We start from the raw sequence: 72089 nt of genomic DNA, 5'->3' as shown, positions 1-72089 counted from the left end.
GCTCGAAAACTCATTTTGAAAATTACTTGGACAGCACTCCGTCGTAATATTTTATGTACATTATTATTTTTGTATAGCAAAAATAATAACACTAATAATAAAAATAATAAGATTAATAATAATCTTATTATTAATAATAATAATAATAATAATAATAATAATAATAAAATAAATAAATACGGAGTAAAAATAATATGTGTGTGATTTATCTGGCCAAAACTCGAGAATTTATAGCACTTGGCCTGAAATCTGGAGTCATGCGACTCGCATGAAAATGGCCTTCTGGCCATGCGACTCGCATGAGGACCAGGGACAGCTCACATTGTTTTGTAATTTAGCTCGTCGACATAATTAATTATTAATATAATATATATAATTTAAATAATTAATTATATATTATATTAAATTCACGTGCATAGTTGACTTGTAATTTTTGTTCCGATAAGTCGTACGTCATCACTCGACTTATGTCCCGGTTCTGGTTTTTCGAATGTCCTTTCGTACGCTGAGAAAACTTGCATTTTACGTTTCGTGACACGTACCTTTGTCAAAATATAGCCTTAAGTTATCCATAAAATATACCATTGTAGCAAAGTCAATTTTTACTGTAGCAATTCACTGTAGCAAAGTCAATTTCACTGTAGCAAATAGTGATTTTCGAAAACACTGTAGCATTTTGAGTAATGTGGCAAATTGGAAAACACTGTAGCAAATTAGTGTTTTACTGGTTCATCTTAAACGCTTTATTTAACTTATCTAAATATCAATCGAATCAATAAACGAATGTTACTATCGTTTATTATATATATGTATATATCTTTTTAATATACATAAATCAATTTTTAAATACACATTGGAAGTTATTTATAAATAAATTTTAATAATAAATATCTCAACTTATCATATATATTCAAATAGATATTTAAACCAATAAGTTTAATGTACGGTATCAAACAATTAATACATTGTTACCTTTTCATGTTATAGTATATATGTATCTGTTTACATATAATTGTTCGCGAATCGTCGAAAACAACCGAAGGTATTTCAAAAATTTTGAGATTCAGTTTTACAGACTTTGCTTATCGTGTCAGAAATGTTAATCATACAAAGATTAAGTTTAAATTTAGTCAAAATTTCCGGGTCATCACAGTACCTACCCGTTAAAGAAATTTCGTCCCGAAATTTGAGTGAGGTCGTCATGGCTAACAATAAAAATGTTTTCATGACGAAAATGTGTTGATAAATAGAATTTTTATCACCGTTGAATAATATGGATAAAACAATCCAATTACTCGAAGCGTATGAGAGAAGTTATCGTAATAGAGTGGAATGGAGAATAGAGATACGTTTTAACTCTTGACGTAGTAACGATTGATTTCCGGAATTTAAGCAATAGAAAATCTTCATAATCTAAATAAGATTTGATTCTTCGGAATTTGCGGAAATTAGGATTTTCTTTGATTAAATGTGTAATCTGCCTCGATTGCTATGTCTGATATTTCGTTATAAATTGACCTCTTCCGTTTCATTTATTTTCACCACTCCTACTTTCTTCTTTATTATTTCATACATCCCAACAGATTGTGAAAATGCTTAATCCAGTTCTGATTCTTGATATTTTCCTGGCTATCGTATCCTTCATTCTTCTTTTTCATCTACCACCAGAGGAAGTTATTTTCTTCTACTATTACCTTGGGGTTATAGTGTTTTTCATTCTCCCGTGTCTTTATGTTGCTATACGCATTGATATACACGGTTTGTAATTTCGGGGTTGTTATCGGGCTTTATATTCTCCATTATATTTCGGAGCTTCAAGCTTTCGTTTTCTCTTCCCGACCTTAAGTCAAGCGAATAATGGTCCAGAATTCGTAGGTATGAATTTCAGAATAAACATAATTAATGTTCTACGAAAGAAATGGTAATGGCACAATCTGACTTGTCAAATTACCAGAATATCCGGAAAAGACCGAATCATCAAGAAATATATTTTCTTGATATATTTAGAGATTATATAGAATGAAAGATTTATGTAACATGGTTTATGATGAGGGTGTGATCTGTGAACCTTTGTCACGTTCCATTAGAAACTCAACATGACTTACTGTAATATAATCACGTTGATCAAGTGTCATTATATTATACTAACTCATGCTTCAGTTCCCAACATTACTTCAAAACATCCATTTTTTTCGAATTTTTTTTTTTGATTTTAGAAATTAAAATAGTTTCTTTTATGATGTAACACAGATAGCGCGAAGAGGTAATGATTTCAGATAAGAATGGTTTAAAAAAAATATCTTCAGAAATATGGAGGATATTTATAATGGGAGATACGATGATATCTTAGAATATTTAAGATAAGATGATGATGAAGAATATTGTCCGCAAAGGTTTTAGTGTAAGGAGCAAGGTATTCTTTAATGATTTAAGCAGACTCTGAATCATTTGGATTCTTTGAAGGTAGATTTAGTCTTTGTGATTTGTCCACAGCCTCCTTCATGGTCTGCTCAATCCGTTTTTCAATTCCAAACCTTCTCTTTTTCTCTGCTTTACCACCATACTATTCTTTATCATCAAACTTTTGACTGTTAAGGTCGTTTACAGTTTTTGCTGCTTCATCAGCATTGTTCCAATTTCAGAGAACTAGTTTCATAGTTTGGGGTGTTTTTCAAAAACTTCACATTCGAAGTATGTAATTCGAGGAGGTAGACGTTATATGTACACATATAACTGTTGGCGTAGACGTGCTGCAAGATTTCAAAATACTGATTGCAAATTCCCGATAGTTGGAATGGCAACTATTGTTACAAGATGTGGATGAGTACATGATAGGGTTTCAATGTATATATAGTGATTTCCGGAGAGTTTCAAATAGCAGAGTGACGGAGTCGCTGGTACATTTACTGCTAATATGGTGGAACATAAAAGGTTCCCCAGTAAAAAAAAAAAAAAAAAAAAAAAACGTATATGCCAAAGTTATAAGTCTGAAAGGTCGTCGTTGACTAGTTGAATGGGTGATAATACTGGATACTTTTAAAAAGGAATTGCAAGGTTACTTTCAGTAATAATAATGCCGAAGGATTTATCACAGATACGTGTTAAAGTTTTACTTAGGTTTCGAGAGCTTTCCAGATATATGATTATAAGTACAAATCTTTCTTCTCGTAGATATCGTGTAGTTGGTTTGTCTTCTCGTTTGTTCATTAGTTGAAGTGTTTCCAAGAATTTCGATGGGTTTGAACGCAAAATATAATCATATGATGTTCTAGTACTGTTCTGAATTCAAAGCATGGGTTTCGAAGCATGGTTTTGAAAGATGTAGGAATCTAAGAGTGATGTTTTTCGTTTAATCTTGACTTGGATTCTGATCTATCGAAATCAGAATATGAAATTGAATGAAAATGGTTATTCTGCGATGAACAGATACGTATATCTATAGGTTTGAGCAGTATAGTTAATGATTGTTGAATCAAAATTGAAGAATGTATAGTGTAACATATTAATGTGGAATTTATATATTTCTAGGGTATTACCTACCCGTTAAAATATTCTCATCATTAACAGTTTGTACAAAAGGATTTTCAATTACAATCTTTATGAAAATATATGTATGTATATTTCCTTCAGATGTAATATAAATTTAATGAGTTATTAAACTCATTTGATTTTCGGTTGGAACGAGAAACGAATAATCTCTTCTATATTAAAGATTACATAATCGTCGCAGGATATTTCTCCAATGAAGTTATGAATCAATACTTCATCGTTTATGGTTATTAGTATTCTTCGGTGCCTACAGTGCATATGAGGTTGATACTCGTGGAACAGATTGTGAGGTTGAGGTTTCCGGTGCGGATGTTGTTGTTGGTGGTAATGGTACTGTTGTTGGTTGTGCTGCTGGTACTGGTGGTGCTACCGGTGCTGCCTGTGATGCCTGCAAATTGTGCATCATATTCTCCAAAGCCACAACTCGAGCGCGAAGCTCGTTAACTTCTTCTATTATTCCGGGATGATTGGCGGTTGGTACGAGAGGATGAATAAAGTTTAAAATTCTAGTTATCATATAATCGTTGCGAAATATCCTGGAAATTAGGGTAAAGATAGTGTTTCGAACGGGTTCGCCGGTAAGTGCCTCAGGTTCCTCACCAAGAGGTGAATTCGGTTGGTGGAAAGGATCGCCTTCCTCTTGTCTCCATTGATTAAGTTGATTACGAACCCATCCCCAATTCATCCAGAATTGGTGATGACTGATTGGTTGATTCATTCCGGTTACACTGCTTTCGGAACTCAGGTGGAAATTCATATCGGAATCCGAAGAACTCGAATTACTTGTAGAATTCATCTTATACGGTTAGATAAAGAATTTTCGATGTGAAATGATTTTCGGATATCGGATGATATTCTAATTACATAGAATACCTTTATATAGTACAAAGGATCCGCAAATTACGGAGAAACTTTCGGAAACTGTCAAGTAAAGGTAACAGTAACAGATACGCTAAGATATTCATTTTGTCTATACACTAGTCATGCAATCCATGCAATAAGGTGTGTCTAGACTACAAATGATAAGCAGGTAATTTTCCACACAAGGAATGATAAGCAGGTAATTTCTAACAAAAAAATTTTAAGCAACAACTTTTATCATGCAGACATGGTCGAAGTCCAGACTCACTAATGTATCCTAACAATAACCGGTTAGACACACTAATGCAAATTCTGGTTCGCTAAGACCAACGCTCTGATACCAACTGTGACGATCGCTCCAAATCCATATGGACGAACACGTCATTCATTGATTTCATTGCGAGGTATTTGACCTCTATGTGATACGTTTTGTAACATTGCATTCGTTTGAAAAGGTATTTCATAAATGAATATATAAATTCCAGTTTTTTTTACATCTGATGATTCCTACGTATAGACAATCACCATTTAAATGGTTTACAATAATACATCTGTTGACAATACAGTCAAAATAAGATACATGGTAATGGTTTGATGAATGCAAGTTTCTTGTATATAGCATGTATGACTCCAAGCACATAACTTGTATCACGTATGAGCAAACAGCGGAAGACTTCTAGAAACCTGAGAATAAACATGCTTCAAGTGTCAACACAAAGGTTGGTGAGTTCATAGTTTTAATATTACACATAATCCGTATATCAATGTGGATTACTAAAGTTCAGTTGTTTTATTTAAAACGTTATCAATAGGTTTTACATAAAAGGTGGACCACAAGATTTCAGTTGTTTCATCCGAAACGTTTATCAATCGGTTCTACAAAATTGAGCACCCTGGTAACTAAACTTTAACGTTTATATAATTTGTACCCTCTGTATAATCATCTTAATAATACACGCAAACCAACGTGTACGCTTCTCAAATAGCATACGTCCGTTAAAAGGCTAGCGCTCTAGCTCGTACGGGGATGTCAAGCCCTATGGATCCATATACTACTACTCGCGCCCACCAGTTCTTATAACTGGCAGTTAACAGTTACCAAAGCTAAGGGATTTTTGGTTCAAACTCAGTGTAGAATTTAGTATGTACTTGTATCCATTGTGTTTAAAATAAAGTGCATGTATTCTCAGCCCAAAATATAGATTGCAAAAGCAATTAAAAAGGGATCAATGAAACTCACGCATATAAATATTGTATATCGGTTAATAAAGCATTTGCATGTATTCGCAGTTAAAAATATATTTCAAAAGCATTTAATAAAGCAGTTGTAAAAATAGCGCATGTATTCTCAGTCCCAAAAATATAAAGAGTAAAAGGGAATCAAATGAACTCACTGTTTAATATTGATATACAATATTGCAGGAAAGCACGTAGACGCATCGGAGATGATAAACACGAGGTTTGATTCAGAAAAAAATACCCCCGAACATTACCCATAACCTCCTTGGCAATAACTCATAATTTCCTTAGCTCTAGCTTGCTCGAAAACTCATTTTGAAAATTACTTGGACAGCACTCCGTCGTAATATTTTATGTACATTATTATTTTTGTATAGCAAAAATAATAACACTAATAATAAAAATAATAAGATTAATAATAATCTTATTATTAATAATAATAATAATAATAATAATAATAATAATAATAAAATAAATAAATACGGAGTAAAAATAATATGTGTGTGATTTATCTGGCCAAAACTCGAGAATTTATAGCACTTGGCCTGAAATCTGGAGTCATGCGACTCGCATGAAAATGGCCTTCTGGCCATGCGACTCGCATGAGGACCAGGGACAGCTCACATTGTTTTGTAATTTAGCTCGTCGACATAATTAATTATTAATATAATATATATAATTTAAATAATTAATTATATATTATATTAAATTCACGTGCATAGTTGACTTGTAATTTTTGTTCCGATAAGTCGTACGTCATCACTCGACTTATGTCCCGGTTCTGGTTTTTCGAATGTCCTTTCGTACGCTGAGAAAACTTGCATTTTACGTTTCGTGACACGTACCTTTGTCAAAATATAGCCTTAAGTTATCCATAAAATATACCATTGTAGCAAAGTCAATTTTTACTGTAGCAATTCACTGTAGCAAAGTCAATTTCACTGTAGCAAATAGTGATTTTCGAAAACACTGTAGCATTTTGAGTAATGTGGCAAATTGGAAAACACTGTAGCAAATTAGTGTTTTACTGGTTCATCTTAAACGCTTTATTTAACTTATCTAAATATCAATCGAATCAATAAACGAATGTTACTATCGTTTATTATATATATGTATATATCTTTTTAATATACATAAATCAATTTTTAAATACACATTGGAAGTTATTTATAAATAAATTTTAATAATAAATATCTCAACTTATCATATATATTCAAATAGATATTTAAACCAATAAGTTTAATGTACGGTATCAAACAATTAATACATTGTTACCTTTTCATGTTATAGTATATATGTATTTGTTTACATATAATTGTTCGCGAATCGTCGAAAACAACCGAAGGTATTTCAAAAATTTTGAGATTCAGTTTTACAGACTTTGCTTATCGTGTCAGAAATGTTAATCATACAAAGATTAAGTTTAAATTTAGTCAAAATTTCCGGGTCATCACATTTTCATTCCGATGACTCGTACTGTAACGACCCGGAAATTTCTGACTAAATTTAAACCTTAATCTCTATATGTTTCCGACACGATAAGCAAAAACCCTAATGTTGAGTCTAGAAAGTCTGAAATCTATATCTGGAAGATTAGTTACCCTTTTGACCAAGCCTGACGATTCACGAACGTTTATGTGTATATGTGTTATATATTTATTTATAGTTAACGATAACAAAGTATTAGATATGTAATAATAGGTTTCAATATAAGAATATTATATTTAACAGCGAGAGTAAAAGATAATAAGATTTTATAAATATCTGAATCTGTCTTTGTCAAAATATTAACGAGTCGTTTTAATAAAATAAAGGTTTTAACGTTATTCTAAAAGTCGTAATTTTCTTTCTTGAAAACTTTTGTCATTTAGTAAACATTAACGGTCCGTGATAAAATAGGTATTTAAATAAAACATGTTTATTAAATATATTTTTGGTATTTTATAAAATAATATAAAACATTTTGAATTTATACTTTGGAAAAATAATTAAACTTTGATTTATACAAGGAAATGACCACAATGCTCAAAACACTATGTTATATTTTTAGTGGGATCATTCTCATAATTTAAATGTATTATTATTTTTTTTTATATAAAGGTACGAGTCCCAAACCGTAAAATGTTAATTTTCTTAGCGTACGAAACTTCGATTGGAAAACCGGACCCGGGACATTGGTCAAGTGACAACGTAAAAGTAATTTTTGTAAAAATTATATTTTTACCCTAAAAGTAAATAAAATATAATAATTGAATAATTATAAAAATTAAATATATTAATATATAAAAATAAACATCGGATTCCATAGAGATTAGTGGGTGACCATGTTTAGGATGTGGCTATAAAAGGCTGCGTTTGTGCTTTGATTTCTTTCACACAAAAACTATCTATCTCTTTTTCCTTACTCCGTAATATTATTATCTATTTTATTACTTTATTAAAATTAAAATCTTATAATTAATATTATTATTATTATTATTAATATCAAGATCAAAATCAAGATTTTTATAAATCTTCGAATTAGGAGAGTTATTAGTATCAAATTTATACAAAATTCTATGACGAGGTTCTGCCCAAGTGTTCCAAAACTGGTTTGATAAATGGGATAGAATTAAGGAGTATATGGGTTAGTACTATGGAAGTTATGGGTATGGATCGGGGGTTTTGCTCGTGAGACAAACTAGTGTTTATTATCTCTGTGACGTTTATATATCTTTCCTGCAATATTGAATCTCAATATTGATACGTGAGCACTCTAAACTAAACTTTTATTTACTTTTAGTGTATCCCTGACTAGTGCTCGAGAATTTAGGATCAAGCATGTTTATTTATTTATTTTGTCAAAATATACATTAGGATAGAATCTGAATTAGTTACTCCTGCGGTCAAAATAAGATATATGAATTATATGTTTTTGGAAAGGTGGCGAAAAACTATAAACTTTTCATTTAGGTGTCGAATGAATTCGACGGACGGATTTGAAGTTATAATCAATTGAACTTTTGTACAAATTACCAAAAATGAATATTTTTATTTTTACGTCGTCGTTAAAATCATCGTTATTATTATTAGTATCATTATTATTATCAAAATAATTATTATTATCATTATTATTATTATTATTAAGATAATAATTATTATTATTATGATTATTATGTTAATTAAAGATAAATAATATTTTTGTCAAAAACTATAAAATTATTATTTTGATCGTTATAATTAATAAAACTATCAATTTATTATTTTTGGTTAAAAATTATTAGTTTGAGTAAAAGAATTATTTTTGACAAGAATACTATTATTATTATTATTAAAAAAAAAAACTATCATTTTAACATTTTAAAGTTTTTTTTTTTTAAAATATTATGGAAATATTATTGTTAACATTTAGTATATTTATAAATACATAATATGTTTAATTTGTTAATAAATGAATTTCGAAATCATTTAGTATAATACAATTTTGTAAAAATATTTTTAAAACTATAAAATTTGTTATATTTAAATATATGTAAACGGTTATAATTTTGTAAAGGTTTTTGGAAGTCTTTTTGAGTCAAACGAATTCTTATTAACTTTTGCATATTAGTCTCGAGCATTAGGATTGAGGTACACTGTAAATTGATTTTATTTGTTAATTAGATATTAATCAATACATAAATATATAATTAATTAGGTTCGTGAATCGAAGGCCAACCTTATAAGTTACCAATGGTGTTATATGTATTTTTACTACAAAATACATTAGGTGAGTATATAGATCCCTTTTAAACTCTAAATATTTTGGGCTGAGAATACATGCGCTGTTTTTATGAATGATTTACGTTATGGACACAAGTGATAAAACTAAATTCTACGTTGAGTTGTACCATGGCATATCTCTTTATACTTGGTAACTGCTAATTACGTGAGGAGCGTAAACGCGAATCCTGTTGATAGATCTATCGGGCTGACATCCCCAACCGGGCTGGACGACCAGCATTTAACGGTTGCACAGTACTTCGTTTCGTTACTACACTCTGGTACGGTGTAGGGCTTATTTAAGAGTATGCTGCTGTGGCTTTTAGTTAAGTATGGTTACCAAGTGCTCAACGTCTTTTCATACACGAGGAGTGTATTATGTATAAACTTTAAATCTTGTGTTCCATGGATTATTATAACGCTACTAGCAACAAACCTATATATCTCACCAACTTTATGTTGACGTTTTAAAGCATGTCTATTATCAGGTATTAAAGAAATCTTCCGCTGTGCATTAGCTCATTTTAAGGATATTACTTGGAGTCATTCATGGCATATTTTGAAAGACGTTGCATTCGAGTTATTGAGTTCATCAAGATTATTATTAAGCCAACTATAGTTGGATGTATTATGAAATGGTGTGCATGCCGTCAACTTTCGTTGTAAAGAAAGTTTGTCTTTTAAAAACGAATGCAATGTTTGTAAAATGTATCATATAGAGGTCAAATACCTCGCGATGTAATCAACTATTGTGAATCGTTTATAATGTATATGAACGGGTCCTTTCACGTACGTTATCACTCGACTTATGTCCCGGTTCCAGTTTCTCGAACGCATTTTCGTACGCTTAGAAAACTCACAATTTACGTTTTGTGACTCGTACCTTTGTCAAAATATAGTCTTAAATTATCAATAAACTATATCATTCAAATTGTATCTTAAACTTTCGAGTGTTTTGGTCATTTACTTCTATAAATTATTGTCTCGCTATTTGTTAATATATATATATATATATGTATATATATATATATATATATATATATAATAACAAATCGTTTTATGACCAAGTTAATATATATTTTCAACATTCATAAACACGTTTTAAATATACGTCGCAAGTTATTCATATAATTAATATTTCAACTTATCATATATATTCAAATAAATATTTAAACCGATAAGTTTAATGTACGCAATAAAACAATTAATACATTGTTACGTTTTCAAGTTATAGTATATATATATATGTATCTATATACATATAATTGTTCGCGAATCGTCAAGAACAACCGAAAGGTATTTGAATATATGAAAGTAGTTCAAAAATTTTGAGATTCAGTTTTACAGACTTTGCTTATCGTGTCAGAAATGTTAATCATACAAAGATTAAGTTTAAATTTGGTCAGAAATTTCTGGGTCATCACAGTACCTACCTGTTAAAGAAATTTCGTCCCGAAATTTGAGTGAGGTCGTCATGACTAACAATAAAAATGTTTTCATGATGTATATGTGTTGATAAATAGAGTTTTATCACCATTGAATAATATAGATAAAACAATCCGATTATTCGAAGCGTATGAGAGAAGTTATCGTAAAAGAGTGAAATGAAGAATAGAGATTCGTCTTAACTCTTGACATATTAACGATTAATTTCCGTAATTTAAGGAATAGAAAATCTTCATAATCTAAATAAGATTTGATTCTTCGGAATTTAGGAAAATTAAGATTTCTTTTGATTAAATGCGTAATTTGCCTTGATTGCTATGCTTGATATTTCGCTATAAATTGACCTCTTCCATTTCATTATTTTCATCACTCTTACATCTTCTTCCTCATTTCCTATTTTCAAAAGATTGTGAAAAATACTTCATCCAGTTCTGATTCTTGATATACTCCTAACTTTCATATCTGTCATTCTTCTTTTTCATCTACCACCGGAGGAATCTGCTTACTTCTACTTTGCCCTTGGGGTTATAGTGCTTTTAATTCTCCCGTGTCTTTATGTTGCGATAAACATTGATATACACGGTTTGTAATTTATGTGTTGTTATCGGGCTTTATATTCTCACTTATATTTCAAAGTTCCTGCTTCTGTCTTCTATAATTATTGTCATCCCCAGTTAATGCTTTCTTTTATTTGCTGCGATTTATACCCCAATTTCTATTTCGGAGATTTGTCCCTTCGTTTCTTCTTCTTGTGACTAATCATTTCTTGTAATGGTCCAGAATTCGCAGATATGAATTTCGGAATGAACATTGTTAATGTTCTAAGAAGAAAATGGTAATGACACGATCTTGATTTGTTAAATTACCAGAATATCCCGGAAAAGGCCGAATCATCAAGAAAAATATTTTCTTGAGAGGTTAAGTAAGATACAAGAGTCGTGTAACATGGCACATGATGACGTTATGATCTGTGAATCATCACATTCCATTTAGAAACTCAGCATGACTTATTGTAATATAATCACGTTGATCAAGTGTCATTATATTATACTATCTCATGCTTCAGCTCCCAACACCACTTCAAAAATATTCATATTTTAAACTCGAAGGTTTCAGAATTTAGTAACTAAAATAGTTTCTTTTATGATGTAACACATATATCATAAGGAGAAAATTGATTTCCGATAAGAATGATTATGGAATTATCTCCAGAAATATGGAGGATATTTATAATGAAATATTTATAATGAAAGATACGATGATATCTTAGAATTTCTAATATCAGAGGATGATGAAGAATATTGTCTGCAAGAGTTTAGATTCGGAAGCAAGGTATTCGTTAATGGCTTCAGCAAATACTGAATCATTTAGATTCTTGAAAGGCAGGTTTCGTCCTTGTGATTTATCCACAGTCTCCTTCATACTTTGCTCAATCCGTTTTTCAGTTCCAAACCTTTTCTTTTTCTGAGCTTTGCCAACATACTATTCTTTATCATCAAACTTTTTACTGTTAAGGTCGTTTACAGTTTTTGCTGCTTCATCAATACTTTTCAAAATTTTGAGAACTAGTTCGCAGTTTAGGGTGTTTTTCAGAAACTTCACATTCGGAGTCTGTAAGTCTTGGAGGTAAACGTTATATGTATATATATAACTGTTGGCGTAAAATTACTACGAAATTCAAAATACTGATTGCTAATTCCAAGTAGTTGGTATGACAATTGTTGTTACAAGTTGTAGATGAGTACTTGATATAGTTTCAATGAATAAGTATCGTGATTTTTCGGAGAGGCTTAAAGATCAATGAAGTTGTTGATAAGTTTACTGCTAATGTGGCGAGATATGAAAGATTCCCCGGTAACAATGATGAAGGGGTAATTGTTAAAATATGTAACACCCCAGCTTAACATGACCACAATATTGTCCGCTTTGCCCGCAGGCGCACGGCTTTTTCTTGGCGACCACACACAAGAAGCACTTTCCCAGGAGGTCACCCATCCTAGTAGTGCTCTTGCCCGAGCACACTTAACTGCAGCGTACTCACGCATCTGCTCTGCCTGTGATCCCAAAACGCGTTGTGTCATTTAAGCGTGAGTATTACCTTATAATCCCATGATCACTCATGTTCGTGGGCGATGTGGGATTTGCCTAGGGTGTTACATTCACCCCCCCTTAGGGACTCCTCGTCCTCGATGAGGTTTGCCCCACCACCCCCAACGGCACATGAGTGGCTCTGATACCATTCGGTAACACCCCAGCTTAACATGACCACAATATTGTCCGCTTTGCCCGCAGGCGCACGAATTTTTCTTGGCGACCACACACAAGAAGCACTTTCCCAGGAGGTCACCCATCCTAGTAGTGCTCTTGCCCGAGCACGCTTAACTGCAGCGTACTCACACATCTGCTCTGCCTGTGATCCCAAAACGCGTTGTGTCATTTAAGCGTGAGTATTACCTTATAATCCCATGATCACTCATGTTCGTGGGCAATGTGGGATTTGCCTAGGGTGTTACAAAATAAGGCTTATTCGAATGAACAATTGAAGGTGATTTGCTGAAGTAGTGACAAAACTGTCTATTTTGAAAAGGGATTGAAAAGTTATTTTAGCTAATAAATGCCAAAGGGTCTGACACGGATACGTGTTAAACTATGACTTTGATTTCGAGGGTTCTTCAGGTACAAGACTGCGGTTAACATGTGGTTGGATCATCATCTCGATGATTCATTATTTGAAGTGTCTTCAGGAATTTTGAGGGATTTGAACATAGATTGTAATCGTTAATATTCATATGATGTTCTAGGAATTTGAATGATACAAATACTTTTCTGGGTTCTATGATGTTCTAGCACAGTTTTGAAGTCAACGTATAGCTTCAAAAGATGTAGGAATCTAAGAATGATGTCTTTTGTTAAATCTTGACTTGGATTTTGATTTGTCAAAATCAAAATATGTAATCAAATTTGGATGAGGATGGTTGCTTTGATTTTTATAAAAGAATATATATTGTTGTGAAAGTAGTGAGTATAGTTGATGATTTGTTGAATCAGAATCGAAGAATGTAACATATTAATTGTGAATTTATATATCTCTCGGGTATTACCTACCCGTTAAAATATTCTCACTATTAACAGTTTGTACAAAAGAATTTTCTTAATTACAATCTTTATGAAAATATACATACATATATATTTTCCTTAGATGTAATCATGGATTTAATGAGCTAACATAATATTAATCTCATCTGGTTTTCGAATAGGACTAGAATATATAATCTCTAAAACTTTTAGAAACTACATATTCTCTGCAAAATATTTCTTCGATGAAGTTATGAATCAATACTTCATCGTTTGTTGTTGTTGGTATTCCTTGGTATCTATGGTGCGTATGACGTTGATGTTCGAGGTACAGATTGTGATGTTGAGGTGTGCGATGCGGATGTTGTTGTTGGTGGTGGTGATGGTACTGTTGATGTTACTGATGGTGGTACTGTTGATGCCGGTGCTGTTGCTGGTGTTTGTAACCTTTGCACCATATTCTCTAAAGCCACTACCCGAGCGCGAAGCTCGTTGACTTCTTCTATTACACCGGCCTGATTGTCAGTTCGGACGAGCGAACGAATAAGATTTAGAATTTGAGATAATATATAATCATAACGAGATACTCTGGAAATGAGGGAGAAAATGGTGCTTCGGATAGGTTCGCCGGTAAGTGCTTCAGGTTCTTCGCCAAGAGGGCAATGTGGTGGATGGAAGGGATCACCTTCTTCTTGTCTCCAATGACTAAGTAGGCTACGAACCCATCTCCAATTCATCCAGAATAGATGATGGCTAATTGGTTGATCCATTCCGGTTACACTATCTTCGGAGTTCAGGTGAATATCCATATCGGAATAGCTGTCAGAATCTAAGGAATTTGAACTAGATACGTGATCCATCTTGTATAATTAGAGAATTGATTTTTGATATGAAATAGATTATAGAATTTAAATTGGTACTCTTCAATACATAATTTACATATGTATATATAATACCAAAATCCCGTAAATTACGGAAAAATTTTCGGAAGATGTCAGGAAAAGTTTACAGTAACAGATATGCTAAGATATGAATTTTGTCGGTACACTATCTATGCAGTAAATGCAGTAAGATGTGTCTAGACTTAGGAATGATAAGCAGATAATTTCTAACAAGAAATGATAAGTAAAACTTGGTAAAAACAGATACGGTCATAGTCCAGACTCACTAATGCATCCTAACAATTACCAGTTAAACACACTAATGCAAATTCTGGTTCCCTATGACCTCAAGCTCTGATACCAACTGTGACGATCGCTCCAAATTCACTTTGGACGAATACATCATTCATTGATTTCATAGTGAGGTTTTGACCTCTATATGATACATTTTGTAAACATTGCATTCTTTTAAAAAGGCACACCATAAATGAATATATAAATCCAAGGTTTTCGACGTCTGATGATTTCTACGTATAGACAATTACCGTATATAATAATTTATAATACTACATCCGTTGACAATGCAGTCAAAATAAGATACACGGTGATGATTTTGTAAATGCAAAGTTTTCTTGAATAAAGCATGTATGACTCCATGTACATATCTTGTATAACGTATAAGCGAACATCGGAAGACTTCTAGAAACCTGAGAATAAACATGCTTAAAAGTGTCAACACAAAGGTTGGTGAGTTCATAGTTTTAATGTTGCACATAAATCGTATGTAAAGGTGGATCACAAGATTTCAGTTGTTTTATCCAGAAACATTTATCAAATGATTCTACGTAACAGAGCACCCCGATAACTAAACTTTAACGTTATAATGATAATTACCCCATTCGTTTTAATACACGCAAACCAATGTGTCATAAACTCAAATAACATACGTCCGTTAAAAGGCTAGTGCTCTAGCTCGGACGGGGATGTCAAGCCCTATGGATCCATATACTATTATTCGCGCCCACCAGTCCACATCCTATGTACTGGCAGCTACTAGTTACCAAAGCTAAGGGATTTTCGGTTCAAACTCAGTGTAGAATTAAGTATGTACTTCTATCATAAACTATTTTACGACAAAATTAATCGTAATAGCATGCATAATCCTATATACTCGAGCACTAGTCAGGGATACACTATTAATATATAATAGATAAGATATAAATGCTTACGTATCAATATTGTGATTCAATATTGTAGGAAAGTACGTAGAAGCAACGGAGATGATAAATTCTAGTTTGACTCACGAGCAAAACCCTTGAACAATACCCAAAACCTCCTTAGTAATAACTCATAGTTTCCTTAGCTCTATCCCGCATGAAAACCTATTTTGAAAGTGACGCGCTCATGACCTCGTCGTAGTATTTTAAGTGATATAATTAGTAATAATAATAATAATAATACTACTACTAATAATAATAAAATAAATAATAATAATAATCTTAATAATAATAATAATAATAGTAATAATAATAATAATATTAATAATAATAATAATAATATTAATAATTAATAATATTAATATAAATAATAAATAATAATAATATTACAGAGAGAGTAGTATATGTGTAAAAAAAACTCGAGCAGAAACTGGCCTTTTATAGGCAACTTTTTGGAATCTGATGCCCATGCGATCGCATGGGTTTTTAGTGTATTTGCCATGCGATCGCATGGCCGCCTGATCCAGCTCAAAATGTTTTTGTTTCTTGTTTGTCGACATATTATTATATAATATATATAATATATATAATTTAAATAATTAATTATATATTATATTAAATTCATGTGCATAGTTGACTTGTAATTTTCGTTCCGATGACTCGTACGTTGTCACTCGACTTATGTCCCGGTTCCGGTTTCTCGAACGCATTTTCGTACGCTTAGAAAACTCGCAATTTACGTTTTGTGACTCGTACCTTTGTCAAAATATAGTCTTAAATTATCAATAAACTATATCATTTAAATTGTATCTTAAACTTTCGAGTGTTTTGGTCATTTACTTCTATAAATCATTGTCTCGCTATTTGTTAATATATATATATAATAACAAATCATTTTATGACCAAGTTAATATATATTTTCAACATTCATAAACACGTTTTAAATATACGTCGCAAGTTACTCATATAATTAATATTCCAACTTATCATATATATTCAAATAAATATTTAAACCGATAAGTTTAATGTACGGTATCAAACAATTAATACATTGTTACGTTTTCAAGTTATAGTATGTATATATATATATATATATATATATATATATATATATATATATATATATATATATATATATATATATATATATATATATATATATATATACATATAATTGTTCGCGAATCGTCAAGAACAACCGAAACATATTTGAATATATGAAAGTAGTTAAAAAAATTTGAGATTCAGTTTTACAGACTTTGCTTATCTTGTCGGAAATGTTAATCATACAAAGATTAAGTTTAAATTTGGTCAGAAATTTCTGGGTCATCACACCCAAATTCAAATTTTGGAACGTTGCTGACCCTTTTTTTTTATCTTTTAAAAAAAAAAATCATTTCTCTATCCCTATATAAAAACACCCACAATCTCATTTTTACACACACAAAATTCTCTATTTTCTTCATTATTTTACACATTCACAACTAAAAAAAAATGGTCAATCGTTGCTTGATCAACCTCGACGTCCATCACAACGGTGAGCTTTCCGATAACTGCCAATATTGGTACGACGGGTACACACAATCATTCGAAGCTATAAATGTTACCGGCTTCGATGTAGAACGCGTTGTAAGCTTTATACGAGATAGGGTAGATTGCGAAGCCGCCGACGTTTGGTTCTGTGACGAGGTCATGGGTTTGTTCAAGGAATTTCAATCCGAAATCATGTGGGAATGAATGGTCGGAAAGGCCAAACTGACGAACAAACGTATCATGTTGTACTGTAGGAACGTGTGGAGCCTTCCGGCTTCGAACGGTCGAGATGATGATACGTCTTCGCATGAATCGGGATTGTGGCCGTTAAATTGTTGTTATTTTTAATAAGTAATTTTTATGATTTAATAAGTAATTTTAGGATTAATAAGTAATTTTAGGACTTTTTTTATTTTTTGCAACTTTTTTATTTTTAGATTTTTAATTGTAATCGTTTTAAGACTTTTTTAAAATAAAAGTGTATTTTAGGACTTTTAATGTATTTGTTAATTTAATATTTGTTCGTATTTTTATTAATTCTATTTAATAATGTGTTAAAAATATATAAGAAAATGTATAAATAAATAATTGGTGGACCATATCTTCTCTCTCCAAGACACTGAACTGACAATCGTCCCAATTCCCCTATTTTTCACCAATGTCAGTTTACAATGTCAGTCCAGTCAGCGTCCAGTCATCAGCAAGACACTGAACTAACACTGAACTGACGTGTCACGACACTCAGTGCTCTTATCAAGCATTATATTAATCATTAGTTGGTTTAAATGTATTATGTATATAGGTATATGTATTTTAAATGGCTCTATTTTTAACTCAACAGCAAGAGTCGATTTATTGGCGGCTTGACTGCCGTTTAGAGCCTAAATTGAATTTCAGGCACGATTTAAAACTCGTGAAAATTTGATTCTACCATTTTCATGGCGTCCAAATTTTATTTTTTATTTTATTTTACTTTTTTTATAATTTCCTATTTATTGGCCGGAGGTCCACTCGGAAGCAATATCTTTATCCGTCGAATAAAGAGATGATGACTTTCTCTACTTTTGAGAGTGTTTCACTCTGGGTGGAGAAATGACTTATTTTATTCTCAGATAGGGGAAGTATTGTCTACATCTCACCTCCCTATACACTACTCATGTGGTATTGGATTTTGTTGTTGTTGTTGTATATGTATTTTATATAAAATATTATCATTTATGTACAATTATTATAATTCAAATAACTTTAACAAATTTGCCCTCATCAAAAATTATTTCTGGATGCGTCACTAGTTGAAAGGGTGAATCTCACGTGATTTTTATAATTTTTCCCTGTTTGAAAGAGTCATTAACTTTTACAAAAAAAAAAATGAATTTAAAATTAAAAAAAATACCCATTTGAATAAATAATTCATAATTGTTTGAGATATAATATTTTGAAATCAATTACATCTTTTTATAAATTATTGTTTGTACACTTTCCAAGTATATTAGGGCGTTTAACACGAATTACATTATTGTTGGCGATTCCCTGAAGGTAGTGATAGAGAGTTCTTACTTTACGCCATGAAGAATTATAGACACATATAGTACGTGTGAATATATGAGTATATGAGAACCTCCTCATTCGAGAGCTTAAACCTGCTTATTTATAAGAGGACAAGGCTCCTTTTGGGGTTTAACATGTTCATGAGGCAGTTTTTGAAGTATTAGTGGACTTTCTCAAAATGCGTACTTACTTTGAGAAAGTAAAGTTGTTCCTTTCTTCGTATAGCATATTCCTGAGATAGTTTTGGAAGTATTAGCGGACTTTTCATTTCTGTCATCTGAGCTAGAGAAAATAAAGTTGTTTGCTTCCTCTTTGGTATTTTGGGCGGTAAACGAAGATATGGTTTTTCCACCTAAAACTTATCTTCAATCGAGGTTTATGGGGAACTGGGCTTCATGTCTTTGAGCTTATAAGGTGTAGGTACATTTGTGACTCAAAGTTAGGGAGGAGATTGCTTCGTAGAGCATTATATCCGAAGAGATATCTTCGGGTGTATGCCGAATATGGGGTACGCTATCAAGCCCCCTGGGTTTAATTTTACGAAGTGAAGAGCTATGTGAGCTTCGTGAAGTTAAACTTCATAAATAAGTTAGGTGTTGATTTGATAGTTTTTACAACATCTCCATGATGTCATTATGTTGAATTGTCATTATGTCCCTCTGGCAATTCCTTGTCGTGTCTTTAAATAAAGGGTGTATCCGGCTTTTCCTGGTGCAGTTATCTAGGGTTATGTTTAAATTTTGAGCTTGCTTTGACGGTCACTTCATAGGTTAATAAAGTGTTTTGTTGTCATTTCGATACCCTTCTTTTGGATGTTTTACTCCGATCAAACGTTCACCTTTCATTTTCGTTTACTTAAGGCAATTCAACTAAATTTTCTCTCCTTTTTTAGTTTTGATATGGCCAAGCTAAAAAAGTTCGTTCAAGATTATGTGAAGCTGAATGAGGAGATAATGGATCTCAAAAGAACGAGTATTCTTAAAGATAATCAAGATAAGCATTTTGAGGGTAAGTTGTTGATTGCTCTTTATAAGGAGGAGTTGGGTAGTGCAAACGAGGGATTAGTTAACCTGCGGTTTCAGTATAATCTTAAAGTTAACGAGTTTGTGACTTTGTGAAAGCAAAGTTCAGTGCTTGGTAGAAGAGCGGAGGGTTTGCCTCCTGAAGAAGCAGAAGTATAAGATCAGGGCGTTGGAAGTGAAATAATCAAAGCTTCGCTAGTTAACGATGGGTGGAAAGCTGATTATGACGGGGCTCTTTCTCAGGTCATCCCACATATGTGTGGTCAGCTTGTTACGGGTTCAGGGTTGAGCGCTCTCCTGGTGGATGTGGTCTTGACAGCTGAGCAAAGCAAGCTACTTAGGTAATTAGCTGCTAGAAACAACATTCATCCGAGTGTTTACACTAAACAAGGACCTACTCTTTTGGTTGCTTCTTATGAAAATCTGGATAAAAACAGAGTTGTTCTATGTCGAGGAGGTGGTTTCACATGTAGAAGCAAAACCTGACGAGTTTTTTGGGGCTTATGGCTGAAGTAATTCTCACGGACCAGGTTAGTCAGAATGATCATGTTGCCCCTGATGATGTTGCCCAACATGAAGCTGATCATTTTGACCATGAGTTCCACCCTTAACTTTAAAGGTATTTCCCTTTGGTTTTTAGAGACGCTTTCCTTATGGCTTGAGTACCTTTAAATAATTAACGTGTTAGTTTGCTATTGATATTGCTCAATTGACACATGTTTACCTCGCAATATTCGCCTAAATTTCTTCCGTTTTTTATTTAGTTTTGTGCAATTAAGTGATGATTTAGGGTTAGAATGTGGTCAAGGCAAAAATGTGGCCTAAAGTCCAAGTTGAACAATTATTACCCAAAGTTGAGCCTTAGAATTGAATCAAAGTGCAAAAGAAGCTAAAAGTGCAAAAATGAATAAAAAATGAATAAAAATGAACAATGAACACTGAAAATGGATACTGAACGACACATCCGATTTCTCCCTCCTTAGTCACTTTCAGTGTCTTTCAAAGACACTGGAAATGGACACCCAACGGCACCCTGTGCTCTTATGTTTTCCGTAATAAAAGAAAAAAAAAAAATACTAACATAGATACATAGTTTTGTCCAAAATGTATAACTTGAATATGGAGGATTATTAATTCTTGGTAGTATACGGAGTAGTATAGTATAGTAATAGTAATAAACTAATATAAGGTGATAAATAAATAAGGATCCTAAATCCTAAATATAATTAAAATAAATGGAAGGTGATCCACACAACACTTTTTAATTCAAGTAATTCTAATTATTTATTTTACCTTTAATTATACTTATAATAATAATATAAAATTTTATAAAACAAAAATGTATATAAATCAAAAAATAGCGTTTATAATCTAAATGTAACTATAATAAATAAATATAAATAAATAAATAATTGCATACCGAGTAAATAAAATAAAATATTGGCTTACAAGTTAAGCTGAATCTCAAACGGTCATATTTCCGTCCATCCATATCTATAAATAAGAGCACTCGTCTTCACTCAGCTCTCAACTCTTTCGCTACTCTTATTTAATCACAGGGTCGTCTTCAACCTTCCTTGTACGCTTTCTTTCTTCGTTTTTCTTTTGAACTCTGAATTCTTTCTTTTTCATTACGGTTTTCTTTTGATTTTGATTTTAATTTTAAGTTATATCATACATATCATACATATATCATATACGAGATTAGGGTTTTTTCTTCTTCTAATTTTGTTAAAATTCTTAAAAACTAGGGTTTTTATCTTCTTTTCACCAGGGTCGTTCCTTTAAATATCTTACGAAGTTAGGGTCTTTTTTTCCTGGTGTTTTTGATTTATTTAAAAAGATTAGGGTTTTTTTTCTTTTGATGCTGAATTCAGGGGTTTTTTTAGTCAGGGTTTTCTTTTGATCTTGTTTTGTTATCATTAGAATTTAGGGTTTTTCTTCCATCATTCTCTCGTATTTCTTCTTATAAGCGACTGATGTCAGAAACTCTCCAAGAGACCGCCTTCATGCCTCTAATCACTGTACATGTACGTTCTTTTCTTTTTTATTTCGTTTTTACATCAAATTAGGGTTGTTTTTTTCTTACTAGTGTTAAAATTTTAAAAAACTAGGGTTTTTTTAGTCAAAATTAGGGTTATTTTGTGATATTATTTGGTTTCTGAAAATTTGATTTTTCTTTTGATTATGCTGAATTCTTTGTTAAATAATCCGAAATTGGGGTAGTCTCTTCTATTTTATTTGAGATCTTTAAAATTCTACATTTATGAGTTTCTTTCCTGGTAGTTACTATCCTTTGTATGCGTTAAAATATCTTCCCAACAAGTCATTGATTTTGAATCTTGTATTATTATTTAGGTTGGCTGCTTTGGTCTCTTTAAAAGATCTTGAAATATAAGCAACTTGCAGAGTTACTGCAGTTGAGGCAGGTAATTGGTTAGTACATTCGATGATGAAGTAATATAAGCACTTACAGGGAAGATATGTATAAATTAATATTCTTTATTTCCCCGAGCGAAGTAATATGCATCTTTCTTGAATTTTTTTTTTTTTGTTAATTCTTGAACGAGATACAAATTGAATCACTGGATTTTTTTTATTTCGGCTGACAGCAGTGCTCCTAATCTTCATTCAGTATTTCATACAAATTGGTAGGAAGGTTTATCTGTAGCTAATTAAGGATGAAAAGAATGACAACTCTTTCGTCAGTGTTTAATATACTGTAGTTTTGTTTAATATACTCTGTTGATGATGATTAGTGCATGGTTTTTGCAAATTGTTATATCATATTGCTTAGAAGGATAGCAAGGAAGGGGCAGGATCAAAGTTTGAAGGGTCTGACTCCTTATGAATTATGATATGTTTATTCATCTCGTTTTCTTTATCTATTTTTTTATTTCTTTATTATTTTAGGACTTGTTTATAATTCTATCAGATTGGTTAATGGATTATTGGTTATTATGGGAAGGTACTGAAAGTGTCTATATCTCTTAGACGGAAGCTGATGCTATTCACCAATTCGCTAACTATAAAGGTTACCCCATGTATTTTCGGATATCAAAAATTTCAATGGATGGATGACTATATCTGCATCAATGGCTGTGCCTATGGATATTTGACGCTTTGACGCGTTGATTCGATAAAGTGACACTTATGCTTTATCTCGAACAACTTCTTGATTCTAAATGTTCACATCATCCAAAATGTTTAGCAACACATATACCCTAAATGATAACATGTACTGTTCAACATTTTGTCAAAATTAGGATTTTCTTGTTGATGTGATGGTAGATGGGGTTCGCAAACACAAAAGCGCATTCCATATTCAAGGGTCGAGAAGGAATTTTGCAAGCATATATCCTTTACCAATATTGTTGAATTTGAAGAAAGGGCTCTTTTAAGGTAATAAATCTTTTCAAAACATGAAAGACAATCTTTTGTTCCTTTTTCTTTCTATATGTATTTTTCCCTTAAGAATCTTGTGCAGCTTTTTATGGAGTTGAATATGCAATTTGGGATGATTATGATGTTTCAACTTCAAGTTATCTTATCTTTGTATTGACAAAGAGCTTCTTGAGTTGATCATATAGCAAAAAGACTTGAATCGAAATCTTAGTATTTCTTATATCTACTACATTATTCTTTTTTTAAACATCAGTTATATATTAATGCAACCATTCAATAGTTACATACACTATATTTTGTTGAATGCAGAATTGGAGCTGGTCCAGATGCTTGTCTAAGTGTTGATGTTTTCTGAACATGTAACGTTGTTGCAGGGGTGGATTCACAATTTGAATGAGATGAATCCGATCGAGTTTTTTCTCAGACAAAAATCAATCGTTCTTTTTTATGTCCGTGTAGGGTTTTGTTTCTATAATAACTTGATATTTGGGGTTAAAATGTAATTACACATATCACTTGACATCGATGTTCCATAACATAGTCACAAGGTAGTTCTAATATATCCGCCTGAAGATTGCAGTGTGAAGTCTCCATTGTCATTCACTCTTCAGGTAATAAATTATTAATGTAATTCAGATTCATTTCTTTAACTAGATAGTAATAATAACTAGATAATAATGCTGTCAAACTAAGAAAGTAGTCCCTATTTTCTGATTAATTGATATGTGTACACAGATATGTCTAGTTGAAGAGATATTTAATGAAGTTTCAATTGAAAGATCCGTTGTTCAGTTCAATAATGGGTCAGAACTCTCGTTATTCAACCTTCTGGAGCTGTAACTGCTTCTGGGTTCGGTATCATTATTTTTGCTTAGCTTTTTTCTGCTAATGTAAATGATGCTTTTTTCTGGATTGTTAATGTCTAATCATGTTTGTTTTGGTTCTCTTGTTAAGTCTCTATGTAGAGGTCAGAACTTCAGCCTATTTAAGTATAGTGGGTTTATTTAGGTTAGATTGTGCTACTGCTGGTGATGGTATTATAGCTTCTCGACGATAATTAATGTTTGATCATATTGTTTTTGGTACTCTTAGAGTTAGATCTTCTATGTAGACTTGAGAATAGCAGACCATTTACTGTTAATGAGTTAACTTGGCTTAGATTATTATGTTCAGGGGTTAATTGTTCAATTTGGTAAGCTTATCAAAAATGAAATGGTTTAAATGGGTTGAAAGTCACCTACAGACCACAGTGTTATTCAGTTGTTTTCAATCCTCCTAACCATGGTTGTAAAACTCGGCCAACTCGGCCGAGTAATCGGCGATTACTCAGTTGGAAGAACAAAACGAGTAATAGGTGTCTAACTCGTCCAATTACTCGGTCAACGCCGGTCAACACCGGTCAACGGTGGTCAAACGGTGGTCAACGGTATCGGAAAACTCAGTGAAAAGATGAAGGAAAACAGGAGACGATTTGATGTGTTTGTTTGTTTAGAAAGAACGAATTGAAGGAACATACCTGTAATGTCTCGATTTCCATTCATGAAGACTCTTAAACAAATAATTTAGGGTTTGGTGAATGAGCTAAGGTTGAAGAAGAAGAAGGGAAGATGTAGCATTAGGTGAAGAATGATGCGGCTGATTGATTAGGGTTTCTAAAATAACACTCATTTTATTATTTTTTAATTTACATTTAAACCCCCTAAAGTTTAACTGTTATAGATTTTAACACCTTAAGTTTAGTTTTTCTTTCTTCTTCATTATCAAATAGATACAAATCTAACCCCTCCAATTAAAACAAATATTTATATGTAACTAAACTTTACATATTTAACATATATATTTATAAAATTTTATATATTTAACATATATATTTATAAAATGTTTGTTTATAGCTAATAATATATTGAAAATATTTAGTTATATTAGAAAAGTCAACAAAAGTCAACATCCGAGTACTCCTCCGAGTTCTCCCCGAGTAGCCGATTACTCCTCAAAAACCTCCGGCCGAGTACTCCCCGAGTCGCGAGTTTTACAACCTTGCTCCTAACTTGATCTTTTGTTACAAGTTAGATATTAAATGAAACTTTGATATGATAATGTTTACATGTTTCGACCTATTCACTACCTCTACTACTAAGAAATTGCTCACCCAATCATTGAAAGTTTTTGAGTGCTCATAGTGTTAGAGACACTAACTGATATGGTTCATGCTTTTGAGCACATACATACATGTCATTATATTTACTAGAGATATTATTCATTTTTATGCGATGGGATTGCAGCTATCCTGTTGCTCACTGGATGATGTGTAGGTTTTAAAACTTTGATAAAGGGGTATCTATTGTTCTGTAGCATCATCATTCATCAGTTCATATAATGTGGATCTATTGTTTTGTAACTTTAACTTATGTTTTAACATCTTTTTATTATATATTTGTTAACTCATTTAAAATGGCAGAGGAGTTGGTAAAGGTATGGGCCATACAGGGCAGAGTGGAATTATCAAATACAAAGATTTGGATATTTGACGCGATGAACCTGATGATGTGACACTTATGCTGATTCGATATGGTTTGCTTTTTCTTGAACAACTTCTTCATTCTATATCTTCACATTGTCTAAAATGTTGAACAATACATACACTCAAAATGATAACATGTATTGTTCAATATTGTATGTCATAATTAGGTTTTTTTTTGTTGATGGTAGGCTCTTTGACCTTGGTCCTTATTTTACCTTTTGATCCCCATAACTTGTTTTGTGGCCAATACTGACTAGCTGTCTTGTGAAGTAACAAGGAAATACGATAGATGCGGCCCGCAAACAGAAAAGCGCATTCCATATTCAAGGGTTGAGAAGAAGTTTTCAAGCCTATAAGCTCTACCAATATTGTTGAATTTGAGGAAGGGCTCTTTGAAGGTAATATATCTTTTCAAAACATGAAAGACAAACTTTTGTTCCTTTTTTCTTTCTTCATGTATTTATGGAGTTAAATTTGCAATTTGGGATGATTGTGATGTTTTAACTTCAAGTTATCTCATTGACATAGAGCTCCATGAGTTGATTATAAAGCAAAAAGACTCGATATACCTAATCCAAATCTTTGTATTTCCTATATCTACTACTAGTTTTTAGCATCAGTTATATATTAATCTAACAATTGATTGAATAGTTACATATGCTATATTTTGTCGAATGCAGAAATGGAGCTGGTCGAAATGCTTGTCTGGGAATCTCTTTTGTGGAACTTAGAAACTGAAGCCATTCAAGAAGTGTTTCTATCCATATGGTATGACTACTATTTTTTATTTGATTAAATTTTTTTAGTTATACACAATATCTATAGTCACACTCCCTATTGCTCTTAGCTGAAAAGCATTGTCATCAGGAAGTATAAGTCCTATGCATTCTGTTTGATAGATGAGATGACGAAAAATCAACTGTTGAAATGTTGGGGGCTCTAAAGTGGTGCAGCTTTACTAATGATCCTAGCGAGGAGATACATGGAGAAATTAACTGTTGAACTGTTAACTTCAAGTATTTTATCATGTTACCTTTCTTTGTATATAATTATTTTATTTTATGGTCATATGAATGTTAATTGCAACATATTCTGCATTTTCCTGCATGTACACAAAGTGGCTGTTTATCTGGGGCTTCATTTGTGCTCGCTTTGCAACTAGTTGATTTTGGGTATGTTATGTTCTCTCTATTGGATTTATTGGTTACCTTACATATCTATTGATTTTACTTAGGCTGGATTTGTTTATTTTTCTTTTCCGGTTCTTTGCGGTTATGGGTGCTTCCTATTTTCTTTGTATGCATAGCTTCACGGACAGTCTTCTTTTTTCCTAGTTCTGGAAACAGAATAACTCTGAACCCTTTCGGCTAGGTAATATGTAGGATCATTATTGCAAGTTTGGATTTTATTTTGTGTTCTCTAAACCTTTTTCTAGTGTAGTTGAACACATAACCTCCAATTTATGAACGCAGGTGGCTAATTACACAGATGGTAGGATGAGAACATGATGCAATTATTACGTTGTGTATCATCTGTATTCAGCCTGCACATTTTTTTATAAAGTTTTAATAATTGTATTGAACGAGATATTAAATTTGAATCACTGTATTTCTTAATTTCAGGTTAGAGCTGACGGCCGTGTGCCCAACTTCCATTCAGTATCTTACACAAATTGGTAGGAAGGTGTTGTCGAGCTTATTGAGGATGAAAAGAATGACAACTCTGAATTAAGCTAATACTTTGGTTGAATCTAGGCTTTGACTTAAATGGTTCACTCTTTAGTATGGGTCAAAACAGTCGAGATTGATTTGGGCTTGGCTGTACTTATGTATTCATACATTGGAATGCGTTATCACACAATTCTGTATTGCAACATAATGACTTCTCCTCATGTAATTATTCAGCGTCTAATCATATCAGAGGTAGTTAGTAGTTCCCGTACTAGGTAATTGTAATAGTTGATTTTTTTTTTTTTTTTTTTTTTTTTTTTTTTTTTTTTTTTTTAATTGTGATGCCCACCTTTTTTTTTACTCATTTCTGAATTATTGTCCCATACTTATAATTCAGTTTGATATTGACAGCTTGAAGATTGGGATGGTAAGGAGTTTTTTGTAACTTATGAAAATGGAGTAGGATATAGTATGAACCTTAACTGTGAGGCTCGATGTGAAGCTGCAGACACTTAGGGAGCTTAGAAATATTATAAGGTATTTCTGTCTATCTTAACTTAATGTCAAGCGTACGTTTTAATGGAGTTGTAGGAGGCTTTGACGATGAACGTCCATGTTGCCGGTAATGAATGATAGTAAACCTCTAATTTGCGTTGCCTCTAATTCTGTTTAATTGTCTTTATTGGCAGTATATATATAAATATGAGATTTTCTGTTCATATTCATTAGGACTGTGTTTATCATTGTGTTTATCATCCTGTAACTTTCTTGATCGGATATGCTGAACTTGAAGCTCATTCACCATTAATATGAAGCCAAATCCCCTTCTTTAAACTGATTTTCTTGATGCTTTTATTCATAATATCAGTGCATGTGCTTTCTTTATATCTGTTGGTTCTTTTTAGTAATATCAAGAGTGCGTTCTATAACCATGAATATGTCACTTTCGCTTTGCTATCTTGTTAATAGGACTAACAAAACTGGTTTCTTTTCCATTTTATTTAGTGTGGGACTTTTAAGATAAAAGAAAGAATGAACTTTTTAGATTGGGTAGCATTATTTCATAAATCTATGATATTTGATAACTGATTGAATAGCAGCATTAGATACACTACGTTCATTAAAGATATTGTGTTGGGAGCATCGGGACTCGATTGTTTTAATTGTAGGTGTAGGGTTGCTTTGTTTTTGTTATGCTTGGAGGTTCTGTATGATAGTTTTGTTTGGTTTGATGTTTAAAAGTTTCCCGCTTGCGATACTATTTTTTATAATGTCAAGTTTCCCGATATATATTTTAACCGCAATCGTACATTTACTTTGACGATATGGGTGGTTCTGTAGATCCTTTTTTGTAGAAGTAGCTTTTTTTGTGTATTCTAATCTTCTTGTGTTGGATGCTTTTGACTTTGCATTTAATATAGATGGTCGCACATCGTGTTTGTAGAAACAAGGTTGCTGGAGTTCTTCAGTTTGATTATAGTCATGTAACTTTATAAATGCTTATCTCGGTTTTTTTAGTTCCTTATTTGCTTTTTTCTCAGGCTTCAAATTTAGAATTTTTTTCCGTCTGTAGGCTTGTCAGGCGCTGGACATCTTTGCTGTGGCAATATGGTAACTTTTTTGTCTGGTTTTGTTATGCATCCGGGCCGTTTTTTTACAAATACTGGTAATATATGTCTTGATCATGAATACGTTACTTTTGTTTGGCTTTCTTGTCGGTATGAATGACATGGGCAGATCAATAGGTTTTCTTGAAGTGCTAACTACTACATGTATTTCATTGTTGAGTTGACAAATAATCAATGGGTTTTCTTGAAGTGCAAACTGCTTCATGTATTTCATTTTTGAGTTTACAAATGAGGCTGTACAATATTACTTTTGATACACGTGGTAGTTATTTGTAGGTATATGGATGCCTAAATGTTGTTGTTTGACTGACTACCTTCTGGGGTTGCATGAACTTATCAAGTTTTTCGTTGTGTTCAATCGAAGATGATTAGAGATTACCTGCATCAAGTAGACGAACATGCCTCGGTTATTTTTTTCTAACATCCTATTTTCTTTGTTCCCATCTTCTCTTTCGTTGCTCGTTTGCTGATAACCAGTTTGTCCATTGGTTGGTCTATTGTCTTTCTTGTCTCGTGGAATGAGGCTTTTCTGCTGGTTTTCACAAATATGGAAGCGTCATATGAGTGGAATGTCAATCTTACTCTTCTGAATAAATAGACTGCATGCTGTCTGTATGTTTGTTGGGTGCCGAATACCATGTCTGGATAGCCATCTGGTGGTTCTATTAATCACATGATTAAATTGTGTTGAAGAATGTTGGTTTCTGTCTTTCAATCCTGATATTTTTTTATCATTCTTTCTTACTGATAGGTTTATGGAACTGTTGGGAAATTACGGCCTCACTAATTCTCACCACCCAGCCCAACAATAATAGTAAAGAAATAAGAACAATACACAACACAATATTTAACGTGGAAACTCCAAAACAGGAGAAAAACCACCGGCCCCCAAAGAGAGAAATACACTATATCACAAATTGTTACAATGATATAGACGACTCTCTTAAGCCAACTACACTCTCCAAAATATTTAACTAATACAAGTCTCAAACAAGGGTAAGAAAGAAAGAAATAATCAAATACTTAAAGTGTATTGATTGGTGCGATTTGGAATGAAGACTTAGCCCCTCTTATATAACTAAGTCACTCACCCCTCACATCATCCTCCCACCAATGTGGGATAAACATATCTTCTACTAGCCAAAATAAACCAACAAATCTCCACCTTTTGGATAGAAGAAGATAACCATGCTTCCACATTGCAAGGATAACCGATGTAGACGCTTCCTCGACGACAACTTCAAGATCCTCATCTTCATGCCGTTGACATTATCTCCCAAGAGACAAAACTTGCATCTTCATCGAACATTGTCTAAACCGACAATCATTGTCATCACAGACAATCATAACTCTTAACAAGAATTATCATACTCCACCATAAAGAGTATAGCACTTAGAATATCGCATTCCAAGCATTTCACCTCGGCACATGTTGATGAACAACCAGCTGAAACTTTATGGTGCAACTTCCCTGTTTGGCTTTCCCGAAAGTCCCATCAGCTACAACATCAGTTTCCACCACACAACCTGCATCAACGCCAAACCAATGCCCATGTGTAATTGTGGAACCGCTAACGAACATCCCTTTCCACGGTGGCGCGGACACACCATGAGGATGACGTGACTTCAGAGGAATTCGTCACTCTCCGTAACAACGGAGACAATGTTAGCATCTTTGGAGCCATTTGCCGGATTAGCTCCACCGGGACAATTAACCCTTACATGCCCAGTCTTCCCGCACTTCCAGCATGTCAGATTCTTTCTAGAGTTTCTCTTCTGCCTATCCGAACACAACAGTACCGTAGCTTCTGATGACGAGACCCCGTTGTAGTGACCCGAACTTTTCCATGTTTATATATATATTAAATGAAATTGTTATTTACATGATTAAGTGTTTCCAACATGTTAAGCAATCAAACTTGTTAAGACTTGATTAATTGAAATAGGTTTCATATAGACAATTGACCACCCAAGTTGACCGGTGATTCACGAACGTTAAAACTTGTAAAAACTATACGATGACATATATATGGTTATATATAGTTAACATGATTTTATTATAAGTATGTATCTCATTAGGTATTTTAACAATGAGTTATATACATAAAAATGAAACTATTAATTTAAGAAACTCGAAAACGATATATATAACGATTATCGTTATAACAACGTCTTACTAGGTACATATGAATCATATTAAGATATTGATACACTTGGTTAATTATGTTAAATGATAAGTAAATATATTATTAAGTTTATTAACAATGAAATACATATGTAAAAATAAGACTACTAACTTAATGATTTCGAAACGAGACATATATGTAACGATTATCGCTGTAACGACATTTAACTGTATATATATATATATATATATATATATATATATATATATATATATATATATATATATATATATATATATATATATATATCATACTAAGATATATTATATATCATAATATCATGATAATATAACAATTTAACATCTCATTTGTTATAATAAATAATGGGTTAACAACATTCAACAAGATCGTTAACCTAAAGGTTTCAAAACAACATTTACATGTAACGACTAACGATGACTTAACGACTCAGTTAAAATGTATATACATGTAGTGTTTTAATATGTATTCATACACTTTTGAAAAACTTCAAGACACTTATCAAAATACTTCTACTTAACAAAAATGCTTACAATTACATCCTCGTTCAGTTTCATCAACAATTCTACTCGTATGCACCCGTATTTGTACTCGTACAATACACAGCTTTTAGATGTATGTACTATTGGTATATACACTCCAATGATCAGCTCTTAGCAGCCCATGTGAGTCACCTAACACATGTGGGAACCATCATTTGACAACTAGCATGAAATATCTCATAAAATTACAAAAATATGAGTAATCATTCATGACTTATTTACATGAAAACAAAATTACATATCCTTTATATCTAATCCATACACCAACGACTAAAAACACCTACAAACACTTTCATTCTTCAATTTTCTTCATCTAATTGATCTCTCTCAAGTTCTATCTTCAAGTTCTAAGTGTTCTTCATAAATTCCAAAAGTTCTAGTTTCATAAAATCAAGAATACTTCCAAGATTGCAAGTTTACTTCCAAGTTTTCTAAATCCATTCCAAGTAATCATCCAAGATCAAGAAACCTTTGTTACTTACAGTAGGTTATCTTTCTAATACAAGGTAATAATCATATTCAAACTTTAATTCAATTTCTATAACTATAACAATCTTATTTCGAGTGGAAATCTTACTTGAAATTGTTTTCGTGTCATGATTCTGCTTCAAGAACTTTCAAGCCATCCAAGGATCCTTTGAAGCTAGATCCATTTTTCTCATTTCCAGTAGGTTTATCCAAGGAACTTGAGGTAGTAATGATGTTCATAACATCATTCGATTCATACATATAAAGCTATCTTATTCGAAGGTTTAAACTTGTAATCACTAGAACATAGTTTAGTTAATTCTAAACTTGTTCGCAAATAAAAGTTAATCCTTCTAACTTGACTTTTAAAATCAACTAAACACATGTTCTATATCTATATGATATGCTAACTTAATGATTTAAAACCCGGAAACACGAAAAACACCGTAAAACCGGATTTACGCCGTCGTAGTAACACCGCGGGCTGTTTTGGGTTAGTTAATTAAAAACTATGATAAACTTTGATTTAAAAGTTGTTATTCTGGGAAAATGATTTTTATTATGAACATGAAACTATATCCAAAAATTATGGTTAAACTCAAAGTGGAAGTATGTTTTCTAAAATGGTCATCTAGACGTCGTTCTTTCGACTGAAATGACTACCTTTACAAAAACGACTTGTAACTTATTTTTCCAACTATAAACCTATACGTTTTCTGTTTAGATTCATAAAATAGAGTTCAATATGAAACCATAGCAATTTGATTCACTCAAAACGGATTTAAAATGAAGAAGTTATGGGTAAAACAAGATTGGATAATTTTTCTCATTTTAGCTACGTGAAAATTGGTAACAAATCTATTCCAACCATAATTTAATCAACTTGTATTGTATATTATGTAATCTTGAGATACCATAGACACGTATACAATGTTTCGACCTATCATGTCGACACATCTATATATATTTCGGAACAACCATAGACACTCTATATGTGAATGTTGGAGTTAGCTATACAGGGTTGAGGTTGATTCCAAAATATATATAGTTTGAGTTGTGATCAATACTGAGATACGTATACACTGGGTCGTGGATTGATTCAAGATAATATTTATCGATTTATTTCTGTACATCTAACTGTGGACAACTAGTTGTAGGTTACTAACGAGGACAGCTGACTTAATAAACTTAAAACATCAAAATATATTAAAAGTGTTGTAAATATATTTTGAACATACTTTGATATATATGTATATATTGTTATAGGTTCGTGAATCAACCAGTGGCCAAGTCTTACTTTCCGACGAAGTAAAAATCTGTGAAAGTGAGTTATAGTCCCACTTTTAAAATCTAATATTTTTGGGATGAGAATACATGCAGGTTTTATAAATGATTTACAAAATAGACACAAGTACGTGAAACTACATTATATGGTTGAATTATCGAAATCGAATATGCCCCTTTTTATTAAGTCTGGTAATCTAAGAATTAGGGAACAGACACCCTAATTGACGCGAATCCTAAAGATAGATCTATTGGGCCTAACAAACCCCATCCAAAGTACCGGATGCTTTAGTACTTCGAAATTTATATCATATCCGAAGGGTGTCTCGGAATGATGGGGATATTCTTATATATATGCATCTTGTTAATGTCGGTTACCAGGTGTTCACCATATGAATGATTTTTATCTCTATGTATGGGATGTGTATTGAAATATGAAATCTTGTGGTCTATTGTTACGATTTGATATATATAGGTTAAACCTATAACTCACCAACATTTTTGTTGACGTTTAAAGCATGTTTATTCTCAGGTGAATACTAAGAGCTTCCGCTGTTGCATACTAAAATAAGGACAAGATTTGGAGTCCATGTTTGTATGATATTGTGTAAAAACTGCATTCAAGAAACTAATTTCGATGTAACATATTTGTATTGTAAACCATTATGTAATGGTCATGTGTAAACATGATATTTTAGATTATCATTATTTGATAATCTATGTAAATCTTTTTAAACCTTTATTTATGAAATAAAGGTTATGGTTTGTTTTAAAAATGAATGCAGTCTTTGAAAAACGTCTCATATAGAGGTCAAAACCTCGCAACGAAATCAATTAATATGGAACGTTTTTAATCAATAAGAACGGGACATTTCAGTTGGTATCCGAGCGTTGGTCTTAGAGAACCAGAATTTTGCATTAGTGTGTCTTATCGAGTTTGTTAGGATGCATTAGTGAGTCTGGACTTCGACCGTGTTTACTTGAAAAATGATTGCTTAACAAATTTTGTTGGAAACTATATATTTTTAACGTGTGAATATTATGTGATATATTAATCTCTTAACGCGTTTGATATTATGTGATAGATGTCTACCTCTAGAACAAGTCCCATTGACTCACCAAATAATAATGAAGAGTCAAATGTAAATTGGAATGATTCATGGACTGATTCTCAAGTTCCCGAAGAGGAACCGGAAGAAGAGTCGGAACCGGAAGAAGAATCGGAACCGGAAGAAGAATCGAAACCGGATGAAGAAATAGAACCGGTGGGGGAAATAATAAAACGGTTAAGTAAAAGAAAATCCTCAACCAACCGACCAAGGTTAATTATGGTCAATGGTGTTTCCGCCAAGGAAGCAAAATATTGGGAGGATTACCAATTCTCCGATGAATCGGATTCCGACGAGAATTCCGATGATGTTATAGAAATTACCCCAACTGAATTTAAAAAGGCAAAAGAAAATAATAAGGGAAAGGGCATAAAAATAGAGAAATCTAATTCCAACCCCGATGAACTTTATATGTATCGTCAACCCCCGAAGCCCTTAAGTTGTAACAATGACCCGGGAACCTCTAAACCACCAGGTTTTTCTAAACCGTTGTGGAAAACGACAGCTCTTATTAGGGGAACATCATATATCCCTAGAAACTTGACAAAACGAACCAAAACCGAAGAAGAAGAAACGAGCGAGTCGGAATAAGATAGTTGTATTCGTGTGGTATAATATATGTAATATAGTGTGCTTATGCTTTATGATATATGTAAAAATTGCTTGTATTAATAAGTATTTTTTTTTATGAATCTAACTCTTGTCTATTTTACAGTATAAAAACACAAAATGGATAGACAACCCAATATTTTAAGAGACCTACCCGGAGACATGATTGATGAAATCTTGTCTAGAGTCAGTCAGAATTCTTCGGCACAACTATTTACGGCGAAATCAGTTTGTAAGACATTCGAAGAACGTTCCAAGAATGTCTTGGTTTATAAGAGGCTTTCGTTCGAAAGATGGGGGATATCACATTAGGAAATCCATAAGTTACGATGTGTTTACTTTGACGCATATATTGCGGGGAACCCAAATGCTATTTTACGTAATGGGTTAAGAAATTATTTTGACTCAATATATCCGAAAATTGGACTTCGTGATTTAGAAAAAGCGGCTAACATGCAACATAAAGAAGCATGTTATACTTACGAATTAGTAATGTTCGCTTCTCACCAAAGTGAGAACAAGAACATCGGGCTACAACTATTAAACAAAACGTTCCACAAGTGACGGAGTCGGTAATTGGGGTAAGAAATGAGGTTTTTAGATTGTTACGAGACTGTTGGACATTACGTAACCCTCGTCCCTTTGACGACGTTACAACACGTTGTCTTATCAACGGCCATAACGGTTATGTTCCACAAGACCAAGGATGAGAAGTAGTCCTAGTAAAACCAGAATGCATAACTTGTTTCTGGACGTATGAATTACGTGTCTTTATTGCCTTTGCTGAACGACTTGTGTACTAGCTAGAATTATCTTCACAACCATCTTGTATCAAATTTATTGTGTGCTATATTTCATGCTATATGTAAAATAAGCGGTATTGTAAGTTTGTAAAATATTGTGTAAAAGTTTGAACGCGAAATATTATTATAATCAGTTTTTCATATAGAATTGTAGTAGTTGAATTGTATATTAGCTACTAAGTATGAACTTAACGGGTAGGTACTACCCGAATTTAAACTTATAAAACGCTAATATGAAGAAAAAGCTTTTATAAATGAGTTCATATTATGCTACGAAATACTATTAACTACTCTTAATATTCTGTATGATTAACTTGTTCCATTTGACTATTTTGAAGGAAATGGCACCGACTACTCGACACACCGTGAATATGAATGAAGAGGAATTCTGTACTTTTCTAGCTTCAAACATAGCCGCAGTACAGGCTGCGCTACATACCAACAATAACCTTGGATCTAGCAGTACAGGAAATCGTGTAGGATGCACCTATAAAGAATTCACTGCCTGCAAACCTTTGGAATTTGATGGAACCGAAGGACCGATCGGATTGAAACGGTGGACCGAGAAGGTCGAATCGGTGTTTGCCATAAGTAAGTGTACTGAAGAGGACAAAGTGAAGTATGCTACGCATACCTTCACAGGTTCTGCGTTAACATGGTGGAATACCTATCTAGAGCAAGTGGGACAAGATGATGCTTACGCACTACCGTGGTCAGCATTCAAACACTTGATGAACGAGAAGTACCGTCCCAGAACCGAGGTCAATAAGCTCAAGACAGAACTTAGAGGGTTACGAACCCAAGGATTTGATATTACCACGTACGAAAAACGATTCACAGAATTGTGCTTATTGTGTCCGGAAGCGTTCGAAGATGAGGAAGAGAAGATCGATGCGTTTGTGAAAGGATTACCGGAAAGAATCCAAGAAGATATAAGTTCACACGAGCCCGCCTCCATACAACAGGCATGTAGAATGGCTCACAAACTAGTGAACCAGATTGAAGAAAGAATTAAAGAACAGACTGCTGAAGAGGCCAATGTGAAGCAAGTCAAAAGAAAGTGGGAGGAAAACGGTGATAAGAATCACCAATACAACAACAACAGCAATTACAACAATAATCGCAACAACTATCCCAACAATCGCAATATCAATCGCAACTACAACAAACGGCCCAACAACAACAACAACAACAACAACAATAACAACAACAACAGCAACTACAACAATCATCCCAACAACAATAATAACCGCAACAACAACAACAATCAGAAGCAGCTATGCCAAAGGTGTGAAAAGTATCACTCGGGGTTCTGCACCAAATTTTGCAACAAGTGTAAAAGAAATGGTCATAGCGCGGCGAAGTGTGAGGTCTACGGACCAGGGGTTAACAGAATGAAAGGAACAAATGGTGTCGGAACGAGTAATGGCGGAGCAAGTAGTGTCGGAGCAAGTTATGCCAATGTAGTTTGTTATAAATGTGGAAAACCGGGCCACATTATTAGAAATTGCCCGAACCAGGAGAACACGAATGGACAAGGCCGTGGAAGAGTTTTCAATATTAATGCGGTAGAGGCACAGGAAGACCCGGAGCTTGTTACGGGTACGTTTCTTATTGACAATAAATCTGCTTACGTTTTATTTGATTCGGGTGCGGATAGAAGCTATATGAGTAGAGATTTTTGTGCTAAATTAAGTTGTCCATTGACGCCTTTGGATAGGAAATTTTTACTCGAATTAGCAAACGGTAAATTAATTTCAGCAGATAATATATGCCGGAATCGAGAAATTAAACTGGGTAGCAAAATATTTAAGATTGATTTGATACCAGTAGAGTTAGGGAGTTTTGATGTAATAGTTGGCATGGACTGGCTGAAGAAGGTGAAAGCAGAGATCGTATGTTATAAAAATGCAATTCGCATTGTACGAGAAGAAGGAGAACCCTTAATGGTGTACGGAGAAAAGGGCAACGTGAAGCTACATCTTATTAGTAATTTGAAGGCACAAAAACTAATAAGAAAAGGTTGCTATGCTGTTTTAGCACACGTCGAGAAAGTACAAACTGAAGAAAAGAGCATCAATGATGTTCCCGTCGCAAAAGAATTTTTCGATGTATTTCCGAAAGAATTACCGGGACTACCTCCACATCGATCTGTTGAATTTCAAATAGATCTTGTACCAGGAGCTGCACCAATAGCTCGTGATCCTTATAGACTCGCACCCAGCGAGATGAAAGAACTGCAAAGCCAACTGCAAGAACTATTAGAACGTGGTTTCATCCGACCAAGCACATCACCATGGGGAGCTCCTGTTTTGTTTGTCAAGAAGAAGGATGGTACATTTAGGTTGTGTATTGACTACAGAGAGTTGAACAAACTTACCATCAAAAACCGTTATCCACTGCCGAGAATTGACGACTTATTTGATCAACTACAAGGCTCGTCGGTTTATTCGAAGATCGATTTACGTTCTGGATATCATCAAATGCGAGTAAAGGAGGATGATATTCCAAAAACTGCTTTTAGGACGCCTTATGGTCATTACGAGTTTATGGTTATGCCGTTTGGATTGACTAACGCACCAGCTGTGTTCATGGACCTTATGAACCGAGTGTGTGGGCCATATCTTGACAAGTTTGTCATTGTTTTCATCGATGACATACTTATTTACTCAAAGAATGATCAAGAGCACGAAGAACATTTGAGAAAAGTGCTAGAAGTATTAAGGAAAGAAAAACTGTACGCTAAGTTTTCAAAGTGTGCATTTTGGTTGGAAGAAGTTCAATTCCTCGGTCACATAGTGAACAAAGAAGGTATTAAGGTGGATCCGACAAAGATAGAAACTGTTGAAAAGTGGGAAACCCCGAAAACTCCGAAACACATACGCCAGTTTTTAGGATTGGCTGGTTACTACAGAAGATTCATCCAAGATTTCTCCAAAATAGTAAAACCCTTGACTGCATTAACGCATAAAGGGAAGAAATTTGAATGGAAGGATGAACAAGAGGAGGCGTTTCAATTATTGAAGAAAAAGCTAACTACGGCACCTATATTGTCATTGCCTGAAGGGAATGATGATTTTGTGATTTATTGTGATGCATCAAAGCAAGGTCTCGGTTGTGTATTAATGCAACGAACGAAGGTGATTGCTTATGCGTCTAGACAATTGAAGATTCACGAGCAAAATTATACGACGCATGATTTGGAATTAGGCGCAGTTGTTTTTGCATTAAAGACTTGGAGGCACTACTTATATGGGGTCAAAAGTATTATATATACCGACCACAAAAGTCTTCAACACATATTTAATCAGAAACAACTGAATATGAGGCAGCGTAGGTGGATTGAATTGTTGAATGATTACGACTTTGAGATTCGTTACCACCCGGGGAAGGCAAATGTGGTAGCCGACGCCTTGAGCAGAAAGGACAGAGAACCCATTCGAGTAAAATCTATGAATATAATGATTCACACTAACCTTACTACTCAAATAAAGGAGGCGCAACAAGGAGTTTTAAAAGAGGGAAATTTAAAGGATGAAATACCCAAAGGATCGGAGAAGCATCTTAATATTCGGGAAGACGGAACCCGGTATAGGGCTGAAAGAATTTGGGTACCAAAATTTGGAGATATGAGAGAAATGGTACTTAGAGAAGCTCATAAAACCAGATACTCAATACATCCTGGAACGGGGAAGATGTACAAGGATCTTAAGAAACATTTTTGGTGGCCAGGTATGAAAGCCGATATTGCTAAATATGTAGGAGAATGTTTGACGTGTTCTAAGGTCAAAGCTGAACATCAGAAACCATCAGGTCTACTACAACAACCTGAAATCCCGGAATGGAAATGGGAAAACATTACCATGGATTTCATTACTAAATTGCCAAGGACTGCAAGTGGTTATGATACTATTTGGGTAATAGTTGATCGTCTCACAAAGTCAGCACACTTCCTGCCAATAAGAGAAGATGACAAGATGGAGAAGTTAGCACGACTGTATTTGAAAGAAGTCGTCTCCAGACATGGAATACCAATCTCTATTATCTCTGATAGGGATGGCAGATTTATTTCAAGATTCTGGCAGACATTACAGCAAGCATTGGGAACTCGTCTAGACATGAGTACTGCCTATCATCCACAAACTGATGGGCAGAGCGAAAGGACGATACAAACGCTTGAAGACATGCTACGAGCTTGTGTTATTGATTTCGGAAATAGTTGGGATCGACATCTACGGTTAGCAGAATTTTTCTACAACAACAGCTACCATTCAAGTATTGAGATGGCGCCGTTTGAAGCACTTTATAGTAGAAAGTGCAGGTCTCCGATTTGTTGGAGTGAAGTGGGGGATAGACAGATTACGGGTCCGGAGATAATACAAGAAACTACCGAGAAAATCATCCAAATTCAACAAAGATTGAAAATCGCCCAGAGTCGACAAAAGAGCTACGCGGACAGTAAAAGAAAAGATATAGAGTTTGAAATTGGAGAAATGGTCATACTTAAGGTTTCACCTTGGAAAGGCGTTGTTCGATTTGGTAAACGGGGGAAACTAAATCCAAGGTACATTTTACCATTCAAGATTATAGATCGTGTCGGACCAGTAGCTTACCAACTGGAGCTACCTCAACAACTCGCGGCTGTACATAACACTTTCCACGTCTCAAATTTAAAGAAATGTTTTGCTAAAGAAGATCTCACTATTCCGTTGGACGAAATCCAAATCAATGAAAAACTTCAATTCATTGAAGAACCCGTCAAAATAATGGATCGAGAGGTTAAGAGACTTAAACAAAACAAGATACCGATTGTTAAGGTTCGATGGAATGCTCGTAGAGGACCCGAGTTCACCTGGGAGCGTGAAGATCAGATGAAGAAGAAATACCCGCATTTATTTCCAGAAGATACGTCAACACCTCCAACTGCTTAAAATTTCGGGACGAAATTTATTTAACGGGTAGGTACTGTAGTGACCCGAACTTTTCCATGTTTATATATATATATTAAATGAAATTGTTATTTACATGATTAAGTGTTTCCAACATGTTAAGCAATCAAACTTGTTAAGACTTGATTAATTGAAATAGGTTTCATATAGACAATTGACCACCCAAGTTGACTGGTGATTCACGAACGTTAAAACTTGTAAAAACTATACGATGACATATATATGGTTATATATATAGTTAACATGATTTTATTATAAGTATGTATCTCATTAGGTATTTTAACAATGAGTTATATACATAAAAATGAAACTATTAATTTAAGAAACTCGAAAACGATATATATAACGATTATCGTTATAACAACGTCTTACTAGGTACATATGAATCATATTAAGATATTGATACACTTGGTTAATTATTTTAAATGATAAGTAAATATATTATTAAGTTTATTAACAATGAAATACATATGTAAAAATAAGACTACTAACTTAATGATTTCGAAACGAGACATATATGTAATGATTATCGTTGTAACGACATTTAACTGTATATATATATATCATACTAAGATATATTATATATCATAATATCATGATAATATAACAATTTAACATCTCATTTGTTATAATAAATAATGGGTTAACAACATTCAACAAGATCGTTAACCTAAAGGTTTCAAAACAACATTTACATGTAACGACTAACGATGACTTAACGACTCAGTTAAAATGTATATACATATAGTGTTTTAATATGTATTCATACACTTTTGAAAAACTTCAAGACACTTATTAAAATACTTCTACTTAACAAAAATGCTTACAATTACATCCTCGTTCAGTTTCATCAACAATTCTACTCGTATGCACCTGTATTTGTACTCGTACAATACACAGCTTTTAGATGTATGTACTATTGGTATATACACTCCAATGATCAGCTCTTAGCAGCCCATGTGAGTCACCTAACACATGTGGGAACCATCATTTGGCAACTAGCATGAAATATCTCATAAAATTACAAAAATATGAGTAATCATTCATGACTTATTTACATGAAAACAAAATTACATATCCTTTATATCTAATCCATACACCAACGACTAAAAACACCTACAAACACCTACAAACACTTTCATTCTTCAATTTTCTTCATCTAATTGATCTCTCTCAAGTTCTATCTTCAAGTTCTAAGTGTTCTTCATAAATTCCAAAAGTTCTAGTTTCATAAAATCAAGAATACTTTCAAGATTGTAAGTTTACTTCCAAGTTTTCTAAATCCATTCCAAGTAATCATCCAAGATCAAGAAACCTTTGTTACTTATAGTAGGTTATCTTTCTAATACAAGGTAATAATCATATTCAAACTTTAATTCAATTTCTATAACTATAAGAATCTTATTTCGAGTGGAAATCTTACTTGAAATTGTTTTCGTGTCATGATTCTGCTTCAAGAACTTTCAAGCCATCCAAGGATCCTTTGAAGCTAGATCCATTTTTCTCATTTCCAGTAGGTTTATCCAAGGAACTTGAGGTAGTAATGATGTTCATAACATCATTCGATTCATACATATAAAGCTATCTTATTCGAAGGTTTAAACTTGTAATCACTAGAACATAGTTTAGTTAATTCTAAACTTGTTCGTAAATAAAAGTTAATCCTTCTAACTTGACTTTTAAAATCAACTAAACACATGTTCTATATCTATATGATATGCTAACTTAATGATTTAAAACCCGGAAACACGAAAAACACCGTAAAACCGGATTTACACCGTCGTAGTAACACCGCGGGCTGTTTTGGGTTAGTTAATTAAAAACTATGATAAACTTTGATTTAAAAGTTGTTATTCTGGGAAAATGATTTTTATTATGAACATGAAACTATATCCAAAAATTATGGTTAAACTCAAAGTGGAAGTATGTTTTCTAAAATGGTCATCTAGACGTCGTTCTTTCGACTGAAATGACTACCTTTACAAAAATGACTTGTAACTTATTTTTCTGACTATAAACCTATACTTTTTCTGTTTAGATTCATAAAATATAGTTCAATATGAAACCATAGCAATTTGATTCACTCAAAACAGATTTAAAATGAAGAAGTTATGGGTAAAACAAGATTGGATAATTTTTCTCATTTTAGCTACGTGAAAATTGGTAACAAATCTATTCCAACCATAACTTAATCAACTTGTATTGTATATTATGTAATCTTGAGATACCATAGACACGTATACAATGTTTCGACCTATCATGTCGATACATCTATATATATTTCGGAACAACCATAGACACTCTATATGTGAATGTTGGAGTTAGCTATACAGGGTTGAGGTTGATTCCAAAATATATATAGTTTGAGTTGTGATCAATACTGAGATACGTATACACTGGGTCGTGGATTGATTCAAGATAATATTTATCGATTTATTTCTGTACATCTAACTGTGGACAACTAGTTGTAGGTTACTAACGAGGACAGCTGACTTAATAAACTTAAAACATCAAAATATATTAAAAGTGTTGTAAATATATTTTGAACATACTTTGATATATATGTATATATTGTTATAGGTTCGTGAATCAACCAGTGGCCAAGTCTTACTTCCCGACGAAGTAAAAATCTGTGAAAGTGAGTTATAGTCCCACTTTTAAAATCTAATATTTTTGGGATGAGAATACATGCAGGTTTTATAAATGATTTACAAAATAGATACAAGTACGTGAAACTACATTCTATGGTTGAATTATCGAAATTGAATATGCCCCTTTTTATTAAGTATGGTAATCTAAGAATTAGGGAACAGACACCCTAATTGACGCGAATCCTAAAGATAGATCTATTGGGCCTAACAAACCCCATCCAAAGTACCGGATGCTTTAGTACTTCGAAATTTATATCATATCCGAAGGGTGTCCCGGAATGATGGGGATATTCTTATATATATGCATCTTGTTAATGTCGGTTACCAGGTGTTCACCATATGAATGATTTTTATCTCTATGTATGGGATGTGTATTGAAATATGAAATCTTGTGGTCTATTGTTACGATTTGATATATATAGGTTAAACCTATAACTCACCAACATTTTTGTTGACGTTTAAAGCATGTTTATTCTCAGGTGAATACTAAGAGCTTCCGCTGTTGCATACTAAAATAAGGACAAGATTTGAAGTCCATGTTTGTATGATATTGTGTAAAAACTGCATTCAAGAAACTAATTTCGATGTAACATATTTGTATTGTAAACCATTATTTAATGGTCATGTGTAAACAGGATATTTTAGATTATCATTATTTGATAATCTATGTAAAGCTTTTTAAACCTTTATTTATGAAATAAAGGTTATGGTTTGTTTTAAAAATGAATGCAGTCTTTGAAAAACGTCTCATATAGAGGTCAAAACCTCGCAACGAAATCAATTAATATGGAACGTTTTTAATCAATAAGAACGGGACAATTCACCCGTTACCTTCCAATCTTTTCTCCTCGGATAGGAGCTTGCTAGTAACATCTTCAAACTTCAACGTTTCTTTCCCGTACATTAGAATAGGTTTCATGTGCTCATAGGATGATGATAAAGATAATATCAACCTCAATGCTTTATCTTCATCATCCGTTTTAATTCCAATAGCCTCCAGTTACGAAACAATACCGTTAAGAATACTTAGATGATCTGAAATCTTTGAACCCCCATCCATACGCAGAGTATGAAATTGTTCTTTAAGACACAACCGATTTGAGATGCCCTTGCCCTGGTACAACTGCTCTAGTTTAACCCAAAGCTCATTTGCCGTTGATAACCCGTGCACATTTGCAAGCACGTTCTTTGCAAGACACAAACGAATCGCACTTGCTGCCCTCAAATCCATATCATCCCATTCTTCTTCATCGAACTTACTGCTAGAATCACTGCCAGAAACAAAGGTGGGTTTACCTTTCAACGCATTGTGTAAACCGGATTGAATCAACACATCCTTGACTTGAACCTGCCATAAGCCAAAATTGATCCTCCCATCAAATTTTTCTACATCAAACCTCATTGGACTGAACTTCGACATCGTATCCGTATCCTATAAACAACACTTTCTCTGATTTTGCTCATGTTTCGAATAGCCAAAAGATGTAGGAGGTAGCCAGGACCCTTTAAATCGGAAATCCACAACTCGCCACTAACAAATCCAACTATTACTACGAATCAGAAAAAATATTGTCTAACCAGATACCCTATACGATCAATAGAACTCGTTTATGATGTGGATGATCCACTCCCGTGGCAACCACAGAGCATACTCCGACTCCTATAACCGAGACCCCCGTTAAACCTGACACTCTGATACCAGTTGTTGGGAAATTACGGCCTCACTAATTCCCACCACCCAGCCCAACAATAATAGTAAAGAAATAAGAACAATACACAACACAAGATTTAACGTGGAAACTCCAAAACAGGAGAAAAACCACCGGCCCCCAAAGAGAGAAATACACTATATCACAAATTGTTACAATGATATAGACGACTCTCTTAAGCCAACTACACTCTCCAAAATATTTAACTAATACAACTCTCAAACAAGGGTAAGAAAGAAAGAAATAATCAAATACTTAAAGTGTATTGATTGGTGCGATTTGGAATGAAGACTTAGCCCCTCTTATATAACCAAGTCACTCACCCCTCACATCTTCCTCCCACCAATGTGGGATAAACATATCTTCTACTAGCCAAAATAAACCAACAGGAACTTATGTGCCTGTGTTGTTATTCATTTTTTGTTCGTCACTATCTTGTACAATTTTCAACCAAATTGTAAATTTGAAAGAACCTCAAACGGTTTCCCTGGTGACTGTAACTGAACAGCTTCCCTGTTTGTCTGTTTGTTTACGTAGGACGTGATTTTTGGTGGCACTCGTACTAGCTAAGATGTTGCTGGTATGGTATTTTTGGTGGCATTCGTACCTGCTAACATGCTACTATGGTTGGTCTCGTGATCCTGTTTCTTTGTCTTGTAACTGGTTTACAATAGCTTGTCTTATTTGTTTCTTTGGTGAATAGCTACAAAAAAGCATCCAGATGTTGATGACGCTTGTTTTTGATATCGTCAACTCGTCAAGGTTCCCGATTCAGAATCCAATCACAGTCGAACATTTACTTTGACAATATGGTAGGGTGTGAAGAGCCTTTTTTTTTTTATAGATGTTACTTTTACGTATTTTCTTGTTTTAATGTGTATGTGTATGAGTCATGTTGGGTTTACACAAAATAGTTCCTTCACAAAAGGTATGATGAAATTTAATTTCATAGAGATATTGATTTAGTAGATTATATGCATAAACAATTCACTTATGTAGGTGCTTACCCGCTTCCATTTTAGCTCAATTGTGAAGTCGCATTAGACCCTTTACCGAAAATCATACACTTTGTAAGTAGGTGTCTGTCAAAATGAAAAAAAACTCCGAACTTGCCGCATTGTACTTGCAGAGTTTGATTGATGATATTTTGGAAAAGGTGAAGGGATTTAGGATATAACTAGTGAAATGACTTGTGGAATCACGAGTTTGTTAAAACGAAACAGTTTATTGATATGTTTTAGGTATTAAGTGAATGTAAATGTTAAAGTCATTTAGTTTAATGTAACCTATGGAACAAAAGATGAAAGTTTCAAGGCTCGTCAACATCTGAAGAATCAAAGAAAATTACAATATGTGAAAAACTTATGACTGATAATTTTTTTTAGTATTATCATCTTGTCATTGTGTACATAGGTGTTGTCATGCTCATCCTTATCATGTCTTGATGTTCATACAACCCTACTGATAATTGGTACAAATTTTTTAAGAATAAAATTGTAATTCTAAGTATTAAACCCATCAATTTTTCAATATTATACCACGTATAGGTTTAAAACCATGTATATACATCAAATGTAGATTTCATTATTCAATTCAAGGAAATATCATTCATAAAAAACTGATTGATTAACCCCTTAGATATCGGGGCAGAATCTGTTTATCTGAATATTCAATACTCTGTCTTATGTAGACAACATCAAGCTTCAAAGAAAAGGTTCCTAAATACAAACATAAATAGCTTACGAATTCAAATAAAGTAATTCATCAATGATCAAAGAAGATAATGCAAACCCAATTCGTTGTTTGTTAGTAATTTCGGAATTAACCATAATTTGAGTAAAAAATAAATCATAAGATAAGAAAAGTCAAAATAAATGACGATCAAACAACTAAAATTCTTGAGCGAAACACCACCACTTGTTATTCTTAGCAATAAGAAAATTCATTTTTTTAATACAATTTTAGAAATTGATTAGACATACCCGGAAGTAAATCAATACCAAACATTAAATTCTTCTTTGACATTTTTTTTTACGGCGAAAAAACATAAATATATAAAAAAGGAACACCATTCATCAAAAAAATGAAGGGTTCCAAAACAAAATTAAAATATCGAAGTCAATGGCTCGGCTAACAATCTAACAACCAACATCCAATGACAAATAAAACTTCTAAGCTGAATGACACAATAAAATTTGGTTGTGTTCCCATATCTACGATTGATAATAAAGTTTGAGAGTAGACGTCCATAGGAAAACTTTGAGAATGGTTGTGTGCCGAATGACAAAATAAAATTTGGTTGGTTCTTTGACATTTCATCGAACACGTTGTGTGCCTACAATACATTTTCATATTGTTGATAACTTAAGAATGACTTGTATGATAAAATAAGTTAGTCCATAAAAGATAAAAAGACAAAAGAAGAAAAATACTTGAAACATACATAAGCAATAAGGAAGTAATTTCTTCATAGTGTGAACAATCGTGCAAAATACAATATTAATCTATAATTTCAATGAAAATGAGATCTAAAATCCAAAACAATAGTGAAATCATGTTCCAATATGAATATTAAATTTAGCAAAAAGGATAGGAAAGGAAAATTTAAAGGTTACGGTTTAACATCCGAGATTAAAAAACGTTGAATATTAATTCAGACACTTAGGAAGGGATATTAAATCATGAACCTCATTTGATCTTTCATATACTAACATCGATGATGATCGTTATTTGTTTCATTTGATCTCATATCTTATTCATAATTATTCCTATTAATTAGACGTAATTTGTTTCGTATATATAATATACTAGTGAAATGACCCGTGGAACCACGAGTTTGTTTTAACGAAATATTTTAAAGATAAGTTTTAGATATTTAGTGAACTTAAATACTAAATTCATTTAGTTTAATGACCCTAGGAACCACGGATTCTGACTTAGAAACTTATCGTTGTTTTTACAAACATATTGATTGTAGCGACCCGACAAAATCGTCATTGACGGCGCCGACTACTTAGATCCCGTTGCGTGGTCATAGTCCCTATATGAGACTCGTTTGACCAAAATTATTTCGCATTCATTTGAAACGTACAAGACTTGCAAAGTTTAGTTTACAAAACAATTCGACAACAAGTTTAAGATTACAAAAATTGTAAAGTATAAATGAAATAACTTGCGACATAATATAAGTTGAAAATCACAGTTGCTATAAATAGCGTAAGTATGTATGCATGCTTGACTCCAAGCAAGTAATCAGAGTGTATGCATGTATGCTCGACCCCAAGCAAGTATGAATGTACGCGGAAGCATGTATCAATTAGCCAAATATGAACCTGAGAAAACATGTAGAAAACTGTCAACGAAAAACGTTGGTGAGATCATAAATGTATTTGTAAAAGTATGTTTTTGAATCACAAGGTTTAGTATCAAGCGTATACATCTCTAAAGATGTGTTTGTATCAAAAAGTATACATCTCAAAAGATGTTATTTGTAAACCATAAGATTTTGTATAAAGTGAATATCAAGCGTATACATCCTAAAAGATGTTGTCTGTATCACGAGCACCCAATTACCAAAACTTAACTGAATCTTACCTCTGCATAATAGTGTTAGAACCTACACTATACACCGAAAATACGTTTCATCCGTCATACGAGGGTTCGTCAAACCCGTATGGCCACACAACATAAATTCTCGCTCACACCCTACAAGTGTAACTAATGGTAATTGAACTTGAGGATTTTTGTTCTAACTCGTATGTTTCTTTGCTCTTGTATTCGTATTTGTGTTCAAAGTATGAAAGTATAAACCGTATAAAATGTATATAAAGTATATGTTTCTCAGCCCACGATTTAAAGTATAAAAGTATTTGCAAAGGTGGGACTATGATCTCACCTCGAGTGCACGAGTATAAATGTACTTCACAAAGTAAACGTGTGCATGAAAGTTGCTTAGCCTTGACCTAAACAAGTAAGTTGTATCAATTAACCGGTTACGACACATGGTCGGGTGAAATGTGTTCAATTAGTCCTATGGCTCGTTACGACTCGAATAGTATAGCAAGTGAATCACGTTGTCAAGTTTCATGCAAGAATCAAGTATGAACGCATGTTAGAACATTTGCATAAGTGTTTTGTTAAGTTTGACTAAAAGTCAAACTTGGTCAAAGTCAACAAAAAAGTCAACGGGGTCGGGTCGGGTCCCGGACTATTTTCCTAAGCTTAGAAATCATATATGAGCATGTTGTCCAAGTTTCATGTTGATCGGGGGTGCGTAGCATACATAGAATTGAACGAAAATTGATCAAAATGGGCAGTCTGCCTCAGATGCACCGCATCTGAGGCAGATGCGCCGCATCTGCAGCTGTATCAGCAATTCTGGGGCAGTTTTCACTTATACGATTTCAACTTCAAACAACCATAACTTTTGACTCATTAACATTCAAAACACGTATCTTATATCGTTGGAAAGGTAATTTAAAGAGGAATACAACTAAACACATTTCATGAATCAATTCCATCATTAACAACAAAGAAAACCTCAATAAATGATCGTTAAATGTTCAAAATCGAAGTTTCGAGTTCATAAAACGCATTTCTTGACTCGGGAATCCAATTTACACATACGATACATCGTTTTGAAGGTAATGAAACATAAAATACAATTAAACACTTACTAACAACATTAAAAAGCATTCAATGCATCAAAATCCGGTTTTAAAGTTCATCAAACCCTAACCAAAATCATGAATTCAACAATTTTGTAAATGAAGCTTTTCTAAATCAACCTACACATCAAAATGAAGCTAATGATGCTAGTAACACATTTAATACATGAACTTTAACATTTAAACAACATTTAATCATCCAAAATCAAAGATTAAGTACACCCATTTCAAATGTTCAAACTAGTTACTCAAGACAACAAATCGAGCAAGTGACTCATATATTCATGCTAGACACGAGCCATAGACACTAACTAACACCATTTCAAGTATATAAAATGAATTTAGAGAATTCTAGTGTTTTTAGAAACCTTACCCCAAGCTATGAAATTTGTACCAAATCGAAGAGGATGAAGAGGGGATTCCAAATATGTAATTTGTTTTGTTGTAAGCCTCCTAGATCGAATTTAGATGATAATTTAGTGAAGTTGGGAGAAATGGAGTTCTTGAGCTAGAGAGAAAAAGAGATGAGGGAGATGATGAAAATGAATGAATGGTAGAAAGTGGGTTGACTAGTTGACCTAGTTAACTAGTTTGCCCACTTGACAACTCCGGTCCCTCGAGTTTAAAAGCGGGTGCAGGATTTTACCGAACGAATATTTTAAAAACGCAAATTAACGAGCGATGTTATAATTAAATAACGGGAATATTAAGAACGTTAGTTAACGAAAGATACAAATTTAGATAACGAAAGATATTATCTAAAAAAAAGACGGTGTTAAAAATAAATTTAACGGAAAAATGCGGGATGTTACATTACCTACACCTTAAAAGAAATTTCGTCCCGAAATTTAGTTAGAAGTAGTAGTTGTTGTTTCTCCCTCGAGATCTTGCGTTGCCAATTCCACGAATAAGTGAAGGTACTTCCTTGGACATTCCAACGAACCTTGACGGTCGGGATTTTATGTTGTTTCAAAGTTTGGTTTCATGATTCAAAATTTCAACCGGTTCTCCTAGGAAGTGAAGTTTATCGTTGATAGTAAGTTCATCGAAGAGGATAACAAGTTCTTATTTCGCAAGACACACCTTTAAGTTTGATACACAGAATGTAGGATGAACGGAATTTGTTTGAGTCGGAAGTTCGAAACGGTAAGCAATGGGCACAACACGCCCCAAGATTTCAAAAGGATTAAAAATATCGCGGATTTAGCTTTCTACGTTTCCGAAACGAACTACACCTTTTCAAGGTGCGACTTTTAACGTTACGCGGTTTCCCACATGGAATTCGAAAGGTATACATCTAACATTGGCATAGCTCCTTTGGCAACTACGGGCCGTCTCGAGCCTTTCTCGGATTGGAAGGATTTTAACGGTTACACCATGAATGAGTCCAGGTTCGGTGACTTGATTATCATTTACTTGGTTTTACAAAAGGAGAATGACGTTTTCGGTCATATAAGATTTCAAAAGGTGTGACGTTAAGACTTGAACGATAACCATCGTTGTAAGAGAATTTGGTTAAAGGCAAAGACTTTTCTCAAGAAATTTTGAAGTTGATAACACAAATTCGTATTATGGTTCCCCAGGTTCAAATCGTACATTTGCTTTATTCGTCGGTGCATGGATGATACGCGGTACCCATGTTTAAACGCGGTCCCGAGGCTTTTTGTAAGGTACCCTGAAATTTAGAAGTGAAACGAGAATCTCGATCCGAGACGAGGTACATTTCCTCAAGATATATTTGAACAAGTTTTTTTTCTCAAGAATTTCGCGCCGCGAAAGATTTATCGGTTTCTGAAAACGTTCGTTAGGACTATTCACCCTCGTGGCGAATACTAGTATAATGTGAAGAGTCTCTCTCTCCATTGAGAATTTAGAATAAAGATTTCCTTAAACGGAAATACGAGTGTAAGGCGAGAGAAGTTTCCGCCTCGATGTGAGCATAACAAGCATACTGTAGTTCGTCGATAAAATCGTAAGAAAATGAGATAGTATACAAGTGTAACATATGTTTGAAGTTGAAAGAATATGTCATCCGTTCGGAAGCATAAGTATGGTTCGATAATAATCGACGATGTGTCCCAGGTATGGTTGTTATCAGTATTCTCGGAATTGTCGGATGTCCAAACAAGAAAAATGAAATCATGTACATGGCACATGGTGGTGATTAGGTTGATCGAGTCCAATCACCATCACGTGTCATTAGAACTTTGGTATGAATTACCGTAATATAACCACGTTGATCGAGTGTCGTTATATTACGCTATCTCATACCTCCATTCCCACATCACTCCATAGATTCAAGTTCGTGTAATCGTGAAAATTTAAAATGAATAAAGTGTAACGACGTCTCTAACGTGACTCGTATTGAATCAAAAGAATTAGTGCAACTCTAAAGAAGCGTTCCTCGAGGGAAATGTATAAATGATTGTCACGTCAATGCGGTTCAAGTCAAACAATAATGTATTCCGGTACGAGAAGTGTAACGAATCATGATAACGAATAGTACGCAACCGTAGTGATAAATAGTGATGACGAGACTCACCTAGAGTAGTGGTGGTAGTAACACGAAATGGTAGATAGTAAGGAACACCGGTGTGACACCGATAGTAAGTTGAGACGGTTGGCGAATAACAACGTGGGAGACAGAGTTCCCGAACTAGTGTGACTAATGAAGTCGTCGTCATCCTTACGCGTATGAATCTTGAATTTACGCGTGTTACTAGAAAGTTGCAGAATACGAGTTCGTATGATGAAAACTTGGTACCATTAAGAAGTTTGCCTAAGATTGATTCAAGTATAATGCACAAGTAGTCAAGTAAGTGCTATCTATAGCAAATGTATGTCAGAATGCAATGATTTACTATCCGGTTGTAGTCTAGATTCACTAATGCGTCCTAACGACTCTGTCAGACACACTAATGCATATTCTAGTTCCCTACAACCAACGCTCTGATACCATCTGTAGCGACCCGACAAAATCGTCATTGACGGCGCCGACTACTTAGGTCCCGTTGCGTGGTCATAGTCCCTATATGAGACTCGTTTAACCAAAATTATGTCGCATTCATTTGAAACGTACAAGACTTGCAAAGTTTAGTTTACAAAACAATTCGACAACAAGTTTAAGATTACAAAAATTGTAAAGTATAAATGAAATAACTTGCGACATAATATAAGTTGAAAATCACAGTTGCTATAAATAGCGTAAGTATGTATGCATGCTTGACTCCAAGCAAGTAATCAGAGTGTATGCATGTATGCTCGACCCCAAGCAAATATGAATGTACGCGGAAGCATGTATCAATTAGCCAAATATGAACCTGAGAAAACATGTAGAAAACTGTCAACGAAAAACGTTGGTGAGATCATAAATGTATTTGTAAAAGTATGTTTTTGAATCACAAGGTTTAGAATCAAGCGTATACATCTCTAAAGATGTGTTTGTATCAAAAAGTATACATCTCAAAAGATGTTATTTGTAAACCATAAGATTTTATATAAAGTGAATATCAAGCGTATACATCCTAAAAGATGTTGTCTGTATCACGAGCACCCAATTACCAAAACTTAACTGAATCTTACCTCTGCATAATAGTGTTAGAACCTACACTATACACCGAAAATACGTTTCATCCGTCAGACGAGGGTTCGTCAAACCCGTATGGCCACACAACATAAATTATCGCTCACACCCTACAAGTGTAACTAATGGTAATTGAACTTGAGGATTTTTGTTCTAACTCGTATGTTTCTTTGCTCTTGTATTCGTATTTGTGTTCAAAGTATGAAAGTATAAACCGTATAAAATGTATATAAAGTATATGTTTCTCAGCCCACGATTTAAAGTATAAAAGTATTTGCAAAGGTGGGACTATGATCTCACCTCGAGTGCACGAGTATAAATGTACTTCACAAAGTAAACGTGTGCATGAAAGTTGCTTAGCCTTGACCTAAACAAGTAAGTTGTATCAATTAACCAGTTACGACACATGGTCGGGTGAAATGTGTTCAATTAGTCCTATGGCTCGTTACGACTCGAATAGTATAGCAAGTGAATCACGTTGTCAAGTTTCATGCAAGAATTAAGTATGAACGCATGTTAGAATGTTTGCATAAGTGTTTTGTTAAGTTTGACTAAAATTCAAACTTGGTCAAAGTCAACGAAAAAGTCAACGGGGTCGGGTCGGGTCCCGGACTATTTTCCTAAGCTTAGAAATCATATATGAGCATGTTGTCCAAGTTTCATGTTGATCGGGGGTGAGTAGCATACATAGAATTGAACGAAAATTGACCAAAATGGGCAGTCTGCCTCAGATGCGCCGCATCTGAGGCAGATGCGCCACATCTGCAGCTGTATCAGCAATTCTGGGGCAGTTTTCACTTATACGATTTCAACTTCAAACAACCATAACTTTTGACTCGTTAACATTCAAAACACGTATCTTATATCGTTGAAAAGGTAATTTAAAGAGGAATACAACTAAACACATTTCATGAATCAATTCCATCATTAACAACAAAGAAAACCTCAATAAATGATAGTTAAATGTTCAAAATCGAAGTTTTGAGTTCATAAAACGCATTTCTTGACTCGGGAATCCAATTTACACATACGATACATCGTTTTGAAGGTAATGAAACATACAATACAATTAAACACTTACTAACAATATTAAAAAGCATTCAATGCATCAAAATCCCGTTTTAAAGTTCATCAAACCCTAACCAAAATCATGAATTCAACAATTTTGTAAATGAAGCTTTTCTAAATCAATCTACACATCAAAATGAAGCTAATGATGCTAGTAACACATTTAATACATGAACTTTAACATTTAAATAACATTTAATCATCCAAAATCAAAGATTAAGTACACCCATTTCAAATGTTCAAACTAGTTACTTAAGACAACAAATCGAGCAAGTAACTCATATATTCATGCTAGACACGAGCCATAGACATTAACTAACACCATTTCAAGTATATAAAACGAATTTAGAGAAATTTATTGTTTTTAGAAACCTTACCCCAAGCTATGAAATTTGTACCAAATCGAAGAGGATGAAGAGGGGATTCCAAATATGTAATTTGTTTTGTTGTAAACCTCCTAGATCGAATTTAGATGATAATTTAGTGAAGTTGGGAGAAATGGAGTTCTTGAGCTAGAGAGAAAAAGAGATGAGGGAGATGATGAAAATGAATGAATGGTAGAAAGTGGGTTGACTAGTTGACCTAGTCAACTAGTTTGCCCACTTGACAACTCCGGTCCCTCGAGTTTAAAAGCGGGTGCTGGATTTTACCGAACGAATATTTTAAAAACGCAAATTAACGAGCGATGTTATAATTAAATAACGGGAATATTAAGAACGTTAGTTAACGAAAGATACAAATTTAGATAACGAAAGATATTATCTAAAAAAAAGATGGTGTTAAAAATAAATTTAACGGAAAAATGCGGGATGTTACATTGATATACTTAACTTGGTCAGAATAAATGAACTACATTTATTCTCCCATGACTTTCTTCCAATTTTTATCACAATTACTATTTTTCTTTGTCAAAAAAACCTACATTACAACATTTGATTGAGACATGCATTTCGTATACATATGTAACGTAATTAATCCGTAAAGAGAACTCGTATTTGAATAATAATAATAATATAATAATAATAAAGTTTGTTCTAAAATTAAGTATTTATAATTTTTAATAATAATTATTAGTAATAACAAATGCCTCATTAATTTAAAAAAAAATAAAAATAAAAATATAATTATTATATGAAGGTTGTACAATATGCTTCAAAGTTTTTACATGTGTTCATGAAGTGTTTTGTAAAAGATTGTACAATTTGTTTTAAAGTTTGTAGATATGGTCACGAGGATGTTTTATCATAAGGTTGTACATAATGCTTCAAATATCGTAGATATGTTAATGGAGGTGTTTTACCATAAGGTTGTATATAATGCTTCAAATATTGTACATATGATCATGAGAGTGTTTTATCATAAGGTTGTACATAATATTTCATATATTATACAATGAATATGTTAATATTTTTATTAAATATAATTAATTATTTTAATAACATCGAACTTATAAATCTTTTCTTTATTTTTGAAATTTTTTTAAGACTGAATAATCCTTATTTATGACATCATCATTTTAGAAATTTATATGATAGTATAGATTGCATATCACACAATCCATTTGATTTTTTTTTTTTTTGAATATATGTTTCATAAAGAGAAAATGTAAAGTCTATTGTAGAGATTGAGCTATATAAGCCGTGTGATATTGTTGTGACAACCCGGAAATTTCTAACCAGATTTAAACTTAATCTTTATATATTTTAACATGATAAGCAAAGTCTGTAAGGTTGAGTCTGAAAAGGTTTGAACTGTTTCATATATTTAATTGACCTTCGATTATTCCCGACGATTCACGAACCACTATTTGTAAATAGATACATGTATATTTAGATATATGAAAATATAATTTGAAATATTATATGAGTTAATTATTAGAATTTATCATGTAAAATAAAATAAAATATGATATTATAATTATTATTATTTAAAAGATATCTATATATATAAATAAAGTATATTAAAAAATAAATATTAAATGCTTGTAATACTCGTTGATGTTCCGATTGATATTAAGCAAGTTAAATTCAAGCTTATATTATTTTAAAATAAACGGTGATCCGAAAATGAGTTCTATAAATTTTAGGCTTACTAAAAATGTATTTAGGATATAGTTATTAAATTTTAACACTTTTTATATTTCACTCATAAAGGAGAGGGACAGTTGATGTAATTTTTATTTATTAAATTAATGATTGAATTTTATACCATAATGACCAAAATAAATAAATATAGTTACTGTAAAAATTTGGAATTTTTCTGAAGACTTTTATTCGCCACTAATTTATCAACGGAGTACGATATTGCAGTCCGTGAAAACTGTAGTCAGATAAATCTAAAACCTCGGCTGCTTTACTGTGTGAATTTGAAATATTGTATCATCTTTTCTTTCCACTTGATTTTATTTTATATTATAATATTTATCTGATATCTGATATTATATGTTTGTCTAACTACCAATTTGTATGCATATATAGATTATGGCATATACATATGATGAACATTCAAAAGAGATATCACAACACCCAACACTATTCAACCATCTCTCTCTCTCGATAAACCACCATATTCATCGCCATTAAAAACTGTTGTGCTGCTGCTCGACCACCACAACCGCCGGCCACCATCAAGCTTCCAACACCCTCACAACCACCATAACAACCGAAGCATATATTTTTTTTCTGTTTACATTTGAATCATAAAACGACCAACATCACTTAATTATACGGTTTACAAGCTATCATATTTTTTTTACATCATCGAATAATTTGAGGCCAACATCACTTCATCCTATCTACTACTTCGAAGATCATCATCATCGTTGTCATGTTTTCACCGTTACCATCTCAACCCACTTCATCTACAAGAAACCCACTTATGTCTATTGAAACCCAATTGAGCACCACCATCATCCAACCCACTTCAACCATCAATAACCGTGAGCCACTTCTCTCTTCTTTGTTCTATCTCTCTCTCTCTCTCTATATATATATATATAAATCTCTCTCGTGTTTAATCACAGTTAGAAAACAAGAACCATCTAACTATCAAATCACTACCTGCGTATTTTCTTTTTGTATCTGTTATTGTCGATAATCACCAACGATTATAATATTTCTGTTATCACCTAAAAACAACATCAAGAACAACCAACACGTTCATCATCTCGTATAACATCAAAACACCACACCACCTCGTCACCTTGAGACACACTCCACCTTCACTATATATTTTTTTTATGCTGCTGCTACAATAAAGAGATACCACCACTGCCACCATTATTTATTTACTTCCTGCTATTGCCTGAATAAACCTTCACCTAAATCAATAGACTACCTCTGCTATTAATCACCCATTGTTTCTGCTATGCTGTTCGTGACCCCCATCCAAGGTGCTGCATTTTATTTCTTTCTCTTTTACAGTGACCGAAACCCTCACACACCCACTTATATATCCATAATTTGATACAACTATTATCTGACAGCCCCACATAAATAATATAGTCGATAAAGTTGTTTTGAGTGGTTGTATGCAACTTGTCTTTCCTGCTTCTTCGCGTTTGTTCTCACATGCACCATCTACACTTGCATTATGTTTCTACCCTATTATTTTAATCGTAAAATCTTAAAAGGTGATGGCTATTATGATAAAAGAAGATAATACTTATAAAGTATTATCAACCTTGTCGGTAACCAATCTATTATAACCATGAGTGGAATATGACATGGTAAATGATGTCAATGATAGTGATAGATTGGATAATCAATGAAATTAATTTAGTTGATTTAAGGATGGGACCATGATCGATATTGTGATGATAAGGAGCCTGTTCCGTTTCCCCTCCTATTCGAAAATCCAACAAAAACCAAACCCATTCAATCTTCCACTAATCCACTAATTCTTTATGTAAAGATATTCCATGATTCAAACGCGTGTGACCCACCTTGTTTGCCACATCTAGTGGTGTAAAGGAGATTAGCCACTTTCGTGAATTTAACTGAACAAGAACCACCTGCTATTTGCCTGTTCCCGTTCAAACCTGCAATTGACAACAACCCAGGAACTACTTATTGTTACTGCTATCAGCGAAGCACATAACCCACGCAGGAACAACTCTTATGCCTCGTTTTATTCCTGTCAAACGATGAAACAATAATGATGATTAATGATAATGAAGAAAACTGAAAGAGCTGAGAAGGAGTATGTAAGATTATGTTAACGGATGAAAATAAGAATAAACCGAAGATTGATTTAATTACTTTTTCCTTCGCTGCTACATTCCAATCCACGAAACCCTTATTCTTATTTTTGGTGGCTGCGTTATTCTTTTATTTTGGGTCCAGATCTATACAAGCCCAATAACACACACTTTCTTTTGATTTACAATGAGTCCACTCAAGTAATTGGGCTTCTTGGGCCGAAATTCCATAACAGTTGAGCTGTTGGGCCGAAGGAAGTATGGGATAATTATAATGCTTGTAACAAGTCTCAAATGATGATAATTAACTATTATGATCGATGATGATGTAATATTTTACATAAAATGATAATCGAATTATGATCATGATGAAGGTGACGAGGTTATGATGTAATAATGACTGGGTAAAATAATTATGAGGAGGTTATGATGTAATAATGACTGGGTAAAATAATTGTGAGGTTAAGTGATGAAGTTATAAAGATGAAAACAGATAACGGGTTAAAAACAATTAAAGTATGAATTAGAATAAAAAATTTGAAAGCAGAGGAATGGTTTGGGGTGCTAGCGGGTGAGCGAAAGATCGCGGGTTCGAGCCCGGGCTGGGGCATTTCTTTTTAGAAAAAGAAGGAGAAGAAGAAGGAAACAGGGTTTTATGGCTTAAAAGGTTTAATGGACAATTTATGTCAGGAAATAAATAAATAGAGGAATGGTTAAGGATATTATGTGACGACCCGAAAATTTCTGACCAAATTTAAACTTTATCTTTAAATGATTTAATGTTTTTGACACGATAAGCAAGTCTGTAATGTTGAGTCTCAAGTTTTGGAACTATATTCATGTAATCAATTATTCTTTGACTGTTCTCGAAGATTCACGAACAATATATATATAACTTAATGTGCATATATATATATATATATATATATATATATATATATATATATATATATATATATATATATATATATATATATATATATATATATATATATATATATATATATATACGATTTCAAGTTATTTAGTAAACGATAGTGACATTCGATTATTGATTCGATTGATATTTAGATAAGTTAACTAAAACGTTTAAGATGAACCAGTAAAACACTAATTTGCTACAGTATTTTCGAATTACTACAGTACCCGAAAAGCTACAGTGTTTTCGAAAATCACTATTTGCTACAGTAAAAAAACTTTGCTACAGTAACGCACTATTTCAAAATGAAAATGTATATATGTATATGTATTTACTACGAGACGATGATTTACAGAAGCAAATAACCAAAACACTTAATTGATTAAAGCTACACTTCGAGTGACATAGTTTATCAATGATTAAGTTTAATTTTTGATAAAGGTACACGTCGCGTAATGAAAAGTACTAGTTTTCTAAGCGTACGAAAATGCAACAGGAACCGGGACATAAGTCGAGTGACAACGTACGAGTCAACGGACTAAAAATTACAAGTCAACTATGCACGTGAATATAATATAATATATAATTAATTATATAAATTAAATATATTATATATTAATATTTAATTATGTCGACGAGCTAGATTACAAAACAAATGTGAGCTGGATCAGAGGGCCATGCGATCGCATGGCCTTGATGCCCAAAATGCGATCGCATGGAGGGCTGAAACATGTCAGGTACTATAAAACGCGAAGCCTGGTGACCGAATTCTTTTCATATTTCATCAATCTATCTCTCTGCTCTCCATATATATATTTATATTAATATTATTAAAATTATTATTATTATTATTATTATTATTATTAATATTATTATTATTATTATTAAGATTAATATTATTATTAATCTAATTATTATTATCAGTAGTATTAATATTATTTTTATTAGTATTATACATAAAATATTACGACGAGGTCATGAGTGAATTATTTCAAAATGGGTTTTCGAACGGGATAGAGCTAAGGAAATTATGAGTTATAACTATGAAGGTTATGGGTAATGTTCATGGGGATTGTTTGCAAGTCAAACCTAGTGTTTATCATCTCCGTTGCGTCTACGTACTTTCCTGCAATATTGAATCACAATATTGATACGTGAGCATTCATATCTTATCTTTTATATATTAATAGTGCATCCCTGACTAGTGCTCGAGTATATATGTTTATGCATGTTTATATGCTAAATTTAGTCGTTAATGAATCACGAATTTAATACAAATATTACTGATATAAGGTATATGATATGCATGTTTTTGGAAAGCTGGCGAAAAATCAATAACTTTTTATTTAGATATCGTATGATTTCGATGAACGAATTAAAAGATATGATCAACTGAATTATGATTGACGTTAATTGAAATTGCTTTTGAATCAGCAATTATGATTTAAACAACTTGTTTATGAAATTGATAAATTGGATTTTGAATACTACTAGCCGAGTAAATGAATCCTTATATAAGGCATGTCTCGTTTTGTTGAACAATTGTCAAAATTGACTTTTTGAAATGACTTTTGATAACTTTTGTATGTCGATCTCGAGCATTAGGATTGTGATACACTATGACCAGACCTAGCTTGTTAGACATGTATTGACCAACATATGTTCTCTAGGTTGAGATCTACGGTTATTTTGCATTCCGAGTTTCGGTCACATTTCGATGAATAACTTTATATGCTGCTAAAGTGAGTTTCATTTGTTCCCTTTTTAATTCCTTTTGCAATATATATTTTTGAGCTGAGAATACATGCACTTTATTTTTAACGCAATGGATACAAGTACATACTAAATTCTACACTGAGTTTGAACCGAAAATCCCTTAGCTTTGGTAACTAGTAACTGCCAGTTATAAGAACTGGTGGGCGCGAGTAGTTGTATATGGATCCATAGGGCTTGACATTCCCGTCTGTTCCAGGTATAGAAACCCTAGCCTGAACTATAAAACAGACGTATACTATTTGAGTTTAGTACACGTTGGTTTGCGTGTATTGTACATGTTGGTTGCATGTATGTTAAAACAGGGGTACTTATTATAACGTTAAAGCTTAGTTACCAGGGTGCTCAATCTTGTAGAATATTTTGATAAACGTTTCTGGATGAAACAACTAAAAACTTGTGATTCACCTTTATATACAGATTATGCGCAACATTAAAACTACGAACTCACTAACCTTTGTGTTGACACTTGTTAGAATGTTTATTCTCAGGTTCCCTAGAAGTCTTCCGCTGTTTTCTTATATGTTAGACAAGTTATGTGCATGGAGTCTTACATGGCATATTTTTCAAGGAAACGTTGCATTCACCAAATCATCACCATGTATCTTATTTTGACTGCATTGTCAACAGAAGTACTATTGTAAACTATTATATTACGGTGATTGTCTATATGTAGAAATCATCAGATGTCAAAAACCTTTGATTTAAATATTCATTTATAGTGTGCCTTTTCGAAAGAATGCAATATTTACAAAACGTATCATATAGAGGTCAAATACCTCGCAATGAAATCGATGAATGACGTGTTCATCCATATGGATTTGGAGCAATTGTCACAGTTGGTATCAGAGCGTTGGTCCTAGCAAACCAGGTCTTGTATGAGTGTGTCTAACTGATAGTTGTTAAGATGCATTAGTATGTCTGGACTTCGACCGTGTGTGCATGTTAAAAGTTTTGCTTATCATTTCTTGTCGGAAATTACATGCTTATCATTCTTAAGTCTAGACACGTTTTCCTACATTTATTGCATAAATAGTGTATAGACAAAAATTCATATCTTAGCGTATATGTTACTGTAAACTTTTCCTGACATCTTCCGAAAATTTCTCCGTGATTTATGAAATTTGGTATTATATATACATATGTAAATTATGTATTGAAGAATACCAAACTAAATTCTATAATCTAATTCATATCAAAAATCATCTCTCTAATTATACAAAATGGATCCCGTATCTAGTTCAAATTCCTTAAACTCCGACAGCTATTCTGATATGGATATTCACCTGAACTCCGAAGACAGTGTAACCGGAATGGATCAACCAATCAGCCATCACCTATTCTGGATGAATTGGGGATGGGTTCATAGCCTACTTAGTCATTGGAGACAAGAAGAAGGTGATGCCTTCCATCCACCACATTCCCCTCTTGGCGAAGAACCTGAAGCACTTACCGGCGAACCTGTTCGTAATACCATTTTCTCTCTCATCTCCAGAGTATCTCGTCATGATTTTATTCTATCTCAAATTCTAGATCTTATTCGTCCGCTCGTCCGAACCGACAATCACCCCGGTGTAATAGAAGAAGTCAACGAGCTTCGCGCTCGAGTAGTAGCTTTGGAGAATATGGTGCAAAGATTACAAGCACCAGCAGCATCACTGGCATCAACAGTACCACCATCATCAACACCAACAGTATCATTACCACCCCCAACAACAACATCTGCATCCCACACCTCAACATCACAATCTGTACCTCGAACATCAACGTCATACGCACCATAGATACCAAGGAATACCAACAACAACAAACGATGAAGTATTGATTCATAACTTCATCGAAGAAATATTATGCAGAGAATATGTAGTTTCTAAAAGTTTTAGAGATTACTTATTCTAGTTCTAATTGTAAACCAGATGAGTGAGCGAATAGAAATGATGAAATAAAACCCTGATCGGAATGATGCACGATTTATAAGCTAGATCTGTTTTACCAGCAGCATCAACAGTACCGTCAGCATCACCAGCACTGTCAGCATCGTCAGCATCAGCAGCATCTACAACATCACAAGCTCCGCCAGATCCATAATCACCGCAAACATCATCACTAATCAACAACGCGTATATCGTATCAACGAGTTATGAAGTATTAACTCATTCCCTCTGAAGAAATTATATGTATATTTTATATATATATATATATATATATATATGAATTTTGAGATCAAATAAATCTTTTCGTACTAAGCTATTACGTGTGAATCTTAACTACTCGGTTAGTTCATGTTATTAATATGCTATGATGTACATCCTTCGTTAATGACTTAACAATCATTAACTATAATCTCTGCTTCGACTTAATAGATTCCAAATCAAGTGTATTATTCAAATACATGTTTGATTTTACACTTTCATTTTCGATGTACTTGAAACTTTCCAGAAAACATCATTCGTACCTTGCGAAGTTAGCAAGAGTTCCATAAGCACCAACATGATTCACTGAGGAAATATCAATAAAACTGAATAACGAAGTATTGATTATATTAGTGAAATACTCCGCGAAAATTATGTAATCTCTGATGGTTTAGAGATTATTCATTTCTAATTCCAGCCAAAAAATTAAATAAGCTTAATATGATATTAACTCATTAAATCTGTATTACATCTGAAGAAAATATACATACATATATTTTCATAAAGACTGTAATGAAAATTCTTTTATACAAAATGTTACTTGTGAAACTTTTAACGGGTAGGTAATACCCGGGAGATATATAAAGTCACAATTAATATGTTCGATTTTGATTCAGCAAATTATCAACTATACTCATTACTTTCACAACGATATACATTCTTTCATATAAATCAAAACAACCATTCTAACCCAAATTTGATTACATATTCGAATTTTGACAAATCAGAATCCAAGTTAAGATTTACCAGAAGATATCACTCTTAGATTCTTACATCTTTCAAATGCCATACTTTGTATTCAAAATTGTACTAGAACATCATATGTATACATATAACATTCATCTCTTAGAATTATGAGCTTTCATTCTGAAATTCTGAAAAGCAACCAGTCTACGAATCAATACTCCGAATGTTGAAAAAGCTGATGAAGCAGCAAAAACTGTAAACAACTTTAACAGTCAAAAGTTTGATGATAAAGAATAGTGTGTTGGCAAAGCTCATAAAATTTGAAACTGAAAAATGGATTGAGCAAACCATGAAGGAGGCTGTGGAGAAATCACAAAGACTAAACCTGCCTTCAAAGAATCCAAATAATTCAGTGTCTGCTGAAGTCATTAACGAATACCTTGCTCCTGACTCTAAACTTTTACAGAAAAAAATCTTCTTCATCATCTTTCGATATTAGAAATTCTAAGATATCATCATATCTTTCATTATAAATATCCTCGATATTTCTGAAGTTATTTTCATAACTATTCTTATCTGAAATCATTTATCTCCTCGCGTTATCTGTATTACATCATAAAGGAAACTGTATAGTTTCTATATTCTGTAAACCTTCGAGTTTAAATTATGAATATTTTTGAAGCAGTGTTGGCAACTGAAGCATGAATTAGTATAATATAATGACACTTGATCAACGTGATTATATTACAGTAAGTCATGCTGAGTTTCTAATGGAACGTGATGATTCACAGATTATAACGTCATCATGTGCCATGTTACACGACTCTTACATTCTATCTAATATATAAACATATCAAGAACATAATTTCTTGATAGTGCTATCTTTTCCCTTAAATTCTGGTAATTTAACAAGTCAAATTGTGCTATTACCGTTTCTTTCTTAGAACATTAATTATGTTCATTCTGAAATTCATACCTACGAATTCTGGACCATTATTCGCTTGATTTAAAGTCGGGAAGATAAAACAAAAGCATGAAGCTCCGAAATATAATGGAGAATAAAAAGCCCGATAAAAACCCCGAAATTACAAACCGTGTATATCAATGCGTATAGCAATATAAAGACACGGGAGAATGAAAAACACTATATATCCAAGGTAATAGTAGAAGAAAATAATCTCCTCTGGTGGCAGATGAAAAAGAAGAATGAAGGATACGATAGCCAAGAAAATATCAAGAATCAGAACTGGATTAAGCATTTTCACAATCTATTATGAAGTATGAAATAAGGAAGAAGCTTATAGGAGTGGTGAAAATAAATGAAACGGAAGATGTCAATTTATAGTGAAATATCAGACATAGCAATCGAGGCAGATTACACATTTAATTAAAGAAGATCTTAATCTCCTTAATTCCCGAAGAATCAAATCTTATTTAGAATATGAAGATTTTCTATTCCTTAAATTCCGGAAATCAATCGTTACTAGGTCAAAAATTAAGACGAATCTCTATTCCTTCATTTCACTCTTTTACGATAATTTCTTTCATACGCTTCGAGTAATTGGATTGTTTTATCCATATTATTCAATGGTGATAAAACTCTAATTATCAACTCATATTCGTCATGAAAACATTTTTATTGTTAGCCATGACGACCTCACTCAAATTTCGGGACGAAATTTCTTTAACGGGTAGGTACTGTGACGACCCGAAAATTTTTGACCAAATTTAAACTTTATCTTTAAATGATTTAATGTTTTCGACACGATAAGCAAAGTCTGTAATGTTGAGTCTCAAGTTTTGGAACTATATTCATGTAATCAATTATTCTTTGACTATTCTCGAAGATTCACGAACAATATATATATAACTTAATGTGCATATATATATATATATATATATATATATATATATATATATATATATATATATATATATATATATATATATATATATATATATATATATATATATGATTTCAAGTTATTTAGTAAACGATAGTGACATTCGATTATTGATTCGATTGATATTTAGATAAGTTAACTAAAATGTTTAAGATGAACCAGTAAAACACTAATTTGCTACAGTATTTTCGAATTACTACAGTACCCGAAAAGCTACAGTGTTTTCGAAAATCACTATTTGCTACATTAAAAAAAACTTTGCTACAGTAACGCACTAGTTCAAAATGAAAATGTATATATGTATATGTATATACTACGAGGCGATGATTTACAGAAGCAAATAACCAAAATACTTAATTGATTAAAGCTACACTTCGAGTGACATAGTTTATCAATGATTAAGTTTAATTTTTGATAAAGGTACACGTCGCGTAATGAAAAGTACTAGTTTTCTAAGCGTACGAAAATGCATTCGAGAAACCAGAACCGGAACATAAGTCGAGTGACAACGTACGAGTCAACGGACTAAAAATTACAAGTCAACTATGCACGTGAATATAATATAATATATAATTAATTATATAAATTAAATATATTATATATTAATATTTAATTATGTCGACGAGCTAGATTACAAAACAAATGTGAGCTGGATCAGAGGGCCATGCGATCGCATGGCCTTGATGCCCAAAAACCATGCGATCGCATGGAGGGTTGGAACATGTCAGGTACTATAAAACGCGAAGCCTGGTGACCGAATTCTTTTCATATTTCATCAATCTATCTCTCTGCTCTCCATATATATATTTATATTAATATTATTAAAATTATTATTATTATTATTATTATTATTATTATTATTATTAAGATTAATATTATTATTATTAATCTTATTATTATTATCAGTAGTATTAATATTATTTTTATTAGTATTATACATAAAATATTACGACGAGGTCATGAGTGAATTATTTCAAAACGGGTTTTCGAACGGGATAGAGCTAAGGAAATTATGAGTTATAGCTATGAAGGTTATGGGTAATGTTCATGGGGATTGTTTGCAAGTCAAACCTAGTGTTTATCATCTCCGTTGCGTCTACGTACTTTTCTGCAATATTGAATCACAATATTGATACGTGAGCATTCATATCTTATCTGTTATATATTAATAGTGCATCCCTGACTAGTGCTCGAGTATATATGTTTATGCATGTTTATATGCTAAATTTAGTCGTTAATGAATCATGAATTTAATACATATATTACTGATATAAGGTATATGATATGCATGTTTTTGGAAAGCTGGCGAAAAATCAATAACTTTTTATTTAGATATCGTATGATTTCGATGAACGAATTAAAGGATATGATCAACTGAATTATCATTGACGTTAATTGAAATTGCTTTTGAATCTGCAGTTATGATTTAAACAACTTGTTTATGAAATTGATAAATTGGATTTTGAATACTACTAGCCGAGTAAATGAATCCTTATATAAGGCATGTCTCGTTTTGTTGAACAATTGTCAAAATTGACTTTTTGAAATGACTTTTGATAACTTTTGTATTTCGATCTCGAGCATTAGGATTGTGATACACTATGACCAGACCTAGCTTGTTAGACATGTATTGACCAACATATGTTCTCTAGGTTGAGATCTACGGTTATTTTGCATTCCGAGTTTCGGTCACATTTCGATGAATAACTTTATATGCTTCTAAAGTGAGTTTCATTTGCTCCCTTTTTAATTGCTTTTGCAATATATATTTTTGAGCTGAGAATACATGCACTTTATTTTAAACGCAATGGATACAAGTACATACTAAATTCTACACTGAGTTTAAACCTAAAATCCCTTAGCTTTGGTAACTAGTAACTGCCAGTTATAAGAACTGGTGGGCGCGAGTAGTTGTATATGGATCCATAGGGCTTGACATCCCCGTCTGTTCCAGGTATAGAAACCCTAGCCTGAACTATAAAATAGATGTATACTATTTGAGTTTAGTACACGTTGGTTTGCGTGTATTGTACATGTTGGTTGCATGTATGTTAAAACAGGGGTACTTATTATAACGTAAAAGCTTAGTTACCAGGATGCTCAATCTTGTAGAATATTTTGATAAACGCTTCTGGGTGAAACAACTAAAAACTTGTGATTCACCTTTATATACAGATTATGCGCAACATTAAAACTATGAACTCACCAACGTTTGTGTTGACACTTGTTAGCATGTTTATTCTCAGGTTCCCTAGAAGTCTTCCGCTGTTTTCTTATATGTTAGACAAGCTATGTGCATGGAGTCTTACATGGCATATTTTTGAAGGAAACGTTGCATTCACCAAATCATCACCATGTATCTTATTTTGACTGCATTGTCAACGGAAGTACTATTATAAACTATTATATTACGGTGATTGTCTATATGTAGAAATCATCCGATGTCGAAAACCTTTGATTTAAATATTCATTTATAGTGTGCCTTTTCGAAAGAATGCAATATTTACAAAACGTATCATATAGAGGTCAAATACCTCGCAATGAAATCGATGAATGACGTGTTCGTCCATATGGATTTGGAGCGATCGTCACATATTATTGGGTTAGCGGGATGTCGCGGGTTTAAACCCGGACTTGAGCATTTTTTAAGGACTACTTCTTTGAGGTTCGTGAATCCGATGCCAACCCTGCATTGATCCGTTCAGTCGTATGCATATTTTTACTACAAAATATCGTATCGTGAGTTCATTTGATTCCCTTTTACTCTTTACATTTTTTGGACTGAGAATACATGCGCTATTTTTACAACTGCTTTATTAAATGCTTTTGAAATATATTTTGAACTGCGAATACATGAAATGCTTTTATAAATGTTTGACGAGATAGACACAAGCAAAACATTCCTCGAATGAATTATTACGCAGACAGAAGTTCTGTGGATTATTATTGAATTATGTGGACATGATAATTGCCACCAATTGATGTGAATATTTCCTCTGATTATTATTGTTTGGTAACCTAAGAATTAGAAACGGGTATGGCCCTAATTCACGCGAATCCTAAAGGTAGCTACCGGGTTTAACAACCCCACCCAGAATGTTCACTAGACGGAAGAGCTAGTGGGCGTGGTGTTTAGTACTTCGAAGTTTATATATTTATACAGACGAGATGTTCTGTTTTGGGGATATTATTTATGCGCATTATATGTTAAGGTCGGTTACCAAGCCAAACAATGAATGAAAAGTGAATGTTATGTATCGAGAGAATGATTTTATACACAAGTTATGTGTATGATATTTTTGTACACGAGATATGTGTACGGTTACTAAGATTTATGAAAATGGTTTCGTACACGAGATAGGTATACTGTATTTAAATCTTGTGGTCTATTAAAATGATGAATTTTATTGTTTACGATAAACTTATGAACTCACCAACCTTTTGGTTGACACTTTAAAACATGTTTATTCTCAGGTATAAAAGAAATCTTCCGTTATGCATTTGATCATTCTAGAGATATTACCTGAAGTCATTCATGACATATTTCAAAAGACGTTGCATTCGAGTCGTTGAGGTCATCAATATTATTACTAGGTCAATTATAGTTGGATATATTATGAAATGGTTTGCATGTCGTCAACTTTCGATGTAATGAAAGTTTGTATTTTAAAAACGAATGCAATGTTTGTAAAATGTATCATTTAGAGGTCAAGTACCTCGCGATGTAATCATATGTTATTGTATTCGTTCTTATGGATTAGGACGGGTCTTTACAATTGTGATATGAATGCTAAGAGCTGAAATTACGGATTACACGTCATAATCTATTAATCAAATTGAAATTTAAATTGAGTGAGGATTACAACTGATTTAAATAGAGCTAAAATTATAAGATAAAACTGAGTTTCTTTCTAATTTGTGAACCATTCAGTAGTTGTGTATGTGAACAAATAGTCACACGTTTCTCATATGATCAAATCATCACATTATTTACAATAATTATTTCGTAATTATAACTAATATACTGACTACTCAAAATTACGGAGTAATAATTTATTTAAGTTAGTTACTATAAGTACAATTTCTTTTTTAATTATAAAATACGTAAAATTAATGATATCATCTAAATGACCTAGATTTTTTTTCTTTTTATTTTTGATTTTTTCTTAACAAAGGAATTAGCCTAATAATAACATTATCATTATAGGATTTTAATATAAACTATTGATAATGCCATATTTAATTCTTAACATACTTATTTGTTTTTTTTGATGTTTTTTAATTAGAAGTAAAATTAGATTAATGACATCATCTTAAGGGTTTAGATTTTTTTCTTTTTATTTTTTATTTTTTCTTAACAAAGAAATTAGCTTAATAATGACATCATTATTGTAAGATTTTAATAGAAACCATAAATAGATAGATCAGTCAAAGCATACAGGGAAATAGTAAAGATCGTGATGGGTGTGGTGAACCCTATATATCATGTTTCTAGCGTCATTAAAATGATACTTTTCCACGCCTACAATCAAATTAAACTCCCGTTCTTTCACAACCTCTAACTCTTATCCAGTACGTATCTTGATGTGATTTTGCAAAATGAAACTTAATCTCTTCTGTAACTATATTCCTTTTAGACCATTTGTAATGGTTAGCGGTGTCACTTTTCATGTCAATTGCCTTTTTGCATTTTTTGAATGAGTAGGACGTGTTACTTTGTTGAGTGGAGTATTGGTGGTATTACTTTTTGGTGTTAGTTTGAAGTATTGTGATGATGTGTTAAAATCTAATTGGTTAAGTATTAAATGGGAATATAAATAATATTTTTAAATCAATAAAAAAATAAAAAAACAAGTAACATGGTGTTTCTTGTCATGTTACTTTTACCCAAACGCCAAAGAGACACCACAAAGAGCCGCCCCATTACTGCATACTTTGGTGTTTCTTGGTCCACATGGGCAAGTAACATAGGCGTTACTTAAGCCCGTTACAAATGGTCTTACTATGATTTTAGGGTCAAGTTAGTTTGAATTGGTTGTGGATATTTGTCACTTTAGTTACATATATACACTGTTTGTGTTGCCTCTATTCATAAAAAGTTTGTGTTGCTTTTTCATGATACATACAAAGTAGTCAATTACAAAAATATAAATATTGTTTTTTTTAATTTAATTTAATTTTATTATAATTTGAGCTCATATGATGCCCTCTATTCCAAATTAATTATGAACAAACACAAAACGAAATTTTACAACCAAAACAACGTGAGAATATGATACCATATTTTTATACAATTATTACATTTCATAAAGAATTGTAAAAGACTAAATCTAGATGTATGGTTTAGTCATATCTTCCTACTAATATGTGTATTTGAAATCATTCTTAAAAGGATATGAGTTCTATCACATAAGCAATTTAAGCCAAGGGAGATTCATAACTTGCGACGGGTGTATTGAATTTATTGATTGAA

At 32.9% G+C, this 72089-nt stretch overlaps 1 long non-coding RNA gene across 5 annotated transcripts; it reads left to right on the top strand.

Moving 5' to 3' along the window:
* The first annotated feature begins 22666 nt into the window (after positions 1-22666).
* On the top strand, positions 22667-46513 carry LOC139839867 (uncharacterized). 5 transcript variants are annotated; one of them, XR_011757125.1, is made up of 14 exons: positions 22667-22947; positions 23081-24128; positions 24253-24372; positions 25976-26088; positions 26309-26436; positions 26719-26806; positions 26886-27054; positions 27157-27210; positions 27345-27409; positions 27511-27558; positions 27661-27983; positions 28120-28245; positions 46163-46251; positions 46329-46513. It is a non-coding gene; the product is annotated as an uncharacterized lncRNA (long non-coding RNA). The 5 variants fall into 5 exon arrangements; XR_011757126.1 differs by having other exon boundaries at positions 26938-27054; positions 46163-46513; XR_011757127.1 differs by having other exon boundaries at positions 27511-27529; positions 46163-46513.
* Positions 46514-72089: the final 25576 nt, after the last annotated feature.

The sequence above is a fragment of the Rutidosis leptorrhynchoides genome, chromosome 4 (genome assembly GCF_046630445.1).
Source record: "Rutidosis leptorrhynchoides isolate AG116_Rl617_1_P2 chromosome 4, CSIRO_AGI_Rlap_v1, whole genome shotgun sequence".
NCBI lineage: Eukaryota > Viridiplantae > Streptophyta > Magnoliopsida > Asterales > Asteraceae > Rutidosis > Rutidosis leptorrhynchoides.
Note: the sequence above shows the minus strand (reverse complement) of the source record. Positions and strands in the feature narration are given on the sequence as shown.